Here is a 72,089-nt window from a genome sequence, read left to right as displayed (position 1 = left end):
TCAAACGATTGGCCCCTGCAATCCACAAGTGCAAAGTTCTAAGATAGGTTTGATCCGGGTGAAATTAGATAACATGTCAGCAATGACCCATTGATTTTCTCTTATAAATTCCACCTGATATGAATTTCATAGGATCACAGAATCTCTACAGAGCAGAAAACTGTCATTTGGACCATCTCGTCTACATCAACCCTCTGAAGTGCATCCCATCCAGACCCCTCCCCTATCCCTGCATTTCCCAAGGGACATGAAAGGCTACAGAAAAGATTTAGAAGGATGTTGCCAGGGTTGGAGCATTTGACCTATAGGGAGAGGCTGAATGGACTGGGACTGTTTTCCCTGGAGCATTGAAGGCTGAGGGTGACCTTATATATAAGAGTTTATAAAGTCATGAGGAACATGTTTAGGGTAAATAGGCAAGGTCTTTTCCTTGGGATCTGTAAGTGAGAGGGGAAAGATTTAAAAAGGTACTTAAGGGGCAATTTCTTCACACAAAGGATGGTGTGCGTATGGAATGAGCTGCCAGAGGAAATGGTGGAGGCTGGTGCAATTACAACATTTAAAAGGCATCTGGATGGGTATATGAATGGGAATCATTTCGAGGGATATGGGCCAAATGCTGGCAAATTTGATTAGATTAATTAAGGATATCTGGTCGGCATGGACGAGTTGGACCAAAGGGTCTGTTTCCTTGTACATCTCTATGACTCTATAACCCATCTAGTCTGCACATCCCTGGACACTATGGGCAATTTAGCACAATCAGTCCATCTAACCTGCACATAGTTGACTGTGGGAGGAAACCAGAATACCCAAAGGCAACCCCCTGCAGACACTGGGCGAATGTGCAAACTCCACACAGACAGTCACCCAGGGGTGGAATCAAACCCAGATCCCTGGTGCTGTGAGGAAACAGTGCTAACTGTTGAGCCACTTGTCACTATAGTAGCTGAATCACAATTACTATCGTTTTTTTTTCAAGGAGAGTCAATGAGTTTTCCATGCTTTTTATTTATTTTTAACGCTACTACCGCATTGACCTTGATACTGAGTACTCTTAACTATAACAAAAAAAAAGCACCAGGCTAACTTAGCTGGTCTTACACTGTGGGACATTCAAAGCCACAAGGAGTCTGGCAGAGTCTTTAACTAGTGCTATGACAAGGAAACAAAGAACTGAGCCAAATCATCGTACCTCTGTGTTCACAACAGAGTAAAATGAAAACCTTCAAAGATTTTAACCTCAACAATTCCTAACTAGACTTTATAACCAATCGCAGACTCTGTTGATAAATGAAACCTAGGCGGTAGGTTAATAACTGAAACAACAAAAAAAAAGCAATTTATTACCAATATAGGAACTTTAGCAGAGCAAAATTAAACAACAAAGTTTGAAACCAATAGCCTTGTTTTCAGGGCAATTCACACAAAAGACAGACAGACAGACAAATAAACACAGTGAAGGGATAATTAAAATAAAGTAACAAAACTGGCCAGATTAAGTGGTTTTCATATCTTATTCTCAATGTATATTTAATGGTTTCTTTGTTAATTTTCTGAAGATATCAATCTGTGCCACCTTTGAATTCACTCTGAGAACTCAAATTCTGAAATAAAGTGGAAGTTTAGGCAGGGAGCATTTAAATCTTCATGCTGTAATGTCAATAGCTAAGTTCATTCTCTCAAAAGCACAGTCCCAAAAACCAACTTAAATCATGATCTATGCCTATGATTGACCATCTCATTCTCTCCCAGAAACAAATGGAAATTGCTGTTCTAAGGAAAGCTCATTGGACCAAAATATATCTATCCACAGATGCTGCCAGACCTGCTGCGCTTTTCCCTCAATTTTTGTTTTCGTTTCTTATGTCCAGTATCCACAGTTCTTTTGATTTTATGTTCTATCCCAGGCTTGTTCACAACAATTCCCAGGTACTGGCCTGATCAATTCCCAAACATTTCTTCTCTGGTTCAATGTGCTGCTCTCCCACTGTGCTGAAACATCTACAGGATCCTATTGATCAAGAGCTAACCTGCCATTAAACTGTGAAGCCCCACCTCGCGAACAAACAGCAGCTTGTTTGTTTGTTTTGTTGAAACATAAGTTGCTGTCCACAATCCAAAAATCATTTCCAGCTCATTGCAGTTCACAGCGACAAAGCAATATTGATGAAATAATAAATTAAACGAAAAGTTGGCGAAGGTTTGAACACTAATCCTAAGAGGCCCTCAATTAAATGAACAGACCTGGTGTGTGACTGAACACAGTTCACTGACAGAGAATAGCAATGGAGATCAGGTGGCAAATCAAACTGTTGAACCCAACCTCTGTCACCAATTGTGTGCCATTGCAGAGATGAATATCATCGTTTGTAGTTTACTTTTACAAACCAAAGCTAATCTGATATTGTATTTGACCCAACCATTCACTAGATAAATAGTAAGTGAATGCTGTACCTAGTTCAATGCAGAATACGTTGCTAACAGCAAGGCTGCCATTCATGTATCTGAAACTGTTACAGGGGAGGGTCAGGGTGGGTTTGAAATAGAGGTTCAACAGTCTGTGATTTACAGGAGGCATGATCTGCCCTTTGTGGTAGCACAAGATTCACCATTCACCTCAGCAGCAGGGAGATTGGGCAGCTCATCACCACATATTTTACATGACTGTTGGGATGAACTATTATCCATTCTGTTTGGAACTGAAAACATGGCTTGTGTATTGTTAAATACATCACAGAAGGAGGAATTTATTGATTGATTGATGTCTATAAGTCTTTTTCTTTGTTGTGTTATCCAAGCAGGACAATAATGCCTCACAATTAACCATTGTTTTTACTCTTTGCTGGATTACATATGGATGAGTTCAATGGAATATAATTGCATAAATGTTTAAAAAAATTGGATATAAGACAATCAATTGCGTTCAACTGTTCAGAGAGTCAAATAACATGAAGAGAGACCCTTTGGTCCAACCAGTCCATGCTGAACGTAATCCCAAACTAAAATAGTCCCACCTGCCTGCTCCAAGCCCATATCCCTCCAAACCTTTCCTTCTCATGTATTTATCAAAATATCTTTTAGAGTCATAGAGATGTACAGCACGGAAACAGACCCTTCGGTCCAACCTGTCCACGCCGACCAGATATTCCAACCCAACCTAGTCCCACCTGCCAGCACCCAGCCCATATCCCTCCAAACCCTTCCTGATCATATACCCATTCAAATGCCTCTTAAATGTTGCAATTGTACCAGCCTCCACCACATCCTCTGGCAGCTCATTCCATACACGTACCACCCTCTGCGTGAAAAAGTTGCCCCTTAGGTCTCTTTTATATCTTTCCCCTCTCACCCTAAACCTATGCCCTCTAGTTCTGGACTACTCAACCCCAGGGAAAAGACTTTGTCTATTTAGCCTATCCATGCCCCTCATAATTTTGTAAACCTCTATAAGGTCACCCCTCAGCCTCCGACACTCCAAGGAAAACAGCCTGAGCCTGTTCAGTCTCTCCCTATAGCTCAAATCCTCCAACCCAGGCAACATCCTTGTAAATCTTTTCTTAACCCTTTCAAGTTTCACAACATCTTTCCAATAGGAAGGAGACTAGAATTGCATCCAACAGTGGCCTAATCAATGTCCTGCACAGCTGCAACATGACCTCCCAACTCCTGTACTCAATACTCTGACCAATAAAGGAAAGCATACCAAACCCCTTCTTCACTATCTACCTACGACTCCACTTTCAAGGAGCTATGAACCTGCACTCCAAGGTCTCTTTGTTCAGCCACGCTCCCTAGGACCTTACTATTAAGTTCTGCTAAGATTTGCTTTCCCAAAATGTACGAATTCGCATTTGTCTGAATTAAATTCCATCTGCCACTTCTCAGCCCATTAGCCCATCTGGTCCAGATACTGTTGTAATCTGAGGTAACCCTCTTCTCTGTCCACTACACCTCCAATTTTGGTGTCATTTGCAAGCTTACTAACTGTACCTCTTACATAAATAATTTGGACGTGAGCATAAATGACAAAAAGTAGAGGATCCATGTGGCACTCCAGTGGTCACAGGCCTCCAGTCTGAAAAACAACCCTCCACCACCACTGTCTTCTACCTTTGAGCCAGTTCTGTATCCAGATGGCCAGTTCTTCCTGTATTCCATGAGATCTAACCTTGCTAATCAGTCTCCCATGGGGAACCTTGTCAAAGCCTTACTGAAGTCTATATAGATCACATCTACTGCTCTGTCCTCATCAACCCTCTTTGTTACTTCTTCAAAGAACTCTTGTATACCTGCAACAAGGCATTCCAACTCCTGTACTCCATTCTCTGCAATTTGTTCAATTGTACAATAAACCGGTTAGTTATTAATTATTTCTTATTATTACCTGTCTTCAGTTGTACATAAAGCGATATTCAACTTGTCATAAACATATGTTTATTACACAAACAGTCATATGTTTAAGTGTGTAATTATTCCCAGCGTTCGACTTTAGTGACAGTCTGTGTTTGACACTGGGTCAGAGATTGGTCAGCGCTGTAACTGTTCCCCTGTGGGAATGACAGGGTCAGCATCAACAGTGTGTGTAAAATCAGTCGGGATCAGGTCGTAGTTTGGAACCAGTGACCATCTGCACGTGTGCCTGTCCCACTCTCATCAAATACACTGGAGACCCCGCTAACAAAACTCTGAAAGAAATCACATTTGTAAGGGAGGATTAATTAAGTAATCTCCCTCCCAGTCCCTAAAAGACCATTTTTTGATGCTCCCACTGCATTCACTGTGACTTCACTTTGACCATCTCTGGTCCCTATCTCATGTCGGGTTGCAGGGTCGGGTCGACTTGTCAGTGTCCAACGGCAATTTTGTCAATTTGTCTGTTAAATATTTGCCTCTAACGCAGATCTCCACAAGGCTCCATTCAGTCTTAGAGTTCAACAAATGGTGCATCGTCCAATGGTAAAGACTGGAAAGGACCCAGCATTTCATTGTGCACCCGTGTGTTCAATTCAGGCTGCACTCAGCTAAATGTTCAGACATTAGTCTCCCACACTGTTGACTATGTATTACTGTAGACAAATACAAAACGTGCACTCTGCTAACTGTCCACATGTCATTGTCACACACTGTAGACAGCATATCACTGTTGGAAGTTCACATTTTGCACACTACAGAGTGTCCGTATATTAGTTATCAAATATTATAGATGTTGCATTACTGTAGATATTGTATTACTGTAGACAGTGCATACATTGCACACTGTGGACTGTCCATACATCAGTTATCTCACAGTGTAGACATTGTATTCCACGCCAGCACTGTAGCTGTACTGGCACACCTTTATTAGGCATGTGACAATTTTTAGAGACTGATGTTGTCAGGATGCACAACCTTTGCAGTATACAGTGCGACCAGTCAGGTGATGGCAGCTTAGTGGAACAGGGAGGGTTGAACCTAGACTAAGTGTGGGATATCCAGTGACCAGGACCCAGCCCGTGCCATCCACACATCCACACACAAACTTCTCTCTCTGTCAGACTAACTTGTTAGAACCAGCCGAGATTGCTGCAGATCTGTTCCAGTCCCAGAGTCACAGCTTCTTGATGCTGTTCAGACTGAGCTGGAGGGAAAGGAATTGCTGGACCCTTCCCTATTCCAGCAATTATTTCACACAATTCCCACGGGATCAACAGAAGGTATGAATGAGATTGACATGAACCTGTAAAGTCAGCAAGTTTTACTTTTTTATTGAGTTTCTGAGGGTAAACATCAATCCTTTTCACAGACGGCCATCCAGTGATTACACAGATTTGTTGTACAAGTTTATTAATTGTACAAATGACCATGAGATTCAGCTCTTCCTTGACAACAAGCTAAGGGACACTGAGGTAATGCCAATGGTTCTGCAACATTATACAATATTGGGGTGAAGATATAGCCACAACTACTCCTCTGTTTTCATTGATTTGATTCCAGTTTCTTCCATCTGTGGGAAAGTTGGCATGGTGGCTCAGTGGTTAGCATGACTGCTTCACAGTGTCAGGGACCTGGGTTCAATTCCACCCTCTGTCTGTGTAGAGGTTGCATGTTCTCTCTGTGTCCATGTGGGTTTCCTCCTTCATTCCAAAGGTGTAGAGGTTAGGTGGATTCACTATGCAGTAGTGTCCAGGGGTGTACAATGCTCGGTGAATTGACCGTGGTAAATTGGGGTTACAGTGGTAGGTTGATGCACTGAATTTAGGTGGGATGCTGTTTGAAGGGTTAGGGCAGACCCAATGGTCCTAATCACCACCTTCTGCATTGTAGGGATTCTATGATTTCGAAAGATTGGGCAAAGAGAATGAATGAGCAATTTACTTCCGAAACAGGCTGCATAAGAATAATAACAGAGCACAACTTCACACAGAATTACCACCATCTGAAATAGTTTAAGAGAAAAGAAAAAAAAAAATTCAGTCTCCTCACTTCAGGGGCTGATTCTGAGCTGGCTACCCACAGCCAGTGTACTGTGCACATGTAGATAAAAGGTGACCTGATAATGGGATACCAGCTCTGTGCAGTGTTTTCAGAATCACAATTATTTTACCATCTACAACACTACCTGCATCCCCCTACACACCATTCCCCAGCAGCATCTCATTTATCCACCCACAAAATCAGCCAATAGAGAAATGCAAATGTCAAGTTAAGATATTAATAAACCTTCCATGCTTTGGAAACACTAGGATCTGTATTTGGACACTCTATTTGTTCATTACAATGCTGATTTATGGAAAAGAACATTTCACTGCTTTCTTAATCTGGTGCCTGAATTTGGACTGTGTTGCCCCACAAATAAATGCATTTGTGCAACCACTTAAATTCACCAAAATAACTCCGACTTGTTCAAATACGTGTAAAGAATGATTTCCATCGATGGGATAAGTTCGAGGAATAGTATTGCAAATGAAATTTATCACATATGTGGATCACAAAATAACAAAGCTGCCAGAAATGGTAGAGTAAAATTATAGACCTCCTTCTGCTCTCCATCTCTGGATCACTGTAATTCTCTTCTTTGTTCTGACCCCTCAGTCCCTTACGGACTCGACTGGCTATTATAATATGTCTAACTGTCAGAGCGTTGAGCAGCAGAATTAGATCAAATGGCAACAATGGATTAAGAACTGTAAGGAGCCATTTAAATCCCACCCAGCTGGGATTCACTATAATAGCTCGGCTTTGAAATACAAAACCATGGTAGGTTGTTGTTAGAACTACAACAGCATTTCTCTTTGTGCAATATTTAGTTTTTCATTTTCTGGAAGCATATAGTGACAAAACGATCAAAGCTGAAAGTGACATTGAACCAAACAGAGCAAGAAGTGGCTGTTATTGACAGGACATAGTTTATGCTTCACACAGGAGTTTTATCCAAGAAAGGAAAGGGAAATAATAAACATTGATCTGCCTCAGTATGACCTCAGTGATAACAACCATCAGATCAGATGCTGCCATGGCCACCAGGTAGCAAGAGGTGCAGGAAGACAGGCCACACTTTCCAGAGACAAAATATTAAGTGCCACTAAATTCACTGTTGCTTGGGAGAGAAAAGAAAATAGACCAAAATAGTTTGAAGCAAACATACTGTCCGAGTCCAGGCTATCATATCTGTATTTTGATACAAAAAGACATGGACTTTGAATTAAGCAAATGGTTAAACATCACAACTGTGATCTAATTTAATCTCAGACATGCCTATTCCAAAGTTTAATACACAGAGTTTATGGGATAAACCTTAGTCCACTTCCTGAAAGCTGATTGACATCTTTGTAAGTTTCAATGAGATTTTTGAACCTTGATTTAACTGACTTTACAGTTTGAGCATTTCCCAGACTGGTGTGGGAAATCATGAAGCTGAAAGAAGGCAAACCCAGAATCAGTGAAAATGTAAGCACACTTCTTGTCAGGCTGGACAAATGGGAATGGTTTTCTTTGACTTAGCTCACCTATTTTAGAGTCACGAGAAGCTAAAGCTGCACAATGTTGAAGATCGGATCCCATTCCGGTTGTAACTTCGGATCGTACTGGGACTTGGTCAATTTAAGTTTGGTCATACATTCCTCATTTTAGACATTACCTGGACCAGAATTCCACTCCAGATTCCACCACGTTACCCCATTTCCCATCACACCTCTGGATGATGAGTTGAGTGGCCTCTTGCAGATGAGTATCAGAAGGTCCAAATACGGAAGAGTTGCCTTCTGACCAAAGTTTAAACACATTGCCAAAGAACTATATCATGAGCAGTGATCTCAGTCACCAAAGTGGACCAAATGCAGCTGGACCTCAGTTTGCTCTGGATTCCCCGTTTGGGTAGGGGTGGGAGCAGGAGAGCAAGATGAGCTGGGACGATGAAGCAAATAGAAACAAAACCAAAGCTTTTGGAACAGATTCAATTCTGTAGAAGGGTCACCAGGCTCAAAACGTTGACTTTGCTTTCTCTCCACAGATGCTGCCAGACCTGCAGAGTTTCTCCAGCAATTTCTGTTTCTGATTCGATAATATCAATTTTTCTTTTGCAGGCATTGCTGGTTCAGATATCATTGTACTAAACCGACCAGTTTGAAAATATATGATAAAAAGTGACCTGGTATCTGCAGAAAGACGGTCAGTAGTATCAGTCCCACAGTAAAACCAGCATATTTACACAGTTTCTGTACAAACCCACTTACCCGGAATACCAATGATGGCCAGGATCATGTCATATATTTTGTTGACATTGCGAATAATTCCGTGCATTTTCTGACTGCATTACTCTGCCTCGAGCAACCCGACTGAATTAAACTTGGAGTCAATGAAGCCAATTATCTATATTCTCTGGAAATCTCCACAGGGACATTCAGATTTTCAAAGATTTTGAGTACAGTTTAGAACATAGAAAAATACAGCGCAGTACAGGCCCTTTGGCCCTTGATGTTGCGCCGATCCAAGCCCACCTAACCTACACTAGCCCACTATCCTCCATATGCCTATCCAATGCCCGCTTAAATGCCCATAAAGAGGGAGAGTCCACCACTGCTACTGGCAGGGCATTCCATGAACTCACGACTCGCTGAGTAAAGAATCTACCCCTAACATCTGTCCTATACCTACCACCCCTTAATTTAAAGCTATGCCCCCTCGTAATAGCTGACTCCATACATGGAAAAAGGTTCTCATGGTCAACCCTATCTAAACCCCTAATCATCTTGTACACCTCTGTCAAGTCACCCCTAAACCTTCTTTTCTCCAATGAAAACAGCCCCAAGTGCCTCAGCCTTTCCTCATACGATCTTCCTACCATACCATGCAACATACTGGTAAACCTCCTCTGCACCTGTTCCAGTGCCTCCACATCCTTCCTATAGTATGGCGACCAAAACTGCACACAATACTCCAGATGCGGCTGCACCAGAATCTTATACAACTGCAACATGACCTCAGGACTCCGGAACTCAATTCCTCTACCATTAAAAGCCAGTACACCATATGCCTTCTTCACAGCACTATTTACCTGGGTGGCAACTTTCAGAGATCTGTGTACATGGACACCAAGATCCCTCTACTCATCTACACTACCAAGTAGTCTACCATTAGCCCAGTAATCCATCTTTTTGTTACTCATACCAAAGTGAATCACCTCACACTTACCCACATTGAACTCCATTTGCCACCTTTCTGCCCAGCTCTGCAGCTTATCTATATCCCGCTGTAACCTGACACATCCTGCCTCACTGTCAACAACTCCACCGACTTTCGTATCATCCGCAAACTTGCTCATCCAACCTTCTAGCCCCTCCTCCAGGTCATTTATAAAAATGACAAACAGCAATAGTCCCAAAACAGATCCTTGCGGAACACCGCTAGTAACTGCACTCCAAGATGAACCTTTACCATCAACTACTACCCTCTGTCTTCTTCCAGCCAGCCAATTCTTAATCCAAACCTCTAACTCACCCTCAATGCCATACCTCCGTATTTTTTGCAGTAGCCTACCATGGGGAACCTTATCAAACACCTTATTGAAATCCATATACACCACATCTACCGCTTTACTCTTGTCCACCTCCTTAGTCACCTTCTCAAAGAATTCAATAAGGTTTGTGAGGCACGATCTGCCCTTCACAAATTGGATAAACAAATTCTGGCAGCTATCCACATCAGAACACTGATGAGGGAGAATATGATGATACTGAATTGTTGAGTAATACAACTGGATAATTTATGTGAATCAATGATTTTTTTTGTTGCAAAAGTATGCAGCACTTTATGAAATAATATGTGCAATACAGTCCATTAAAGTCCATTTCAAATCATACAAAACAGAAAAGGCAAAGTGACCATAGTCCTGATCTCTCATTAGACAGAGGTCACTGGTGGTGGTTTAACCTGAAGATCACGACATCTCAGACAAAGGGAAAGGTTGAGAAGGAGAGTCCTTCTTGGTAACCTCAGCCAGGGTGCCATTTGAACTTCTGCTATTAGTATTACAAGCCAGCTGCCCTGCCAACTGAGCTAAACCAATGGCTCATAGTGTTCAGCACTGTGCAGGTTAGGTGCATTAGATTGGGGTAAACGTAGAGTAGTAGGGTAAGGGAATGGGTCTGGGTGGGTTACTCTTCAGAGGCTCAGTGTGGACTTGTTGGGTCGAAGGGCCTGTTTCCACATTGTAGGGATTCTGGAAAAAAAAGGCAATTGTGATTGTTGGCCCTCATTTCAAGGAGGTTGGAGTATAAGAGTAGGGAAGTCTTCCTGTAACTGTACAAGGTGCTGGTGAGACGACATCTGGAGTACTGTGAACAGTTTCAGTCCCTTTATTTAAGGAGAGGCATCATTCCATTGCAGGCAGTTCAGTGAAGATTCGTTCGGATGGTCCCGAGAATGGATGGATTGTCTTACGGACAGTTTGGGACTGTACTTACCAGGATTCAGAAGAATGAGCCGTGATCTCATTGAAACATAGGCTTTGACAGGGAGAATGCAGGGAGGATGTTTCCTCTCATGGGAGGCTTGGCCAGTTCACCGAACCTGCACATCTTTGGAATGTGGGATGAAACTGGAGCATCCTGAAGAAAGCCACACAGACACAAGGAGAACGTGCAAACTCCACACAAACAGTTACCAGTTTGTTGATGGCACTTGGAGGTGGCAGAAATGGGGCTTATGCTGTGTAGAGATACCTAACTCAATTCTGGTTTTCTTCCATTGACCAGTCCCTTCCCACTTACATCTATAATTTCTCTGATATTTTACGTCAGTTTCAGAATTTTCAGTTTGCAGGCTCTAGCCACCTCCCCTTTACCGTGGACAAGCAATCCTTTCCCCATCCATCCCCATCAGGGTGGTCTCAGGGCTCTCTGATTCTTCCTGGAAAAATGGCTTGATGGGCCCTACCCACCACCACCCTCCTCCACCTGGCTGAGCTTATCCTCACCTGAACAGCTTCTCTTCATGGCACTCACCTTCTTCAGGTCAGAGAGGTGGCCATGGATACCCACATAGAGCCCAGTTATGTTGCCTCTTTGTGGGGTATGTGGAGAAGGGAAGAAAAGCAGAATGGAGTTAGGTCTCTCTACACTCCATAAGCCCCATTTCTGCCACCTCCAAATGTCATCAATAAATATGTCCTTCCATCTCCTCTCCTCCTGTGTCAGCCTTCTGCAAGGACCATTCCCTCTGGGAGACTCTGGTGCACTTCTCCTTCATTCTGCAACCCCAGAAGGTGGAATATCTGCCCATTTATTTCCTCCATCATCAATATCTCAGCGGCTAATCACACCTTCTAGATGAAGTCATACTTAATCTATACTTCACTCGATTTAGTTTACTGCAATCCCTGCTCAAAATGTGGTCTCTACTAAACTGGGGAAACAAAGCATAGACTGAGTGACTGCTTTGCAGAACATCCATGTTCTGTGTGCAAAAAAATGTCCCTGAGCTTCAAGTTGCTTGAAACTTCAGCATCCCATCTTGCTCTCTGGCCTACATCACTGTGTCAGGCTTGCTGCATTGTTCCAGAACAGTGCCTCATTTTCTATTTGAGAGCTCTAGAGCCTTCCAGACTCTGAGTTTAACAATTTTAGAACTTGAAACACCTTCTCCCATTCCTTGCCCCAACCCCAAGCCTTGTCCTTGCATGGTCTGCTATTACATACAACCCATTATTAGCCATTAATTTATCCCCCTATTAGCTATTTGATTTCCCAGGCTGCTCCACTTCGCCGTCTGCCCGACTGTTTATCTCTTCTCTCTGGGCTCCATCTCCACTTTACTCCTTCCCTCCCCTACCCCCACCCCCAACCCACTCTATCTTCTGCATAAAAAAAACAATGCTTTCCTAGTGACTAGCAGCTCTGTGGAAGAGTCACTAGACCCAAAATGTTAAATCTTGATTTCTCTCGACCCATCAAAGCACAACCCACCCGGACTCATTCCCCCCGCCCACTTCACCTCATACTACAGGCAATTTAGCATGGCCAATTCACCTAACCTGCACATTTTTGTACTGTGGGAGGAAACCGGAGCAAACCCACACAGACATGGGGAGAATGTGCAAACTCCACACAGACAGTCACCTGAGGCGGGAATTGAACCTGGGTCTCTAGCACTGTGAGGCAACAGTGCTAACCATTGTGCCACCATACCGCCCAGACTTGCTAAAGTCTTCCACCAAATTCTGTTTTTTTTCTTCTTTTTTTTTCTTTTTTAACATGAACAGCCGTGTATGAGAAACAGCAATTTACAGGGAAAGGGGTGGAAAGCCTGACCCCAAACCCCACCGTTCAACCAGTTTTGAGGGAAAATAAGGGCAACCTAATTCTGTTTTTGTTGGTGATATGTTGTGATTTGTTTAATTAAATGCTGATTGGAAGCTGTTGCTGTTCCAGACCAATCATGTGATGCTCAGTGACCGAGGGGCATCGCGATTTGCTGAAACACTGGGGTTTCTCGTTGTCCCAATGGAGGCTTTGATTACAGAACGTTTAGGGGATTGATGGCAGCGAAACGTCCAAGCAGCTTCCACCCCAGTGGATTCGCAAATGGGAGAGTATTTAATTCTATCTTATTTTGTTCATTAAACTATACCTTGTACAGAATCCTGTACAATGATTTTTATTGACCTCAGTATCATTACGGTTATGGGGTTTTAGTGAGGGCTCATTTGATATAATTAGCATTTCTTACAATATGGTACTTGTTTGAATCAAGTTGCCTGTTACCTTCCCTGTTTTACTGTAGTGTTAGATGTGGAGCTGGAGTTGAGCATGATTTTCTGAATTTCCATATCTGCAGAATCTGAGCCAAAATGTAGAAAGAAACACGAGCCTGGATTATGGCCAGAGCTACTTTTACACTTGGATGTTATTCATTCACTCTCCATTTGCCTAAAATAGTCACATTCGCAATAGTGTTTATCACATTGTACACAGATCGTCAGAATACGGTCACCGGGCATGTGATATCAGAGTTAATCACTTCTACTTGCAGTAACCAGCAGTTTCCTTCTGCTATGTTAAAGTTTTAGGTGAAAGTGAGGACTGCAGATGCTGGAGATCAGAGTCAAGATTAGAGTGGTGCTGGAAAAGCACAGCAGGTCAGGCAGCATCTGAAGAGCAGGAAAATCGATGTTTCGGGTAGGAGCCCTTCATCAGGAATGATGCTGGGAGCCTCCAAGGTGGAGAGATAAATGGGAGGGGTGTGGGGATGGGGAGAAGGTAGCTAAGCATGCAATAGCTCAGAGAGGAGGGTGGAGTGGATAGGCAGGAAGGAAGATTGGCAGGTGGGACAGGTCATGAGGAAGGTGCTGAGCTGGAAGGTTGGAACTGGGGTAAGGTGGGGTGAGGGGAAATGAGGAAATGGTGAAGCCCACATTTCAATCCCAGGGCATCAGTGTTCTGAGACGGAAGATTAAGCATTCTTCCTCCAGGCGTCGGGGGGTGAGGGAGTGGCAGTGGAGGAGGCCCAGGACCTGCATCACCTTGTCAGAGTGGGAGGGGGAGTTCAATTTCTGCCGTCACTCATAAAAGATTTTATCTTTGTGACAAATGCTGTACAGAAACGTGAGCATAACTTCAGTACACCATGCACTAACTTCATGTCCCAAAGTTTGACTGTCTGCGAATAATATTACATCATAATTGGAGCATTAACACTTGTCCTCTTAAACTGAAGCAAGTAGAGGTAATTTTAACCTAGTTGCTGTGCTTAATTGGTTAAAGTAGTTTAATACTAAAGAGCTGTGCACTGATACTTCATATATGATTTCCAATTTCTTAAGCTTCATTTTTTGCTAACATAGTGACCATGTGCTATTGCATGAGACAGTTTTGGGAATGTGGCCTGTACCACCTCCACTGGAGGCCTAACCAACACCTTGGTCGGCCAGATTGGTGATAGCCCCTGCATAGGTAAGTAATTTCTCTTGTTGCTTGCATGGTATTCCTAACTTATCTGCTTTTGCACGCTCTATCCATGCAGTCACAGAGCAAGAGAAACCAACTTCCATTCACTGAGGGTGGAGCAAAGGGGAGGTTGGAGGGCTTGAGGGAGACTGGGGGGAGATGTGGAGGTCAAGGAACTATAGGAAGCAGGGGAAATGGAAGGATTGGTGAATGATGGTTGGGGGTCGGGGGGGGGGGGGGAGGGAGGGGAGGGAGAATAGGGAATGGGGCTGAATTCTGCCTGGGGAAAAGGTAAATGGAGATGGAGAAGATGGACACTTGGAGGGAAGTCCCATGTAGAGCCAAACCACCTTTTATCAACTATCATTCGTCCATCAAATACATGCACTGGCCATTCATCCTGCTGTCAGTGGAGCCTGTTTCTTTTTCTATAAACAGTTTCTATCAAATCTTCCCTTCACCTACTCTGCTGTAAGAAGTATATTCCTAGCTTCTCTTGATTCCAACTATTCTTGCTATCATCCTTTATCCTCAATACCATTTCAGTGAATCCCCTTTTTGTGCGTTGCCATTTGTCCTATATTATGTTACCCAGTGTTGAGCAGAGTTCTCTGACTGGGACTTAACCAATGATTTTTCAAAATCGGGAGAAAATCTTTTGCTTCATTGTAATCTTTGCATCTATTTGCTCCTTCATAATGTCAGAGGTGAGAATATTTACTGATGACCGTACAATGTTAAGCACCATGTGCAGCTCCTGTCCTTACTGTATCCTGGAGCCACTTGTCAAACTGTTCCTTCCAATTCTTGAATCTCCATCATTGAAAAGGACAAAGTTGACAGGTGCATTCACATTCATGTCCTACCTTAATTTGGAACTAGATTGGTATTCCTACATTGTCACTGAATCAAAGTCATGAAAATCCCTGCCTAACATCAGTATAGACGCATCTTCACTGGAAAGACCAGTTGTTCAAGTCAGCAACTCACCAGCACTGTCTCAATGGAAGTGAATGACAAGTCTTGCTAGTGTTGGCTCTGTTGCAAAACTGTAAGTTAAAAACAAGATTGCTGGAAAATCATGTATCCATAACCTGTCAACACAAATGGAGCTCCATTTCAGGTGCATTGTTTGTAGATATGTTCTATGTTCAAAGTTATTGCACATCTCTGGAGCAGGTGGGATTTGATCCCAGGCCTCCTTGACAAGACACACACATTTTACCATAAGAGACCTTCAAATTATGGATTTATGAGTGCAATTTTGGATTGATTGTCTAATCTATGTTATAACTCGGTCTGTAGATGCGCTATTTAGTTCCTGTAGAGGGAAGTAAACGTTTTGCCTTGGGAGCAGAGCATGATAATTGGAGCTGTTCTAGGAACGTCCTTAAAACAGGTAAACATCTTACAACTCCGACAACTTTTCATAAGACACAACAGGTTTCAAAACTAAATTGGTTGGTCAGTTTGTCTGAAACATCCTACAAAAGCAATAAAAATCATACTAAATATGAAACCTTTCTGCCTTCTCCCCATGCGCAGTAATTGGACTGCATTTTGCAGCTGAGGATGATGTAAAAATGCTGAAAATGTGTTGCTGGAAAAGCGCAGCAGGTCAGGCAGCATCCAAGGATCAGGAGAATCGATGTTTCGGGTATGTGCCCTTCTTCAGGAATGGACACATCTTCAGCTCTGATCTCCAGCATCTGCAGTCCTCACTTTCTCCTGGATGATGTAAAAATGTCCTGTACTAAAAACTTTTAAAATTGATTAATGCTTTGCTGCTTTTAGTTAGAATTTTCCAGACAAATCAATGTCAGCAGCGCTTCCACTGACTGCCTGATTTTACAATATCATCTCAAAGGTCTCTTCTGTTTTGAGCAACTGACTATGCAGTGATTTGGAAAAAATAAATGATGTTTTGCAGTGCCCTTCCTGAGTGACTTCTGGATTCTCACCAGAACTGAAATTCATTTTGAGTATATTCTGTCTTCATTTAGATCTCCGTCTAACCTGCATCTTTATGTCCAAGACCTTTCCAAATGCTTGTTCCTTTTCAAAAAAACCTTGAGCAAAGAGAGTTTTAACTACTTCAAGTTAAAGTAATAGTGGTGCAATATAGTTTGTATTTTGAAATACTTCCATTGGAAGCTTTGACGAAAGAAAGAGTAACAGGGATTTTAATGCTTGGCTTTTTATTTAAAACTGAAGACAATTCTTTGAGAAATCTAATCTAATCTAAAAATAAAGTGACAAAGTTGATTGATGAGGGAAGGGCTGCAGATGTCATACTCATGGACTTCAGTAAGACATTTGATAAGGTTCCCCAAGGTAGGCTGATGGAGAAAGTGAAGTTGCTGGGGCTCCAGGGTGTATTAGCTAGATGATGGAGATCTGGCTGGGCAACAGGAGACAGAGGAACAGTGAAGGGAGTTTCTCAAAATGGAGAACTGTGACCAGTGGTGTTCCACAGGGATCTGTGTTGAGACCACTGTTGTTTGTTATATACATCAATGATCCGGAGTGATGTACAGGTGGTCTGATTTGCAGATGACACTGAGATTGGTGAGTTAGCAGATGATGAAGGAGACTGTCAGAGAATGCAGCAGAATATAAATAGATTGGAGAGTTGGGCAGAGAAATGGCAGATGTAGTTCAATCTGGGCAAAATGTGAGATGATGCAATTTGGAAGATCCAATTTGAGAGCAAACTACACGGTAAATGGAAATGCCCTTGGGAAAATTGACGTACAGAGTGTTCAGGCCCTGAAGGTGGCAATGCAGGTCGACCAGGTGATCAAGAAGGCGTACGGCATGCTTTCCTTCATCGGACGGTGTTGAAGAAAATCTCAGATGCAGACCTTGGAAATTGACCAAGCTTATTACATCTCATAATATGTCATGGGTAGCAGCCAGTCCATAAAACAAATGGATCGCGACTGCGCCGAAAAGCTCCAGTTGAGTGGGGATTTATAAATGGCCCAACGACAATTTGCTTAACTAGACTCAGTACCACAAATTAGCCACTAGATGGCCGACTTACACTTGCATGCAGCAGAGTTGAGACCTTGCCAAGAGTGGGTATTAATGGTGCATTATTCTCAGGACTTGTGTCAATACTCTGTATTCACATGCTCATTAGCGACAGTCTCCAGATAAGGCAGTTCATGAGTTATACGAGAAAGCATTCTATCTCATAGGTAAGGCAAGTCTATTTCTAGAGCAAATTATACAATGATGGAAGAGAAAGTTAAAAATCAGACAACACCAAGTTATAATCGAACAGGTTTATTTGGAAGCACTAGCTTTTGGAGTGCTGCTCCTCCATCAGGTGGTTGTGGTGTATAAGATTATAAGACACAGGTCTTTTTCAATATATCATTTCAGTTACATCACACTGTCAACTTTTGCTATAAATTCTGTGTCTTACGATTTTATATTCCATGACCATTGAAAGCACTGCGAAGGCTAGTGCTTCGAAATAAACCTGTTGGACTATATCCTGGTGTTGTGTGATTTTTAACTTCAAACCAAATGCAATATTCTAAGTATGGCTTAACCAACATAATATAAAGCTGCAACATGACATCCTGACTCTTGGACTCAATATCCTGACCAATACTGGAAATACGACACACACCTTCTTAACACCCGATCTACATGTGTGGCCACTTTCAGGGAGCTACAAACTTGAACCCTAATATCCCACTGTACATCGATATGTTCAGGGTTCTGCCCTTAACTGTATACTTTTCCTTAACATTTGATCTCCTAAAGAGGAGCACCTCACACTTAGACAAATTAAACGCCCTCTGCCACTTCTCCGACCATATCTGATCTATATGCCGCTCCATCCTCTCACAACCTTCTACAATATCCACAACTCTACTGATCTTTGCATCATCTACAAACTCACTAACCCACCCATCTACAACTTCATCCAAGTCATTTATATCTGTTACAAAAGCAGAGGCCCCAGTCTGATTCCCTGCAGAACACCACTAGTCACCATTCTCCAGCCTGAAAAACACCCTTCCACAACTACTCTCTGCCTTCTATGGGCAAACTAATTCTGAATCCATCCATTACTGTGGATCCCATGCATTATACCCTTCTGGATGAGCCTACCATCAGGGACCTTGTCAAAAGCCTTACTAAAATCCATGGAGACAATATCCACCCGCTCTACCCTCATCGATCACCTCCTCAAACAATTCAACCAAGTTAGTATGACACGACATGCCCTACACAAAACCATGCTCACTGTCCCTAATTAGGCAGTGCTTTTCCAAATATGCTTAAATCTGATCCTGGAGAATTCTGTCAATAGCTTCCCAATGACTGATGAAAGACTCACTAGTGTATAATTTCCTGGATTATCCCTAATTGCAGTCTGGAACAGAGGAACAACATTAGATGCTTGCCAGTCCTACAGTACCTCTCCAGTGGCTAGTGAAGATACAAATGACTTGGTCAAGGTCCCAGTAATCTTCTTTCTTGCCTCACTCAAAAACCTGGTGTAGATAGCATCAAGCCCTTGCGACTTATCAACCTTAATGGTCTTCAAAAAACCCAATAACGCTTCTTTCTTGATCTCAAAATGCCCTTGCATATTAGCATGCTCCACACTAATCTCACTATCCTCTAAATCCTTCTTCTGGGTCAATACTGACACAAAGTACTCATTTAGGATTTTGCAAGCCTCCAAGCACAAGTTACTCCTTTATTCTCAAATGGTCCTACCTTCTCCCTCATTATCCTCTTGTTTTTATTTTTTAATGTATGCCTAGAATGCCTTGGAATTCTCTTTAAACCTATTTGTCAATTTCATGGTCCCTTCTTGCTCTACTAATTCCCTGCTTGAATTCTTTCCTGCTTTCTTTATATTCTTTACAGTCCTTGTCCAATTTTAGCTTCCTAAACCTTCAATTTGCTATTTTTTTCTTTTTGAGTAAATTCACAACCTCCCTCTTTGTCCATGGTGCCCTTACCTTGCTATCCTTATCCTTTCTCCTTACAGGAATATGCCGGTCCCAATATTGACCCGTTGGGAACTCCACTCCAAACCTTCCAACAGCCAAAAAATATCCACTGACCATTGACTCTCTCTTTCCTATCACTCAGTTAATGTTGTATCCATGTTGCCCGTGCCTCTTGTACCATGATTTATAATCTTCCGCACAATTTGTTGTATGCTATCTTCTGGAAATCCATGTTAATCTCATCAGTAACATTGCCCTCATCGACCCATTCTGTTAAGTCATCAGAAAACTTCAGCAAGATAGTTTACACAATTTCCCCTTGACATTTTTTAACCAACCCACCTTTATCCATGTGATTATCAGTTTTATCACAATAGTTGTTTCCAGAAGCTCTCCCAACACCAGTGTTAAACTGACAAGGCTGTCAATTCCAGGATTAATTTACAAATCTTCACAGAACAAGGTCATAATGTTGATAACCCTCCAGTCTCCTGACACCTCCTCTCAGTCCAGAGGAGACTGTAATGTTGTGTCCAGTGCCCCCTCTCACTTCAATCAGGATCCTTGGATGGATCTCATCCTGATCTGGTGTCCTGTTAACCCCGAGTGCCAACATCATTTGGACAGGTAATTGGATAGAAAACCTTTCCTCCTCAGTGTATCCGCACATTAACAATTTACTGATTAGTATCATCGCTGTTTTCTCACCTTCACTGGAAAGATTTAAAAATAAACTCGCGCAGAGTCGGTTAAACGGCCGCGCCTCGAGACCCCGCGTGAGCCCTGAGGGCGGGCCTTTACTCACATCCAGCTCTGATTGATCAGAACATCTGTCAATCTCGTGCTTATAGCCAATAGAAGTGCGGTCCCGCGTGGGGACGTCATCGGGAAGTGAATGTGGATGAAAAGAGAAATCGCTGGAGAAACTCGGCGGGTTTGGCAGCTTCTGTGGAGTTAAAACAAAGGTAACGTTTCAGATTCAGTGACCCTTCATCAGAACTGAAAGTATCTCGGAAAAAAAGTGCAGTTAGTGGCTCTCACTCCTGCAATAGGTGGCGATAGAGCCCAGAGAGAGAGAGAGAGAGAAGAGACGCAGATATAAAGGGGATGGATAATTGTGAGACAGGGAGAAATAAAAGCTGATACAGGGGAAAATGTAGGAGCAGATTACTGCAGATACTGGAATCTATTGAAAACAAGTCACATTCCTGATGAAGGGCTTATTTCCGAACTGTGGACGGCACAGAATTTCTGCGTTTTTGGGGTTTCGCTTGAGGGAAGGATAGGATTGATAAATCAATGGCTGAAAAGGTGGTGCAATGTGCAGGGATTCAGTTTCTTGGATCGTTGGGATCTCTTCTGGGACATAAAAGATCTGTTCATAAAGGATGGGTTTCACCTGAACTGGAAAGGGACCAATATCCGACTGGGGAGACTTGCTAGTTCTAGTTTCGGATCCTGTCAACATTTTGAGTGGTGAGGTGGGAGCTTCTAAGTAACAGTACATAGACAGAAATATGAGGATGGTTCTGAATCAGAAAAGAACAAGTTAATTCAAAAAGACAGACATGAGTGGTCAGAGAATGATTTAACTCTCAGGTAAGGCTGATAAGCTCAGCGCATGTATGGGAATGTGGGTTTGGGATGTCAAAGCGACTACAGAAGCTTGGCTGAGGAATTGACAAGAGAGGCAGCTCAACATTTCAGGCTTTAGGTGTTAAAGGAGGGATAGTAAGAGAGGAGAGGGAATGGTATATTTAATTAAGGAAAACATTACTACTGCAATTAGAATAAAATTAAAAATCACACAACACCAGGTTATAGTCCAACAGGTTTAATTGGAAGCACACCAGCTTTCGGAGCGTTGCTCCTTCATCAGGTGATTGTGGAGGGCTCAATCGTAACACAGAATTTATAGCAAAAATTTACAGTGTGATGGAACTGAAATTATACATTAAAAAATTGATTGTCTGTTAAGCCTTTCATCTGTTAGAATAAAGTGATAGTTTCACTTCTTTCATGTGTAAATCACAAAACCTTTTTTTTAAAGTTGCATTCTCGGGTTAGCTGTTAACAATATTGATAGCTAGACAATATGTTGAAAGTGTTAGCCCCCTGTGTTCTCTGTCTATGACCTGATGTTTAGATTGATTCCAATCTAAAAAGTAAGATCAGAGTTTTACATAAATTCATTCAGTTTTGAGCTCAGAGTTCTACATCAATGTATGCAGTTTTTGAGCAAATTGCAATGTAACTCTGCAAGTACAAATTCACCCCACAAAATATATGTGTGCATGTGGGTCTTTGTCTGTCTGTGTGTGTGTGTGTCTGTCTGTCTGGGGTGGGGGTTGTGAGTGTGAGAATGTGTATGTGTGTAGTGAGTGCAGATTGTCTTAAGTCTGCGAGGGGGTGCATGTGAGTGTGGGAGTGGGTGTGTCTATAAGGGTGTGTGTGGGTGTCGTGTGCGCGTCTGTGTGTACCTGTGTCCATGTGTATGTGAGAGAATGTGTGTGTGTGTGTGTCTGTGTGTGTGTGTAGGAATATCTGTGTGTGTGTGTAGCGCAATGGTGATCACCTGTAATGTGACATGAGCCCACGGTCCTGGTTGAGGCCCTCCCTATGGGTACCGAACTTAGCTATTAGCCTCTGCTCGGCCACTTTCCTCTGCTGCCTGTCCCGAAGTCCACCTTGGAGGATGGTCACCCGAAGGTGGCAGGTCTGGCTAATAGGGTAGTTAAGAAGGCGTAGAGGATATGTGCCTTTACTAGTCAAAACGTCGGTTATAAGAGCAGGGAAGTGCTGTTGGACTTTGTTTAGGCCATAGTTGGACTATTGTGTGTAGTTCTGGTCACTGCAGCATGGGAAGGATGTGTTTGCATTGGAGGGAGTGCAAAGGAGGTTCAGCAGAGTGTTGCTTAGGCTGTAGCAATTTAGCTGTGAAGAGGGAGGCTGTATAAGCTCGGGTTGCTTCACTAAGAACAGAGATCGGAGTATCTATGAAGACCATCGACAGGGTGAATAGAAAGCAGTTGTTCCCCTTAGTCAAAGGGTCTATAACAGGATACTATAATTTTAAGCTGAAAGGCAGGAGGTTTAGAGGGGACATGAGGAAAATTCTTCCCACCTAGTGGTTGGCGAGGGGCCTGAAATTGAAATCGGAAACCTCATGAAAGTACTTGGAAGAGCACTTGAAATGTCATAACATTCAAGGCTATGGGCCAAGTGCTATATAATTGGAACTGATGTAGATTTAGTGTCATTTTGGTGGGACAAACACAATGGTCCAAAGGGCCTCTTCTGTTCAATGTGATTCTGTCATTTGAGAATTCTGAGGATAAGGATCTGAATTTGTTCCTGTTTTTCTTTGTATTTATTTTAAGAAAGTATTGCCAAGTGTGAGTTCTAGCAGTTGTTGTAGTCAGCATCAGCTTTTGGTTCTGTACCAGGGTGCTCATTGACAGATAGAATTTCTGAAATGAGTTACAAAACTGAATGAACAAGAAAAGCAGTGGGATAACTGTATTTAGTAAAACAGCTTTCAAGGTGTTCTACAACATGAGGTATTGATTGGCTGAATAGCCTCAGCAAAATGAAGGTCATCGCTGAAAGGAATATTGAAAGATATTTCAATATTGATGGGACTGATAGTGGGTGAAATCATGCAAGTCTTATTGTTTGAATACAAATTGGAATTAGCATTTGAGACCTAATAGGTTCAGATTAATCCAGTCTTTGGAGTATTAAAGTACAAACATAAATCTCAAATGATATCATATCATTAAAATAAACCTGTTGTCATTCAATGATTTTGAAAATAATGAGATACCACACAAGATAAAATAGTCTCTGAAACTGTCTCTTCTTCAATTATGAGATAATTCTCCAATTCTGAGACATTGCCAGCAGCAGGAAGGGAGAGGTTATTTCACAAACAACAACATGTACTTTCCAAGGCTAATTATCTTGAAAGTATGCTACATCATCCTTCACATTGTTAGTATGCCTGGTAAATCTTGTAACAACTTATGTTACATAAATCTCTATATTTCCACTGTACACCTGATATGCGAAATGACTGTGTGCTCATTAACTGAGTTTAAAGTGAATAGTTTGTCAGATAGGAGGCTCCTCGGTATTGTGCAGTATTGTGGGTTTCTCTATGCAATACAGAATGTGTATACACTGAGGCCACATTGATGGAATTTAGCTGAGCACTGACCCTATCTGGTCAAGAAAGTGTTCAGCAAGACAGTCTTTCCCTGTAGTAGTTTAAAGCCTGCTATTTCTCAGATGTGTTTTGTAATGACCCACTTCTCAGTGACATCTGGTGTTTCCCATTCCTTGATGTAAAGAGATTTTGTTGGTGGATCTTGCTCAGGCAGCTTACTCCAAATGGGAGCCCAGCTACAATATTAGCAAAAGGTGAGTTGAGCAGGTCGTTATGGAGTGACAACTGATGGTGAGCATGGATGGCATTGACTATCTGTGTGTTTTCATCAATCAATGGATGTTTGGGGACATGATATTTTTGAGGACAGGTCGCTGGGAGCGGTGTTAAGCACAAGGTTCCATTTATGATGTGTATTGTTGAATTATTTGTTTGTCAAAAAGACATGAGTTATGCTATTTGTAGAAAGAGGCATAGTGCTGTGGTGTACAGTTTAACAGGACAAACACTGAGATCTGGAGTGTTGTGATAGCAGCTGTCCCAGAGAGGATCAAACAACTTTGTCAAACAGGACGTTTCCCATCTTGCCCTTTGTTGCTGTTATCCTCTGGTGTTCCACAAATGATAATGGTCTATGTGAAGATACTCCCATGTACATTTGCTTGGGATTGTTATTTCATTTTAGGCTATTAATTTGCATAAGTATTTATTATTGCTATTATTATTTTGTTAGTACTGACATTTTAGAGATAAATGTCTGGATATATTTTTAGACCAATTCACTGTGAGGCCATAGTGTTACACCTTGATGCAGTACGCCATCAACTTTGTGAAATCTGTTGTTGGACCTGGTCCAGAGGCCTCACCACTGTGGAAATTGGTTGGTCCAAAAGGATTTGTCACAGATGAAAGCCAAGTTGGTTTATGATGACTGACATGTGATTTAGGATATTTGATATTTTTGTGCTGCTCCAAGGCTCCAATCAGGATCAAGAACATTTGGCCCAACAGAGTGAAAGTCAGTGCTGCTATTGTGTATTCCTGATGAAGAGCTTATGCTCAAAATGTCTATTCTCCTGCTCCTCGGATGCTGCCTGACCTGCTGTGCTTTTCCAACACCACACTCTTTAATTTAAATCTCCAGCATCTGCAGTGCTTTCTCTCTGTTGTGCCCTCCAGTTGAACTGAAATTCAACATTGAGAGACTTGTGAGTTGGAACCTGTAAATGGATCATAGTCCATCAGCAGCACACTGCTAAAAGAATATGAATCATCTGTCAACCGTGATTTACAAGATGCTCTTTGCTTCATGGTGTGGGACGTCATTGCACCGATTGTCACATGGGATGTCTGTCCAAGCAGTGATGGTGATTCACACCACAGAGGCAGATTTATACAGATATATAAATTCCAACCGTATTAATTGCTGAAGTACAAGTCAGTTCAAGATCTTGCTGGGCAATTTTAGCCAATCTGCTTCTTAGAATGTTTATTGCATCTTCCTTGCATTCTGGATGATTGGAATGGAGGAGAGTGGGAATGACTGCTCACCTGTGTTCACTTTATGACTAGTTGTTCATGACAAAACCCTTTGCTGGTTGGGGATGGCTATTCAGGGAACTTGCCTCACATAGGGCAGTTTAGTATGTTCAGCTCCTGTTTGGATGACAGTTCTGAGGTAGGGCCACTTAAATTGAAATATTACCTCTGATTTCTCTCCACCAATGCTGCCAGACCTGCTGAGCTTTTCCAGCAACTTTTGTTTTTGTTTTGATTTACAACATCTGCCGTTCTTTCAGTTTTTATCTGTCATTTTTCATGTTGTTTGAATCACTGTGTGAAAGTGAGGTGATTTATTGAAGATCATATTTAGGTGCTGAATAACCCCAGATTGCTTTGTGGTTATTGATGGTTGGAAAGTATATCAGGGTGGGAGTAAGGTAATATTGAAGGGACTTGTTGTTGCCAGCTAACAATGGAAAGTTTATAAATGTTTGCAGTAACAACAACACTGAGCTGAACATTCCCCCAGTACATTGTATATGTCAGGGCAGCTGCTGGCACAACATGTTTTACATCAAGGGAATAATGCAGTGGATCAGACGTTTTGATGGAATAAGAACCTGTTACTTCAATTCCAAAAAAGTTCACTTAAAGGAAATGCTGTTGATGCTTGTGCAATGGCACGGGGTGTTCAGCAGAGGGGATCATTTTAAACACAAGAGAAAGAGAAAGAGGGAATTAACCCCCAAAACAAAAGAGACTCCATTGGACAGAGACACAGACACAGAGATTACTCACAAATATACAACACACTGATACATTCCCAGGCTGAAGCAAACCTCATGGGAGAGAAGGAAAATGAGAAACCATCAAGAGAGCTGGGACTAACTGGAATATGAGTATCACCACTTCAGTCTGTCCATGTCTTAACTTCTGTTTGTCCCTGTCTGACTTTTCCTCTTTTCTCTCTCTCTGTGTCCTTTTGTCTGCCTCCGTCTTTCTATCTCCTTCTCCCTGTCCTTCTCTTTCTCTCTGTCTCCATTTTTTTCTTTCTCTCTCTCTTCCCTATCTCTCGCTCTGCCCTATGCATTATCTCAGTGATCAGAGCTACCTCTTTCCATCTGAAATGAACTGATTACTCCATAATCTAAGAATGAAATAAATGATTAATAACCAATCAATTAATAAGGTTAAAATTACAGAATCATTTGTATTTTCCAACTGAAATGCACACATTTTGAAATTAAACTGTAGCAGCTACACAGTAACAAATGGCGTAAATGGTGGGGGAGAGAGAATTGAATGAGCTGCTGTGCACACAGACAGTGCTGTAGGAAACTAAGGTGTTGATATTTGAGGAATAATGTAAATTATGATGTAGTTGGACTGGGGGAACCTCACTGGACTTGTAATGCAGTGACCCAGGATACACATACCAGCAATTGGCAGAATTTAATCTCAAATAATTAATCCATCTGGAATTGAAAGTTAGTTTCATAGTCTCATTGCAGAACCAAACACCAATTGCTGTAAATACACATCTGCTTCACTCATGTCCTTCACCAAAGGGAGTTTGGGAATCTTACCTGGTCTGGCCCAGAAGTGTTTTCAGAAGACATTAAATAGTTCTGACTGATATATAATGTATGGTTAAAGATGTATGTTTCAGACATGAGTGAGGAACGAAAACAGGAATGCTATTAGGTTTCAGCTTCGACATTGAAATTGGCAACACACAAAATGAACACAGTAAAGTACTTCTTCCTAACAACTAGTCGCAAGACAGACATGGTCAAGATTGTTTTTACTGATTATTACATCACTTCCCTCCTAAATGTTGATTCCCCTTTAAACACCACCTCAAAGACATGCTTCAAATGGCAAGGACGGAGAACAGATTCTGACTGGGGAGCATCAGATTCGCAGTTGCAGCACTAGGGACCAAATTCGTCACTTTGTCTGGACATTGTCAACCAGACTAGACCTGAAACTCGCATGAAGGGAACCAGTAAGAGAGAACAACTTACTTGTGTCCCACTCCTCCAATAGATGGAGCCCAGAAAGAGAGAGAAGAGCAGTCTGGCAGACAAAGGGATGAATAATTGTGAGGCAGGGAGAAAGACAAGCTGATCATGGAGCTACAGGTGAAAATGGAGTTGGCTGGGCCTGAAGCAGCCCATGTCATGACCAGGGCCTGGGTTGTGGAGGGTCGATGCAAACTCAATGGGCCAAATGGTCTCTTTCTGCAGTGTAGGGATTCTATGATCTTTGCAAGTTGAGTACCTAATGCAATTAATCATTAAAGCAAACATTAAAAATTAGAGGTATACAAACCCTGTTAATTGAGCTAAATGTTGAACTGGGAACTGAACTGAACTGCATTGCCAAAGAATTCATCAATCTTGGAGAGTTGGCACAGGAAGATTACCAGGAGGGTACCAGAGCTGGAGAACTTTATTTAAGTTTGCTCACAAATGGAAGCATCATTGATTGGGCTGGCATTATTCTCCATCCCCAGTTGCCTAGAGGGGTAGTTAAAGGTCAAGCACATTGCTGTGGGTCTGGAGTCACATGTAAGCCAGACCAGGTCAAATGGCAAATTTCCTTACCTAAAGCACATTAGTGTATCAGACGGGTTTTCACAACAATGTTGTAATGGGGAAGACTCCTTCCTTTTCGCCTGAAATTGAATTCAATTCCCACGATCTGCCGCGGTAGGATTCAAACTCATGTCCCCAGAACATTGACTTGATTTTTTTCTACCCTTGCCCAGTCCCTTCCCACTTCCATCTGTGATTCCTCTGGTTCTGGATGCTGCCAGGTTTATAGTGTTGTCAATCACAGGGACCTTGTTTCAAAAACTCAGTCAACTTCCATGACAGAATAGTCATCTCAATCCTTGTGCTCCTCATGTTGTGGCTCAGACTGGGAACACTTCACAGTTCCCATCTTCATATCCCGCAGTTTGACCTACACTGCTGTCCCACAGGGACAAATCACCTTTGGGTGTAGAAGGATGGACTGGGCAAGGAATGGGAATTTTAATCAGTCACTAAATTAGTTTGGAAATATCTGCTGCACATTATATTCCATCTACTAATTCCTTCCTCACTCAGCGAAGTTGCCTGTATCTTTGGTCATCCCCACAGCTTTCTTTCCCACCCACCATAGGTCTTTTCAGTGAACCTGGAAACATTACATTTGTTCCCTTCAGCTACTCATTGCTATCAATTGTAAGTGCCTGTGTCTTTAGCAGTGACCCTACAGGCAGCCCCACTTGGTACTAGCTCGGAGAAAGTGAGGACTGCAGATGCTGGAGACCGGAGTTGAAAAGTGTGGTGCTGAAAAAGCGCAGCAGGCCAGGCAGCATCTGAGGAGCAGAAGAATCGATGTTTCAGGCATAAGCCCTTCTTCAGGAATGAGGCTAGTGTGCCAAGCGGGCTGAGATAAAAGGTGGCGGGGAATTTGGGGGAGGGGCTCTGGGAATACGATAGGTGGAAGGAGGTGAGGGTGAGGGTGATAGGCCAGAGAGGGGGTGGGGGCGGAGAGGTCGGGAAGAAGATTGCAGGTCAAGACGGCGGTGCTGAATCCGGGGGTTGGGACTGAGATAAGGTGCGGGGAGGGGAAATGAGGAAGCTGGAGAAATCTACATTCATCCCGTGTGGTTGGAGGGTTCCTGGGCGGAAGATGAGGCGCTGTTCCTCCAGGCGTCGTGTGGCCAGGGTCTGGTGATGGAGGAAGGCCAAGGACCTGCATGTCCTTGGCGGAGTGGGAGGGGGCGTTCAAGTGTTCAGCCACGGGGTGGTTGGTTGGTTGGTGCGGGTGTCCCAGACGTGTTCCCTGAAACGTTCTGCAAGTAGGTGGCCTGTCTCCTCAATGTAGAGGAGACCACATCGGGTGCAGCGGATACAGTAAATGGTGTGTGGAGGTGCAGGTAAATTTGCAACTGATATGGAAGGATCCACTGGGGCCTTGGGGGGAGGTGTGGGTGCAAGTTTTGCACTTCTTGTGGTTGCAGGGGAAGGTGCCGGGAGTGGAGGTTGGGTTGGTGGGGGGGTATGGACCTGACAAGGGAGTCGCGGAGGGAGTGGTCTCTCCGGAACGCTGATAGGGGTGGGGAGGGAAATATATCCCTGGTGGTGGGGTCTGTTTGGAGATGGTGGAAATGATGAAGGATGATACGATGTATCCGGAGGTTGGTGGGGTGGAAGGTGAGGTCCAGTGGGGTTCTGTCCTGGTGGCGATTGGAGGGGCAGGATTCAAGGGCGGTGGTGCGGGAAGTGGAGGAGATGTGGTGGAGAGTATCATCGACTACGTCGGAGGGGAAATTGCGGTCTTTGAAGAAGGAGGCCATTTGGGCTGTTCGGTAGTGGAATTGGTCCTCCTGGGAGCAGATGCGGCGGAGGCGAAGGAATTGGGAATATGGGATGGCGTTTTTACAGGGAGCAGGGTGGGAGGAGGTGTAATCTAGGTAGCTGTGGGATCGGTCAGTTTGTAGTAAATTTCTGTGTTGAGTCAGTCGCCCGAGATAGAAATGGAGAGGTCCAGGAAGGGGAGGGAGGAGTCTGACACGGTCCAGGTAAATTTGAGGTCGGGGTGGTACTAGCTCACCAAGCTGGAAATGACCTTGTTTACTGCCCACCAGCTACTCCTCCATCCTCCAGGGCACACCAAACACTGTGACATTCATGGTACAGTCTCTCTTAACATCGCAATGGTGTCACGAACCCACAGAAAACCCACAGAAAGCAGCGATGAGGGAGGGAGGCAGAGAAGTGAGAGGCAACGAGAGAAAGAGAGAGAGTCACACACAGGAGAGAAATGGGGAGACAGAAGAGGAGAGACAGACACAATATCTATGCTTATGAGGGAGAGAGAGCTGTGAGGGCTCACTGGGCTGAATACATGCCTAAATGATGAAACAAAATTCAGAGACAGATCTATAGTCCTATGACAGTGTGGAGAAGGCATTTCAAACCCATGGCCAAAGGAACAATGAAGGGCACGTAGTTGAGGTGTGTTCTTCCTCTGTACCTAACACCATTCTGTCTCTGTCCTGGGAGTGTTTGATGAGGATGGAGTGGAGGGATCAATCCCAGGATTGTTCCTACCCTGGATGTATACAGATGGCATTACATGTGGCATCACAGTGGCAGCATTTCTCTTTGTATAGCTTCTGCTGTCATTGCCCTGTCAATTTTGGTGGGAGATGGATAAAATGGAGATATCTGAGTCCTTGAAGTATGAAGCAAGCTCCATTAAACAATCCCTGAATGTTAGACTAACACAGGACATTCACACACATAGGTCAGCTTCCGTCATTTGTACAGAAACCACCCTGAACCCCTTGATTAGATTCCAGTCTGAAACTCACTCCCGCATATCTGGTATTCTTTATACAAACCACCCCGAGACCCTCAATTAGATGTGGACATTATTACAGTGTTCTGATTTCTGTTCATTAAACAGCCATAATCATTCTCACTCAGTCCCATTTAGTTCCCATTTCTACAAGTAGATTCTATCTCATTTGTTTTCTTTTTGACTGTTTTCATTTCTATCTGCATCCAAATGATATCCAGTGTCACTATTTCTGGTGTTAGTGTCTATAGTTAAAACATCTGACATCGCAATGTCCAGCATTACACTGTCCAGGGTCACAGTCTGATCTCACAGTATCTAGTGATAGTGTCCAGAGTTACAGTGTTGTAACCGGAGTGACAGTGGAGTGTCTGGACTGACAGTGTCATACAGGGAGTGACAATGTCCCAAGTTATTGTGCCCGGAGGTACGGTGTCCGGAGTGACTGTCACTCCCTGTATGACACTGTCAGTCCAGACACCGTACCTCCGAGCACAATAACTCTGGACATTGTCACTCCCTGTATGACACTGTCAGTCCAGACACCGTACCTCCGAGCACAATAACTCTGGACATTGTCACTCCCTGTATGACACTATGTCCAGAGTTATTGTGCCCGGAGGTGCGGTGTCCGGAGTGACACAGGAAAATGAAGCTGAACCAAAACCAACCTCCCAATCACTGGATTTGCAACACAGTGACATTCAATGACCCTCAAAATCGTTCAATTGTTCCTTACCAGAATTTACAAATAACAGATCTTGGATATCAAGTTTATAAGTTAATAAATTGTTAATTTCTGTTTATGTCACTTTAGCAGAATACAGATGATCATAAACCCATGCAAACCTCCCCCCCCCCCCCCCCAACCCACCCCCCCACCCCCACCCCCAATTCGCACACCAGCAGACAGTTAAGAGATAAACCTGTTTAAAATTTTAGTTTCAATGATAAATCGAGGCCATCATGAAATCCTTTGATGCTGGGTTGTATTACAGGCACAAGAACTGTATACCATGTTTGAACTTAAAGTCACCAGTCAATGCGAACAAATTCTGAAGACCTGTGGAGACTAATACTCATTCCCGAAGACTCACATTCTCATCTCAGACCTTTTAACAAGTTAACAACTGGGGAAATAACTAGACAAAGTCAAACCAAAAAGAAGACCAGACCAGTCCAGCAACTTCCAAAGAAGCACTTCCTCCAAGCCCAAAATCCAGTCAGAGCGAGGTCACTCATGGTTTTTGCTTTCTTTCTCACCATTCTCTGTGGTTACCTGCCCGGCAGCATTCCTCTTACTGACTGACCCATTCACTATCCATCCAGCTGTCAGTCCCTGAGCAGAACTACATCTCGGTGCTGAAGCGTCTGCTGTGTTCAGAGAGCAGTAATTCACCTGCATTATCTTTCCTGGCCAGATCCTAACAGCAAACATCAGTCTTTTGTCTCTCCACTTTTTTTAAAAAGAAGAACTAGCCACTGTTCAAAGTTCAATTCTCAATTTGGACTCACAGTTCCAAACCAAAATGAGAAAAATAAAAAAAAAGTGATGGTCACAACACTGGTTTTGCAGTGTCCAGCTGTACAGTGCCCACTCGTGCAGTGTTCCAGTAAGGCAGTGCCCACTCGTGCAGTGTTCCAGTAAGGCAGTGCCCACTCGTGCAGTGTTCCAGTAAGGCAGTGCCCACTCGTGCAGTGTTCCAGTAAGGCAGTGCCCACTCGTGCAGTGTTCCAGTAATGCAGTGCCCACTCGTGCAGTGTTCCAGTAATGCAGTGTCCACTCGTGCACTGTTGAGTATTATTAGTGGATGTGTCCCTGTGAGACTGGGCACAAATAACTCCATTGACCTGTAGCCAACCACTTCAACTCCTCCTCCCACTCCACAATGACACTTCCTGCACCACCAAATCCAAGCTATCTGACAACTGGAGGAAGAACACCTCATCTTCTGCCTTGGGACCCTCAACCACATGGCATCAACATTAACGACACTAGTTTCCAAATCTCTCCTCTTCCCGCACCTCATCCCAGATCCAACCCTCTAAATCTGCTCTCTCCTCTTGACCTGTCCATCTTCCTTCCTAACTATATGTTCGACCTTCCCCACCGACCAATCACAATCACCCCCCCCCCCGCCCCCCCAACACCGATGGATTTACCGAGCACCTTCCCAGCTACCTTCCCCAAAAGCCCCACCCTCCCTCTATTTATCTCAACCCCCTTATTCCCCCACATTCCTGATGAAGGGCTTATACCTGAAATATCGGTTCTCCTGCTCCTCGGATGCTGCCTGACCTGCCATGCTTTTCCAGCACCATACATTTTGACTCTCACAGTAACTAATGTTACAGTGCTAAGTCTCACAGTGCCCAGTGTTACAGTGGATAGTATTAAGGTATCCAATCTCGACAGTGCACAACACTACAGTGCCCAGCCTCTCACTGTCTAGTGTTACAATGGCCATGTTACAGCATGCAGTCTCACTGTGCCTGGCCTCCACAGCACCCAGTGTTATAGTATACAATCTCACAGTGCCCAGTTTCACAGTGCCCAGTCTCTTAGTGTTTCCGATGTCTCACCCACCACCCCTACCACCATTACTGAGGTTTACTCTGTCCCAACCTCCAACCCAGCCCCAATTTTACCAAGTGTCCTGTTTCGGAGATATTCCTCCATGCACTGTACTGCTGTGTTGTCCATATTGGGGTCAAACTTATTTGCAAAGAAACATCTCTGACGGACCACCCACTGTAGATCTCCTGCCCCGTACACACAAACCAAGTGGCGATACCTTCCCGTGCAGGGAGGGTATAGGGCACCCCTCGCAACGTCACCAGCCTCAAAGGACCACTTTACTGCCCGGCCAAGTGTCCTGGTGGCTCCTTGGGTGTACGGGATGGAGCCGGGTACATTGGGCATTCTGTGCAGGGTAGCCCACACATGCTCGTCCGGGCTGTAGGTGTCCTCCGACCACTTGAGGAAGGCCTGGATCTCGGCACTATCAAACACATGGCTGACAAACTCTCTGGAGGCCATGAAGTAGGCGCTGCCCACGAAGATGGAGGTGCTGATGTTCGGCTGGTCTTTCAGTTGCGCCGTCAGGACGACTTGGTCGAGGGTATCATGGTGGTATTGCCAACGTTTCTAAAAGGCAGGCACAAGAGAGAGTGAGAGAGACGAGAAAGCAGAAATGATAGCTTTTCAACTTTGCCTATGGCTTTTTCCCTCCCCAACTCCTTTGCACTCTTCTTGCCCCCAGCTCCGGCAAGATCCATGCACACTCCTTCTCTCAGTTACTCACCTTACAGTGGAGAACAAGGCCATTCAGCCCCTCAGGCTTTTCTCACTCCTATTGCCTAGTGCCAGTCACCTGCCTACTTCCCCAAATCCCTGCCTCCCAAACCATCTCCCAATGCTCATTCGCTGAGCAAACATAAAACTCATCCTCAAACTCTCCCAGTGGATCTGGCTCCAAAAATACACTTCAAGCTGTGCCCTCTGGTCATAAAGGTTGAGAGCACCAGAAAAATAGATCCTTCAGCCCATCGTATCTGTGCTGGCAAAACAGGCTCCTTGCTACTCCAGTCTCATTTTCCAGCACTTGGAACATTGCCTTTCATGCCTCACCAGTGCAATGGAGACACTTTCCTGTGGTCATCAACTCCTGGAGTGGGACTTGAACACAGAGCTTTTGCCTTCGAGAGAAGGACATGGTGTGCAGGGATATAGTTCTTTGAAAGTTGCATTGCAGATAGACAGGGTGGTGAAGTAGGTGTTTGATACCTTTACTTTCATTGGTCCGTGCATTGAGTATACGAGTTGGGATGTAATGTTGCAGCTGTAACAGAGATGGATAGAGCTCTGAAAGATAGTGGAATCAAGGGTTATGGGGATAAGGCAGGAACAGGATACTGATTGTGGATGATTAGCCATGATCATAATGAATGGTGGTGCTACTCCTGCACCTATTGTCTATAAGTAGGAGTATCTTTGACTATCTCTGATATGCATTTGCCATTACCAAGTGTGATCTATTGTCTGTAGAAGACATTGGTGAGGCCACTTTTAAAATACTGCATACAATTCTGGTCACCCTTCGAAAGAAAGGATGTTGTTAAACTTGAGAGGGTGCAGAAGAGATTTACCAGGATGTTGCCGAGATTGGAGGGTTTGAGCTACAGTAAGAGGTTGAATAGGCTGGGGCTATTTTCCCTGGAGTGTTGGATGCTGAGGGGTATCCTTACAGAAGTTCATAAAATCAGGAGGAGCATGGATCCATGTTGAAATGATCAGCCGGATGATAGTACACTTCACACAGCTTCCTTTATCACATACATGCAAGAAGACTCGACCAGCCGGGTCAAAGCCCACCCTTGCCTGGAGAGTCTGAAACAGGCAGTTGCAATCACACTTTTACACACAAATCAGCGTTCCCTTTTCACGAATTACATTTTGATTTCAAGCCTTAGCAACACAACTGATCAATCAGATCCTGATCTATTTACATGACGTTTAGCATTAGATCATTGACCTTAAACTTCTACAACACCTGTTGAGTGTTGTTTCGGTCTTCCTACCTTCTCACTTAGCTGGGGCCAGTTTCAGTAAGCTAGCTAGCTTGCATACGTGCTTGGCTGCACTTTTCTGTTGCTGCTCAGAATTGTTTAGCTGACCTCCTTTTCTGTTCTTGCCCCATTTTGATTCCTTCCACATCGGCTGTATAGCCAAAGGTCTTTTCCCAAGGGTGGGGGAGTCCAAAACTAGAAGCATAGGTTTAAGGTGAGTGGGGAAAGACCTGAGGGTCTTTCACGCAGTGGATGACGTGTGCCTGGAATGAGCTACCAAGAGGTGGTGGAGGCGGCTGGTACAATGACAATATTTAAAAGGCATCTAGATGTGGACATGAATAGGAATAGGTGAGAGAGATATGTGCCAAAGGCTGGCAAATGGGACTAGGTCAGATTGGGATGACTGGTCAGCGCAGACAGGTTGAACATAGAACATAGAACAATACAGCACATAACAGGCCCTTCGGCCCACGATGTTGTGCTGAACACTTGTCCTAGCTTAAACACCTATCTATGTACTTATCCAATTGCCGCTTAAAGGTCACCAATGATTCTGACTCTGCCACTCCCACAGGCAGTGCATCCCATGCCCCCACCACTCTCTGGGTAAAGAACCTACCCCTGACATCCCCCCTATATCTTCCACCCTTCACCTGAACTGAAGGGTCTGTTCCATACTGCATGATGCTATGACTCCATGCTCTCTGGTTATTGAGGTTTAGAGCATCAAAATAATAAGTTGCCCTTCAGCCCATCGTGTCTGCACTGGTCAAAAAGACAAGCTCTGAGCTGTTCTCATCACATTTTGCAGCACTTGGCCCATGCTCTTGAGTGTCTCACAACAGCAATGAAGACACCTTCCTATGGCCATCAGCTCCTGGAGTAGGACTTGAATCCAAAGCTCCTCCCTCAGAGTGAAGGACACCACACATTAGATTCTCTACAGTATGGAAACAGGCCATTTGGCCCAACAAGTCCACACCAATCCTGTGAAGAGCAACCCATCCATACCCATTACCCTACCCGATATTTACCCCTGACGAATGCACCCGAACACTATGGGCAATTTAGCACGACAAATCTACCTGGCCTGCACATCTTTGTGGATTGTGGCAGGAAACCAGAGCATCTGGAGGAAACCCACGCAGACATGGGGAGAATGTGCAAACTCCACACAGACAGTCGCCCAAGGCTGGAATCGAACCCAGGTCTTTGGCGCTGTGAGGCAACAGTGCTAACCACTGAGCCACCGTGCCACCCCTTCCGCAAGACACAAGACACTTTATTTACATTGTATCAAAAGATATCTTTTATCCTCGGTCCTTGTGGCATCATGCATGGGAGATATGGATCCTTGGTTACCAAGGGGAGGATAGATTATCGATGGTATGCAGGAATGTGGATGGTGGAACAGGATCAAAAGGGCCAATGGCCTACTCTTGTTCCTTGTATGTATGGGAGCTGATTTTCTTTTATACAACTTACATCGGAACTTGCCATCATCTCATACAAATGTAGTTTAGGCTTAATTTGCATTTCAATTCCTCAGATCTCCCTACTATGCCTCTAACCCAAAATCTTACGTCTGCATTCCATTGCACTTGTACAATCGGTAAACAGTGAAGTATATTTCCTTGTCTTAATTACCGAGTGCTCACCCATTGAATAAACCTCACTCCAATCTCCTTTATTCCAATGGGAGCATCGTTGACCTTTCCAACTGAGCCATCCAACTTAAACCCTGGCACCATTCTGCGAAATCTCCTCCCTATCCTGAGGGTCCTCACATCATTTTATAGTCACCGGAAATGACCACAACAATCCAACTGGGGCTAAACCAATTCGACATGCAGCATAACTCAACCATTTATTGGCATCAATGCCTCTATTTATGAAGCCTTCTGCTTTTCTACCCTCTTATGGCCTCCCCCATCTTCTAATGTTGATGAATGTTTATCGCCAGATCCCTCTAATCCTGCGCACTCTTTACGATTGTGCCATTACATTTCTATTACCTTCTCCCAAAACATATCACCTTACACTCTTCTGTATTCACCTCTGACTGGATGCTGTCTGTTCATTGTGGTGACTCTGAACAATTCACATCATCCTCACCATTTGCTAATCCTCCAGGTTTATCATTGTCCCGAATATGGGCATTTTGCCACATACTGCAAGATTGATATCACTGACATATTGAATAAAAGCAGTCGTCTATTTAGGGCTGAGATGCGGAAACATTTCTTAACTTAGGATAGTGAAGTTATGGAATTCTGTACCACAGAAAGCTGTGGAGTTTGAGTCATTGAATATATCCAAGAATGCGATTAACAAATATTTAGGTTTCAAAAGCATCAAAGGCATGGGGAGAAAGTGGTAGTATGGCATTGAGATTGAGCATTAGCCATGATCATATAGTATGGTGGGCCTCATGGAGGGCCAAATCATCTTCTCCTGCTCCGGGTCTTGATGTTTATATGTCCCAGCTCTGTGGATCATTCCCATCTCCCAACCACCCATCCAAAACAAGATCCATGAATCAGGGCTTGTGTTGTCAATTTTGTTGTCCAGCCGTTTTTATCTAGTATCTAGTGAAACACTTCATTGAATCCAGTTCAGACAACATTCTCTGCATTCGAATTCTCAGCTACTTCATCAATGCATGATGCGATGTTAGAGACTTACCTTTTGAAAACCTGCATTGGCTTCGCTTCATTAATTTGATCTAAGGCAGGTTGGTGCGAATTGCAGCCATAACTGCCAGCATCAATGTCAAGTGCATGATACAAAGTAAACTTGGATCCATGCGGTGTGAGCCTCGGAGACCCAGGTTTAAGTCGCTTTTGCTCCAGAGTTGTGCGATAACATCTTTGAACAGTTTCATCAGTAAATGTAAGACCATTAACAAGTCGGGACAGGAGTCGGCCATTTGGTCCCTCAAGCCAGCTTCACTAGGATCGTGGCTGATTCAACATTCCTCAAGTCCATGTTCTTGCCCTATCCCCATAACGCTTAATTCCCCAAATGAGCAAGAATCTATCCATCTGAACCTTAAATATATGCAAGGACAGCTGTCTGTGGCAAGGAATTCCAAAGATTCACAACCTTCTGAGAGAGGAAATTCCACCTCATCTCAGTCTTAAACTGGTGCCCCTTTATTCTGAGACAGTACCCCCCCTGGTCCTGGACTCTCCCATGAGGAGAAACATCCTTTCAGCATTTATCCTGTCAAGCCCCTTAATCCTGTCCATTTCAATGAGGTCACCTCTCATTCTTCTAAACTCCAGTGAGTAGAATCCTGTTTAGCCTTTTGTTTTTAAGACAATCCCTCCATAATGGGGGCCATCCCACTGAACATTCTCTTAACTTCCTCCAATGAAACAACATGTTTTCTTAAATAAGGTGACCAGAAGTGCTCGCAGTGCTCCGGATGTACTCCCACAAGCACCTTGCACAGTTGCAGTAAGACTTCCTGACTTTTATACTCCAACCACCCCCCCCCCCCCCCCTTCAAGTAAGGGCAAACATTCCACTTCAGTTCTGAAGAAAGGTCACCAGACTCAAAACATTGACTCTGTTTTCTCTCCACAAATGCTACCCGACCTGCTGAGTCTCCCCAGAAATTTCTGTTTTCATCCAATATTCCATTAGTCTTCCCAATTACCTGCTGCCCCCGTGTGCGAGCTTTCCATGTTTCATTCACTAGTTCCCCCAAGTCCCTTTGTATTGCAACTTTCTGAAGCTTTCTCCATTTAAATAATATTCTATTCTTTTGATTTCCCTTCCAGATGAACAACTTCACATTTTCCCACATTGCACTCCATTTGCCAACATTTTTGCCAACTTAACCTATCAATATCTGACTGTAAAGCACATAAGACAACATTTTTTACTGTAACTCGATTATATATGACAGTAATACATCAGCAAGGTTTGAGAAGGTTTGTAGCTCAGGTTGAGGTTCTAGATGTAGATTTGTTCGCTGAGTTGGAAGGTTCACTGAAGATGTTGCCTAGTATGGTGACAAACATCTGAAAATGAACCTTCCAGCTCAACGAGCAAACCTACATCCAGAGTAATATTTCAAGTCAACCTCCGCGTACAACGGGATCTTGATCAGATGGGCTAATAGGCCGAGGACTGCCAGATGGAGTTTAATGTCGAGAAATGTGAGGTGCTCCATTTTGGAAAGGCAAATCAGGGCAGGAATAATACACTTCATGGTAAAGTCTGGGGAGTGACGATGAAGCAAGAGATCTTGGAATGCTGATTCATAGTTTCTTGAAAATGGAGTCGCAGATAAACAGGGTAGTGAAGAAGTCGTTTGCTATGCTTGCCATTATTGGTCAGTGCATTATGTGTAGGAGTTGGGAGGTCATGCTGTGGCTGAACAGGACATTGGTTTGGCAACTTCTGGAATACAGCATGCAATTCTGGTCTCCCTGCTATAGGAAGGATGTTGTGAAACTTGAAAAGGTTCAGAAAAGATTTACAAGGATGTTGCCAGAGTTGAGTGAGGAAATGCAGGAGATTGGTACTAAATGTGGAATAATTACAGACACAATGGGCTGAATGGCATCCTTCCGCAAGAATTCTTTAATTCTGTGACTGGTGCAGAGGGAGATTAACTTCAAGGTTCATGTTATCAGGAGGACCCTTTCCTTAGCTGAGTGGTCAGAAAACTCCCTACTCTTTATTTGAACTAAGGTATAACCTGTCTCCACCAATATCATAGCAAAAGTCAGCCATTCGTCCCTTCAAGTCTGCTCCACCATTCAAGAAGATCACTGCTCTTCTGGTTGCAATTTCAATTCCACATTTCTATTGGTTGCCCCGGGGTCCTTATCTTTTTTTAAAAAAAGGTCACCTTGCTCACCCTTTCATAACTTCATCAACTCAGCCTTCACAACTTTGTACAGAAGAGATTTACACAGTGCAACAGCCGTCTCAGGGGAAAATAATTCTGCAAGGCATTGGTGAGTTCACTTTTGGAGTATTGGGTAAATAATGTGATCGACCTGCTGTTGGAAGGGTGTTGTTAAACTGCAAAGGATGCAGAATAGATTTACAAAGATGTTGCCAGGACTGCAGGGTTTTAGTTATAAGGAGAGGCTAGATAGGCTAGGACTTTTCTCACTGGAGTATCGGAGGGTGAAGGGTGATCATATCGCGGTTTATAAAATTGTGGGGGAAATCAATAAAAGTGAATAGCCCTGGGATAGGGGAGTCCAAACCCAGAGGGCATAGGTTTAAGGTGAGACCTGAGGGTGGTGCAAATACAGAGCAAGTTGCCAAAAAGAATTGTTGTAGTGGGTACAATCACAAGATTTAACAGACCACATAAATAGGACAAGTTTAGGGGGATATGGACCAAACACAGGATAATGGGACTAGTTCCAATTAGGATACCTGCTTGGCATGGATGAGTTGGACAAAAGGGTATGTTTCGGTGCTGTAGGACTCTGACGATATCTTATTGTACAGAACATCTTGTCAAACCTACAAGAGAAAGCAATGTCCCATCAACCACCTTATCATGTCCCCTCAGAGAAATTTATACATTTCAAAAAGATCTCTCAGATTTCCAAACATAAATGTATAAAAGCCAATTTGTTCAACCTTCCTTCATAAGATAAACCCTTCATTCCCAGGAAAAAGGCAGGTGAAACTTGCTGTCAATGTAATTATTTTATGTTTTAAATGAGAGAAAAATGTACAGACTGATTCTGATGTGGTCTCATCAAGGCACTCTCTCCACCCCTCAGGCCTGGAAATGGACACTACATTTTGAAGAAAAATGTCTGTGCTAATGGACTCTGGACTAGAAAGGACTCTGTTTGTTGGTAATTAACTGTCATCTGGTTTGTTGGGTTTATCACCTGCACTGTCTTGCATGTCCCTGGGTCTGGCAGGTCTTACCGTGAGCTGGGAGGCTCATGGGTCGTCCTGAAAGCTGTCACCCCGAGAGCCTCCCACTCAAATATGAAAAGACAGCAACAATGACATTTATGCATAAGACAATCCTGTTACATTAAAAAGTGCAGATAATACAGACCCAGCAAGACCCCGTCCCTCTCACCTTCCGACCACTCTAAGGCAGCCCGCCCCTACGTGCCTTCCGGCTCTCAGTCCGCCCTGACACACCTTTCGACCACCTCTAGGACTGCCCGCCCCAGTACCCACCTGGGGTGAGTGGGTAGGCCATCCTGTGAACCTGAAGGTTGGTAGGCCACCTTATGACAGTCTCCCGAGAGCTAGATGGTGGGTAGACCGTTCTGAGCACTGTCATCCTGAAAAGGGGTAATCGGGACGGGCTGTCCTCGAGGTGGTCGAAAGCTGTGTCAGAGCAGCCGAGAGCCAGAAAGCGCGTAGGGACGGGCTGAGATCCAGAAGGCTTGTGGGCTGCCCTGCACACTGTCGACCCAGGGAAGGGGACAGGCTGTCCTAGAGGTGGCCGAAAAGTGTGCCAGGATAGCCACTGGCCAGATGGCGCATCGGGGTGGGTGAGAGCCCAATGGTATGTAGGGGCAGACCGAGAGCTAGAAGGTTGGCAGCCGTCCTCAGCGTTGTCACCCAGGTGGGTACTGGGGCGGGCAGTCCTAGAGGTGGTCGAAAGGTGTGTCAGGGCGGACTGAGAGCCGGAAGGCACGTAGGGGCGGGCTGCCTTAGAGTGGTCGGAAGGTGAGAGGGACGGGGTCTTGCTGGGTCTGTATTATCTGCACTTTTTAATGTAACAGGATTGTCTTATGCATAAATATCATTGTTGCTGTCTTTTCATATTTGAAACTGGGATTTATGGTTTGTCCTCAATTCCCTGTGAACTGGTTGAACGGTAGGGTTTGGGGCCGAGATTTGCTGCTCCTCTCCCTTGCAAAATTTCTGTTGTATACAGCTGTAAATGTTAACTGTTGTGCTGTAACCTCTTTTTTGTACTTGTTTAATAAAATAAAACAAAAACAGGGGAATGCTCCTCTCCCTTGTAAAATTGCTGCCTCTTGTGTACAGTTGTAAATGTTAACTGTTTTTATAAACTGTTTCATAAAATTTATAAACAGGAGATTCAGAGGTCTTCTCGATTTAGGGGACTGACTCTGTGCTGGCTGGGTCACAGTGTGTTACTGTTGGTTTCTGCTTGTTTTTTGTGTGGGGGATACCTGATTCCTGAACTAGCTGAATTATTTAGCCAGCTTGTTAACTGGTCTTCCTTTAGTGAGGACTGATTGTTAAACTCCTGATGCACATAATGTGTCTCAGGTGTAACTCAGTTCTCATTAGGGGATTGTTGTTTCACTGGCTGGTTACAGTCTGTGTGTTACTCTTTTCTTCACTTTTGAGAAAAGGACAATGTTAATTTTGTGGTAGGGCTTAGCCCTTGGACTCTAGTTTTCTTTGTTTTTTTGTATGTGTCCTCACTGTTTGGACTGAGCCCTTGTGGAAGACATACATTTTATCAGAGGAGCTGTTCCTGTGGGGAGGCCTAGCCCTGAGACTGGGCCTCTGAAGGTTGAACACCTGTGTGTGTGCTGGGAGATGAGCACTTGCTGTATCCTGGAGTTTGGGAGAAGACCTTTCCTTCAGGAGTGGACCAAAACCCCTGTGAGGTTAACTACCTTTACAATGTACTGTGTTCCTGTGAGTGGGCCTGGCTCTCCAAGGATGTGCCAGGACTCCATGGAGACTGAACATCTATGTGCTCTGGGGTGTGCATTTGCTGCCTTTGGGAGTGGACTCTGCCCTTGGTTGTAGACCCTGTTTTTAGCAGTGGTCTCTATTTCTGACAACACATGTCGTAAACTGGAATGGACTCTGTTCCTGAGAACTCTTTTTTTTTTGAAGACTCAATATTTGGACTCTGTTTTTTCACAATTAACTCTATCGTGTTTCTTGTTGGGCTTATCACCTGCACTGTCTTGTGTGTCCCTGGGTCTGCAGGCCTTACTGTGAGCTGGGACATTCATGGGTGGTCCTGAAAGCTGTCACCCCTGAGAACCAAAGAGTGGGTAGGCCACCCTGATGCCTGTTGCCCCTAAAGCCAGTAGGTGGGTAGGCCATTCTGAGCGCTGTCGTCCTGAGAAGGGGTAATCTGGATGGGCTGTCCTACAAGTGGTCGAAAGGTGTGTCAGGGCGGACCGAGGCCCGGAAGGTGCGTACGGGCAGGCTGCCTTAGAGCTTCCAGAAGGTGGGAGGGATTTTGGGGGGGGGGGGGGGAGGCTTGCTGGTTTTTTTGGGGGTCTGTATTGTATGCTCTGTTTCTTACACAATTGGACTGTCTTATATGTATGAATGTCATTGTTACTGTTTGTAATGATTGAAACTGGGATTTGAGGTTTGTTCTCATTTCCCTGAAAACTGGTTGAAGGTCAGGGTTTGGGGTTGGCTTTGTCATTCCCCTCCCTTGTAAAATTGCTGTTTCTCTGTATATCGCTGTAAATGTAATTGTTTGTATAAACTGTGAATTGTTTAATAAAATATAAATAAACAGGACTGTCTGTTTCCTTTCTTCCTGGTGATGGAATATAAATTGTGAGGAGCAATTACAAATGTCTGCGAAATCACAAAGCTAAATCATGAAAGAGGAAGGGGAGTGTAGGTTAAGCTAGATATGCTTTGTACAAACACCGAGAAGCATCTGTTTCCCGCTTCTGCAAAAACAAAAACCACAATCAAGAGGCCATAAGGCTCAGTGTGGACGAAGAATGAGAGGAAATGTTGCTTTAAAAAGCAAGGAAGCAGATGGCAGTGAAGGAGGATATACGCCAACAATAGACCACAGAGGGACGTAGTGAAATGGCCAAGCAAAACCTGTACTGTTACGCACAAGGCCAGATAAGGCAAGAGATAAACAAGAGGAATGGGTGCTGGGTTTGGAGTAGTGGGAGGAGGGAAAGAGAAATGAATTGAATCAAGGTTTTGTACTGTGTGCCTACCTTGTAGACACCACTCTTGCAAGAGTATATCAGATGATACTGCTGCTGCAGATCTTGTCTTGGACTGAAATTATGAAGTGAGTGGGTTCTATTTCCCACATAAATTAAGATTTACACACTTGTTGTTTTTCACTGCATCTGACACCTACACACATGACTTGGTCACAAGGGAAAAATACGCACGACTGCTGTTGGGTGGTAGTGGAAGAAAAATAAACAGGCATGTCAAGGGATCTGCTCAGAGAGCTGGCTCAGCATATGAAGGACTCTTCAATCCTCTTGAGAGGAGACTGACTTTGAAATAGCCTCAGTGTGTCTTATGTGCTGCTGTTGGTGTCCTCCTCCTGAGGAGTTTATTTTTTTTTTCATAGTTTGTTGTGGTTTCTTTCTGCTTATTTCTTCTGTTAATTTGAAGCTGTGCTCAGCTACTACCACCACTGCTGCTACAGTCTGGGTCTGTGCCTGCTCCTGCTACTGAAGCCTGGACCTCACCTGCGCCTCTGCTGCTGCTGCTGCTGCCTGGGCCTACCTACACCTGGGGACGACTTCGACTGCTACTTCTGAGGCCGCTTCCGAAAAAAAAATAAACAGGACGATCAGATGCTCTGTTCACTCTGAGCTGGCTCTGAGGAAGTTGGATCCGTGTCAAGGGCTCCATGTGTAAACAAAAGGGTGAGTTGGTGACTGGATAATGGCCTCTGTGAAGTTATTCCTGATGTAGAGGTTTCCTGCTCCTCGGATGCTGCCTGACCTGCTGTGCTTTTACAACACTGCTCTAATCTTGACAGTAATCTCCAGCATCTGCAGTACCCACTTACAGTCCTAGAGATGTACAGCACGGAAACAGACCCTTCGGTCCAACCTGTCCACGCCGACCAGATATCCCAACCCAATCTAGTCCCACCTGCCAGCACCCGGCCCATATCCCTCCAAAGCCTTCCTATTCATATACCCATCCAAATGCCTCTTAACTGTTGCAGTTGTACCAGCCTCCACCACATCTTCTGGCAGCTCATTCCATATGCGTACCACACTCCATGAAAATGTTGCCGCTCAGGTCTCTTTTATATCTTTCCCCTCTCACCCGAAACGAATGCCCTCTAGTTCTGGACTCCCCGACCCCAGGGAAAAGACTTTGTCTATTTATCCTATCCATGCCCCCCATAATTTTGTAAACCTCTCTAAGGTCACCCCTCAGCCTCTGACGCTCCAGGGAAAACAGCCTCAGCCTGTTCAGCCTCTCCCTATAGCTCAAATCCTCCAACCCTGGCAACATCCTTGTAAATCATTTTGGAATCCTTTCAAGTTTCACAACATCTCTCCAATAGGAAGGAGACCCAGAATTGCATGCAATATTACAACAGGGCCTATCCAATGTCTTGTACAGCCGCAACATGACCTCGTAACTTCTGTACTCCATACTCTGATCAATAAAGGAGCATATACCAAACGCTGCCTTCACTATCCTATCTACCTGCGACTCCGCTTCAAGGAGCTACGAACTTGCACTCCAAGGTCTCTTTGTTCAGCGACACTCCCAAGGACCTTACCATTAAGTGTATAAGTCCTGCTAAGCTTTGCTTTCCCAAAATGCAGCACCTCACATTTATGTGAATTAAACTCCATCTGCCATGTCTCAGCCCATTGGCCCATCAAGTCCTGATCCTGTTGTAATCTGAGCTAACCCTCTTCGCTGTCCACTACACCTTCAATTTTGGTGTCATCTGCAAACTTACTAACTGTATCTCTTATGCTCGCATCCGAATCATTTATGTAAATGACAAAAAGTAGAGGGCCCAGCACCGATCCTTGTGGCACTTCACTGGTGACAGGCCTCCAGTCTGAAAAACAACCCTCCACCACCCTGTGTCTTCTATCTTTTGAGCCAGTTCTGTATCCAAATGGCTAGTTCTCCCTGTATTCCATGAGATCTAATCTTGCTAATCAGTCTCTCATGGGGAAACTTGTTGAATACCTTACTGAAGTCCATACAGATGACATCTACTGCTCTGCCCTGATCAATCCTCTTTGTTACTTCAAAAAACTCAATCAAGTTTGTGAGACTATTTCAATATCAACCTAAGAACAATCCTTTACATGCTCTGAACTGAACTTACATTCTTCTGTTCACTCTTAACTCTTAAGGGGTAGCCATGAGCACCCACATGGGCCCCATCTATGCCTGCCTCTTCATCCAGCGGTACCATTCCCCACGTTTTCCTCCACTACATTGATGACTGGATTAGCACTACCTCGTATTTGCATGAGGTAGTTGAAAAGTTCATTAGTTCTACCAACACCTTCCAACCTGACCTCAAATTCACCCGGACAATCTCTGACACCTGCTTCCCCTTCCTGGACCTCTCCATCTCTGGCAACCGACTAACCGTGGACATCTACTACAAACCCACCAACTCCCACAGCTACCTGAAATACACCTTCTCACACCCTGCCCCTATAAAAACACTATCCCTTATTTCCCAATTTCTCTGCCTCTGTTCCCAGGAGGACCAATTCCACCACAGAACATCCCAGATGGCGTCCTACCTCAAAAACTACAATTTCCTCTCCCACATGGTTGACAATGCCCCCCAGTGCATCTGCTCCATTTCCTGTACCTTCACCCTTGAACCACACTCCTCCCAACGTGACAGGGACAGAACCCCTTGGTCTTCACCTTCTGCCCCACCAACAGCCGGATACATTGCATTATCCTCCACCACTTCTGCCACTTACAAACAGACCGCACCATTAGGGACATATTTCCCTCTGCACTCCACCTGCATTTCAGAGACCATTCCCTTTGCAATTCCCTTGTCAGATTCACACCCTCTACCAACCCACCCTCCCCTCCTGGCACCTTCCCTGGCCTCTGAAAGAAGTGCAAAACCTGCACCCACACCTCCCCCCCCCCACCTCCCCTCCGTCCAAGCCTCCAAAGGATCCTTCCACATCTGACAGAAATATACTTGTACCTCCACCAATGTCATCTACTGCATCCATTGCACCCAATGTGGTCTCCTCTACACCGGGGAGACAGAACTCTGACTTGTGGATTGTTTCAGCGAACATTTCTGGGACACTCACACCCACCAACCAACCCCACCGCCCCATGGCTGAACACTTTAACTCCCCCTCCCACCAAGGGCATACAGGTTCTGGGCCGCCTCCATCACCAAACCCTTACCAGCTAATGCCTGGATATTCCACCTTGGAACTCTGCAACCAGGTGGATCAATGTCGATTTCACTAGTTTCCTCATTTCCCCACCCCAATTCATCGCAGTCCCAAGCCTCCAACTCAGCACCACCCTCCTGACCGGTCCATCTTGCTTCCCACCTGTCCACTCTACCTTCCACACACACACCCCCTCCCCCACCCCCCAGCATACCTTCATCTATCTATCTCATTCCCAGCTACCTTCCACCCCCAGCCCCACACCCATCCCACTTACCTCTAAGCCCCCTGGTCCACAAGCCTCATTCCTGATGAAGGGCTTATGTCCAAATCAGATCCTGCCTGACCCATTGTGCTTTTCCAGTGCCACACTCTTGTCTCTGATCTCCAGCATCTGTAGTCCTCACTTTCTCCTACACTCTTAACCTACCTACATTCCTGTATACTCGCGTAATCCGTCACTATCCCTCCTTATCCCAGGCCCAGCCCTCTCTCTCTACCCCATCCCTTTCACCTGACCATCTTCCTTTCCACCCATCTTGTCCACCCCACCCACTGTCCAATCACAGCCACCTCCTCCCTACATCCACCAATCACCATCCCATCCACCTTTCCCCAGCCCCACACCCCCATTTATTCTGCAGCCCCTTTCTCTCCCCTGGTTCTGATGAAAGTTTCCGACTTGAAACGTCAATTGCCCTTCTCCTCTGCAGCTCAACTCTCCAACTCCTCTATATTCCTTTGTACATTCTGAACCTCCCTCCATGCAATTGAACACTTTTAACAACTCTGTATCTCTTTGTACAGTCGAGAGGTAAAGGACTGGAGGGGAGAGAGAGAGGGAGGGAGGATGGAAAACACTTGGATGAAGAGAGGCCGAGCAGACAGGAAGGCGGTTACCTTTTTGAACCCTGGTGCAGGATCCGACTCAATCACGTTGGAGCCGTTCAGAGCTCTGAGGCTGCGGACTATCTCCCGGTTGGTCTTCAGGGGGAAGTCTTGGCCACACACATTGATGAAGTACCTCCAGGGGACAGGGCTCTCCAACAGCTCCTTCATGCAGTTGAGATCTGCCTGAACTCTGCTCCATCCAGCATAGGTGACCCACTCCAGCTTGGCTGCGACAAAGACATTGTGGAAACACGAAGCGATGGCCTGAACGGCCGCATGAAATTGACTCGGGGATTTGCGGTCCACGTGGATACAGTAGACATTCTGTGGGGCGTAAATGCTCCGTAGAAGCCTCTCGAACATCTCAATGCTCTGGTGGATGACCATGGAGTAAGCCAAGGGGAGGTGTTCCTCCTCAGGGCTCAGGGGGACAGTGATATACTTGCGGGCCCTCACAAACGATCTGCAATTTCGGGTCATGTTCAGATAATCTCCCTCAGTGACGGCCTGGTGCTTGAGGGAGACACTAATGGAGTTGAGGAGGGCCCTTTCCACCTCCTGCCTGTCCCCCTGGATGATCTGCCAGCAGGTGGAGTTCTCTTCGACCAGCAGGAGGTGTTCCTGCATTGGACTGGCGCCTGGTTTCACCAGCCTGAGGGTCAGCCGGCCCCCTCCTCTCTGGACCAGCAGCCATTGGCACAACAAGACCACACTGAGTACACACAGCGCTGATCTGATGCACGACCAACGGGTACAACGCTGGCTCAACTTGGGCATGGCACTTTCCAGAGGGCAGTGTCTCCAGCCTATAGGCGATAGGCAAACGCAGAATGGATGCTCTCAGTGCTGGGCAGCACTGCCTCCACCAGGCCGTGGGGAAGGAGTGACTGCAATTTGCTGGAGAGGTCGCACCAGCCAGTCCCCTCGTTGTTAGACTCTTGTCTTCCCTTTTCCCCAAGATTCAGCGAATGACTCCGACTTTTACGCCCTCTTCCCCCCGGAACTGCTCTCCCTCTGGAATTCCTCTCCCACTTTAACACCTCTCCCTCTCTCCGTTATCCCTTTGTAACCCCTCTCCCTCTTTAACCCCTCTCCCTTTGTAATCCCTTTCCTCCACTAACTCATCTCTCTCCCTCAGTAACTGCTCTCTCTCGTTCCTCCTCTCTCTGTCCCTCTGTAACTCCTCTCTCTCTTTCTCTGTCCCTCAGTAACTCCTCTCCTCCCTCTCTCGGTAACTCTCTCTCTCTCTCTCTCGGTAACTCCTCTCCCTCTCTCTGTCTCTCTCAGTAACTCCTCCCGCCCTCCTCTGGATGAAACCCAGCCAATGTTCCGTTGTTTCTCTCTCGGAGTCCGGGCTCCTCTCGCTGCTGTCTGCCTGCCTGGCTACAGGCGTTTCCTTCCCCGGTCTCTGCTTCTCTCCGGCCGTTCCTGGATCGGTGTTGCCCGGGTGAAGGAAACGAGAGGATCGCGATGGTGTGCAGTCTGGATCGGAGAACCTACTACCAGAGAGACACAGAGCCAGCCGAGCCCAATAAACCACGCCCCAGCCTGGGCTGAGATGCTCTTTCAGGAAGGAACCTGCCATCGAGCCCACAACAATGTGGGAGGGGTAACCCTTGGATGAAGAGAGAACCAGGAGACGGGAAGTGGTTACCTGTTTGTACTGTGACTCTTAACTGCCCTCTGGGCTATTAGGGATGGCCAATAAACACGGGCCCGGCCAACGGTGCCCCCATCCCATCAATTTATTTGAAAAAAAGTGACAATAGTAAATCAAGTTAAATCAAACTTCACCACCCCTCATCTCTTTCTCTCTCTCTCTTTGATGCGAAATTGGAATTATGGTGATTTGGCCGTTCATAATAAAGATGTGAATCTGAGTACAGCAAGTTGATCTGAATCCAAAAAAAAATTCCCCAGTCGAGAGTGACTCAGAGGTTAGCATTGCTGGAGCACAGTGCCAGGAACCAGAGTTTGATTCCAGCCTTGGGTGGCTGTGTGGAGTTTTGCATGTTGTCTGCTTGGGTACCCTTCGGGTGCTCTGATTTCAAAGATGTTCAAGTTAGGTGGATTGGCCATGCTGAATTGGCCATAATGTCCAGGGATGTGCAGGCTAGGTGGGTTACCATAGCCACACACACACACACAGCAGAACACTCCTGCAGGTTTAGGCAATGCTCAATCTAATGCAACATCCTGGTGGATCTCCTTTGCCCCCCCCCCCAGTACAATCACATCCTTCCTATAATGCGATGACCAGAACTGCACCCAGTATTCCAGTTGTGGTCTCACCAAAATCCTGTAAAGCTCCAACATGACACCTCCCTGCTCATGTATTCAGTGGCTTTGACCCTTCTTAATTCCCTTACCTGCCTATCCTACTGCCTTCATGGATGGCTGGACACACAAACCAGGATCCGTCTAATCTTCTGTGCTTGCCAGGGTCCTCCTATTTAACATGTACTCCCTTGCCATGTTAGTCCTCTGGAAATGCATGTCACAGAAATTTGGGCATTCAGTAGCACAGAATGGAGAACAAAAAATGACTGGCATCAAGAGCTGGCATCTTTTAAACATTGTAACTGTGTCCACATATATTACTTCACCTGGAAGTTCATTCCATCACAAACCACTCTGGGGAAAAAAGAGTTGCTCCTCAATCTTTAAATATTTTTCCTCTGACCTTACAAACATGGCCCTGAGTCTGAACTCCCCCACACGAGGGAAAAGACCCTTGTCATTCACCTTATCAATATCAAAATCTGTCATGATTTTATAAACCTCAACAAGGTCACCCCTCAATTTCCTATGCTGCAGTGAAAAACATGTACAGTTCTGATGTGGATCCTTCAGAGAGGGGACAGAAAATGTTTACCAGGACGTTGCCTGGAATGGGGGATTTTACCTGTGAAGAAAGATTGGATAGACTGGGTTTGTTTTCACTAGAATGCAGGAGATTGAGGGGCGACCTTATAGAAGTTTATAAGATTGTGAATGGCATGGATAGGGTGGAAAGTATGAGGCCTTTGCTCAGGGTGGGAGTGTCAGTTACTCGGGGACACAGGTTCAAGGTGCAGGGGTCAGGGGCGTGTTTAAAAGAGATATGTGAGGCATGTTTATCATGGAAAGGGTGGTGAATTCATGGAACACACTGCCAGAACAGACAATGGAAGCAGACATAATTGTGGCTTTCAAGAAGCATCCAGCAGCAGGCATGAATAGGAAGGGAACAGGGGAATACGGATCCTGTAAGTGAAGACAGTTTTAATATGGAAGGCAAACTGTGTCAGTACAGGCTTGGAGGGTTGAAGGGCCTGTTCCTGTGCTGTAATGTTCTTTGTAAAATGTCCCCAGCCTCTCCAGTCTACTTTTATATCTCAAACCCTGCAACATCCTGATAAATCTTTTCTGAACCGTCTCCAGTTTAATAATATCGTTCCTACAGCAGCATGAGTAGAACAGGACACAGTTTTCCAGAACTGGCCTTACCAACTTCCTGTCCAACCTCAGCACACCATCCCAACTCCAATATTCAGAGGGCTGAACAATGAAGGTCATCACACTCCAGCAGGCATTGTTTCACCCTGACTCCCCTTGTAACTGTCCACATCTCGCTGGGACACTGATGTGAAACATCTTGGCTCTTTGACTGATTCGACCAAGTCTCATTTCCTCTGTTTCTGTGTATCCCTCAGAACAGGAATGTAATGTGCATTCCCATGGCAACATCACAATGACAGACTTGATTATGGATTCACATGAAGTGGGCATCAATGACTGGGACAGCCTTGTTACCCATCCCCCTAATCTCTCCGGCATAAATGATAAGGAACTCTCCTCTTTAACTCCACTGTCCTTGTATTTTAAGAACCCTGACCACAAATGCAAAGTCACATGGGAGAGAGGTCCATGATTCTGTCCCAGAAAAACTGAAGGAAGGATGATTAATTTCAAAATTGGGATTAAGGGTAAAGTGGAGAAGGAGTAGGAGTAGTGCAGAAGGAGTAGTGTTGCGTCATATTGCTGGCCTTGTCTTCAAGGTGATATTGATGTTGTGTTTACAAGGTCCTGTTGAGGGACCCTTCCTGAATTACTCCAGTAAATCCACAACAGGTATAACATTGTTTCCAGGAAAAAATGGACAGGATTCATCAGAGAAGGAAAATGCAAATTGCTCAAAGTCTTATGAGATGATAACATGGAGGGACCAAGCAGCTGAAGGCCGGTGGAGTGATGGAATTAGGGGATGATCAAGAGGCTGGAATTGCAGGAGGGCTGACATCATGGAGCGATAATGAGCATTGATGTTACAGCTAAGAGAGGGTTGTTGGGACTGGAGGAGGTTTCAGAGATAGGGTGGGGTGTAGGGGGTGGAGGAGGTTCTGGATTTAGGGAAAGTGTCAGGGCTGGATGAGGTTACAGAGATAGGGAGGAGTTTATTGGGTGGAGGGGCTTACAGAGTCATAGAGATGTACAATGCAGAAACAGTCCCATCAATCCAACTCGTCCATGCCGACCAGTTCTTCGAACCTAATCTTGACTCAATTGCCCGCACTTGGCCCATATCCCTCTGCAGCTTTCCTCATTATATACCAATCCAGATGCCCTTTAAATGCTGTAATTGTACCAGCCTCCACCACTTCCTCTGGCAGCTCATTCCACACACGCACCACTCCTCAGCCCATTGGCCCATCTCATCAAGATCCTGTTGTACTCTGAGGTAACCTTCTTTGCCATCCACTACACTTCTAGTTTTGGTGTCATCTGCAAACTTACTAACTGTATCCCCTATGTTCACATCCAAATCATTATATAAATGATGAAAAGCAGTGGACCCAGCACCGATCCTTGTGGCACACCATTGTCACAGGCCTCGAGTCTGAAAAGCAACCGCCACCGCACTCTGTCTTTTACCTTCAAAGTCAGTTCTGTATCCAAATGGCTTGTTCTGCTTGTACTCCATGAGATCTAACCTTGCTAACCAGTCTACCATGAGGATCCTTGTCGAACGCCTTACTGAAGTCCACATAGATTGCGTCTACGACTCTGCCCTCATCAATCCTCTTTGTTACTTCTCTGAACAAACTCAGTCAAGTTAGTGAGACATGATTTCCCACACACAAAGCCATGTTGACTATTCCTAATCAGTCCTTGCCTTTCTGAATACATGTAAATCCTGTCCGTCAGGATTCCCTCTAACAACTTGCCCACCACCAATGTCAGGCTTACCGGTCTATAGCTTCTCTCAGCTTTAAAGCATCACCTTTTCATTCTGAGCCTATGTCCTCTGGTTCTAGTCTCTCCTTCTCGTGGAAACACCTTTCCATATCCAGTCTACCACGGGGTCTCAGTATTCTGTAAGTTTCAATCAGATCTCCCTCACTCTTCTGAACTCCATTGAGTCCACACCCAGAGTCCTCAGCCACTCCTCATGTGACAAGCCTTTCATTCCTGGGATCATTCTTATAAAATGCCTCAGGAATGCTCTTAACTTACTTGTGAGAGATGACATTACACTGAATTACATATTTTGACTGCAGGCTATAAAACTACCAAACTTTAGCAGCAAGCTATGTTAGTGTCCCTTTCTCATGGACTGCTGCTATCTCCTGAACAGTTTGAAGGGTCTATGATGTGTAGATACTAGACAATACAAACTGAGCGTACACATCTCTCTGTAATGAGAACAACCCATGGTCTACTCAGACTATGTGGAGAAAGTGAGGACTGCAGATGCTGGTTGATCAGAGCTGAAAATGTGTTGCTGGAAAAGCGCAGCAGGTCAGGCAGCATCCAAGGAACAGGAGAATCGACGTTTTGGGCATCAGCCCTGAAGAAGGGCTGATGCCCGAAATGTCGATTCTCCTGTTCCTTGGATGCTGCCTGACCTGCTGCGCTTTTTCTACTCAGACTATGTGGATGTTACCTTTACCTTCACTAAGCATACATTGATATGATTAAGAAAACATTTACTCAACAACAAGAATGTTGGATGATTACAAAAGTAACTTGGTCCACATATATTTTGCCCTAACCATGGTTACTCCGATATAACCAAAAACAAATATACATGAGGAAGTCTAAACCCAGTTTATTCATCCTAGACGTGTGTTGCAATTCAGTTCTTTCTGTTTTCTTGTCTTTGACAGTGCATTACCCTATAATGTAGGTATGTCTGCTCTCATGTATGTTCACCCTGTTCAATGTCCTTGTCTTTATCTTCATCTTCACTCTCAGAAGATTACTGCTGATCCCCTATTTCCTCTGCCGACAGTCCACACTCTGTTTGTCAACTGCACTTGAGAAAGGCATAGTGCACCATTTCTGATCTATACTGCAATGCCCCACTGGAGCTTCCAACTTATCTTGAAGTGGTTGAGTTCTGATTGTTCAACTATGGCCCTGGTGGAAGCATGGGCAGTGTTGTATCTTCATTTTGCCTCAGGGATGCACTAGCACCTTGATAACATTCATAGACCCTTATTTCAAGGAGATTGGAGTGTAAGAGGAGGGAAGACTTACTGCAACTGACAAAGGTACTGGTGAGACCACATAGAGGCATACAACACGGAAACAGACCGTCCGGTCCAACAAAGCCTTGCCGAACATTATCCCAAACTAAAGTAGTTCCACCTGCCCGCTCCTGGCCCATAGCCCTCCAACCCTTTCCCACTCATGTACTTATCCAAATGTCTTTTAAACCTTATAATTGTACCCACATCCTCCCTTTTCTGAGGAAGTTCATTCCACATGCGAACCACCCAATGCATAAAGAAAGTTCCTCATCTTTTTAAAATCTCTTTCCTCTCACTTTCAAAATATGCCCCCTAGTCTTGAAATGCCCACCCTTGGGAAAAGGCAACTAGCATTAACTCTATCAATACCCATCATTCTTTTATAAACTTCTATTAGTCTCAAGTAATGTGGGCAGTTTTGGTCCCTTTGTTTGGGGAAATTTCATTGGAGGCAGTTGAGAGAAGGTCTACTAGGCTAATCCCCAGAGAGCAGGCATTGTCTAAATAGCAAATGCTAAACAGGTTGGGACTCTACTCACTGGAACTTAGAAGATCTAACTGAAAAATATGAGATTCTTAAGGGGTTTTACAGGGAAAATGCTGAGAGGAGGTTTCTCGTCATGGGGGAGTCTAGGACCAGAAAGCATGGTCTCAGAATCAAGGGGTGTCAGTTTAAGACTGAAACGAGGATGAATTTCTTCTCTTTGTGTCTTTGGAAGTCCTTGTCACAGTGCCCCCTGTGGGGGCAGAGTCCTTGTGTATATTTAAGGCTGAGATGGATAGATTCTTGATCAGTCAGGGAATCAAGGTTTCCAGGGAAGGTGAAAGTGAGGAATGTTGGATCAGTCACGATCCTATTGAATGGTGGAGCAGGATCAAGAGCTTAAGGGCCTACTCCTGTTCCTGTTTCTTATGGCATTATTGTCATGGGATCATCCTGAGCACTAACCCACTGTTCTGGAAATCATGGTGTTGAATACTATCATAGCTGATGGTGAAATATGAATTCAATAAAATCTGGATTTAAAAACTAACCATATAACCATTGTTGATTCTCAGATTACAGGTTTATTAGTGAAATTCCAGATCCATGGCAATTACGTTGGCTCTTAACTGACATCTGAAATAGTCAAGTAAGACACTCAGTTCAAAGGTAATAATGGATCGAAAACAAATGGCAGCCTTACCAAAAAAGCCACATCCCAGGAAAGAATAAGAAAAGAAACATGTTATGAACCAAATTTAGAGAATTTTTCATTTAATTCCCTGCAGCTCTTCTTCTGTGGCCCAAGGTCTTTGGAAGGAGGCAGGATCTCGGGACTTGTCTTCTACATCAACATCATGGCAGCTCCAAGACGGTCTGAAACAATCCTTCAAACTCTGGCATCGATGGTTCCATATAAGTTAAACATTGTTGAAGTGACAAAACCTTTCCACTCTCCAGCTCTTGCAGGTTGATGATAGGGCAGTCTGAAAGCAACATGGGTACAGGCTATGGCACCCTAGCTGAGGGAAGGTAGTGATGGCAGAGAATCCCACTGTCCAGGTTGCTTGGCTCTCCTTGTTATGGGTGAATGATATAAACAAGTCTAATCTGGAGAAAGAGGCATCAGTGACAGCTTGAATGCATTTGCCGGTCGCCTCAACTGGGAGATGCGACAAAAGACTCGATATAAAATATATGTGTGTGTAAAATGTATGGGATTTTGAACTAATGACAAATATGTTTTGTCCTAATTATTTGAAAGGAATTAATAATTATCTAGGTATGTCTTTCTGGAACCATGAGTTAAAGGTGGAATGTGCCTCCTGGAATATTAATGGTTATTTGTTATATTGTGCTAGTTTGTAAGAAAATTCATTGACAGATTTTGTTCTGAGCAAGGATCACTGGACCCAAAACATTAACTCCTGATTACTCTCCACAGATGCTGCCAGACCTGCTGAGTTTTTTTGTTTTTGGAATGACTGCAGTTTTTTGAATAGGAAATGGGACTTTATTTTGTGTTTTGAAATATTTTATAATATATTGCAAATAGAAAGGAAAACAAAGAACTGCAGATGGAACTGGAGATCTGAAAGAACCAAATTCAAAACATGCCTGAGAAATTCAGAGGCTCTGGTAACATCTGTGGCAAGAGAAACAGAGTTAACACTGAGTCTAGTGTGACTGTTCCTCAGAACTCTGTTTCTCTTTCCACGGGTGCTGTCAGACTTGCTGAGTTTCTCCAGCATTTTCGATGTTTGTTTTGATTTCCAACATCCACAGTTTATGCCTTTAGTCAGATCTGAAGATAAAGCCATTCATATCTGTGTCTTAGGGAACACTGTTCGCAAGTAATCCATGGCTGATACATTAATCAATAAAGATATTTGAGAGTGCAGGTGGGAGACAATTTAAAACAAGGAAAAAGAGTAAGGGCTGAGGGAATGCAGCAAGTTTGCAGCGTCTGTGGAAAGAGAGACAGACAAACAGACAGAGTTAACATTTTGAGTTCAATGTTCAGTTTTCTTGACAATTTAAGGTCTCCTCTGAATGACAGAACCTCCCACTAGTTCCGTTCTGGTGGCTCAGGACTGATGTTCATGGTCAAGTTTTGTACCAGGGCCAGATCCTACTCAAATGGCTACAGTTTAAGCAGTTAAAGCCTGTGTAAATTGTGGGAATTAATATGAGGGTTTTGCAATTAAAGCCCAGCTACCAAGCCAAATCAAGCTACAATTGAAAATAATGCATTTCCATTGGCTTAGAACAAGGCAAACAAACAAAATAAATTGATTGCAAGAATGTTTCATCATTGAGTTTAGTCTGCCCTTCCCTCTGAACATAATAAAACTGCAATGAACAATGCACCTGTTTCTAGAATTTGTTTTATTTCAACAATAAATACTTTGTACAGTGAGCAATAAAATCTTCCTGAGGACACAGGACAGTGAATATTTTCTCTGTGCTGACATTTGAAACACAGATGGAAGTGATATGGGATATTTTGGAACTATCATGGTCCCTGGATCACGAAACATTAGATATGTAAGTAAGATACATACGGAAATCCTGATAATATGACTCGCATGTTTCAAATTCCCATGACCCTCTGTCGACCCCTCTCCCTGACCATCAAGAACACCCAAGGCTTAACTCCCAGCTCCCCTGTGTACCAGCTCCCCAGCCTGTGATATCTAACCTTGGTTTATTTAGACATTTCAAAGCAATCCTCCGCCTTCTGTGCTGAGTTTCAGTCACAGACATTGCAAAGTCCTCGTTAGTTTCCTGGCAGCTGATTGCTAAATCTAGGCTTCAACCACCTCTTGGGTAACTAAACTATTGATAGCATCATCACACACACTGAGTATCTTTCCCATCTATCATTCTGTTCCTATCCAAGCCCACACATTACCTTCTGAATACTCAGTGACTGAGTGAGTAAGCTAACCTCCAGATCCAGCCCCACAAACCTCCAGACCCTCCGAACACTGTCAGCTGAAACTACAAACATACATCATGGATCATCCGATTTCAACCCCATCCCTTACCCTCCCCTTATCTGACCTGTCAAACACCTTGATTGTTAGAACCATCCTCCAACCCAGAACTGATCAGAAAACACCACCACCCACACATTCTAATTACTCCCACTAACTGGACTCTGCAATTCAACCTCAACCATCCAGCTTTTGCCCCCAAACAGACACAATTAACCCCATTGAAATGCATTGACACAATAGAGTCAGGCCTGAATATACAGCTCCTTTTCCCAATGATCCGGATACACTCAAGGCAGAATGACCAGCTCATCCTTGTACCAGCTCAGCAATCTGCATTATCCAATCTTCGTTTATTTATCAAAGCCATCCTCTGAAATGTGAAGGAAGGATGTGATTCAGGAAACACATAGATTTGACAAAAATCTTCTGTGAAGATTGCAGCTCTGTATCAGCTGAGCGACAGAATTCCATGATTATGTGCGATGAATCTGTCATAGTCACATTCTATCAAATTGCTCTGGAGAGTTTCAGAGATCAAAACTCTGGGTCGGGGACAGAATTGTCACATTCAATGGATTTCCAACCAGAATTCTTGAGACCAAAGTTTGGTTTCTGGTCACTGGATTCAAAACGTTAACTCTGATTTCTCTTCACAGATGCTGCCAGACCTGCTGAGCTTTTCCAGCAATTTCTGTTTTTGTTTCTGATTTACAGGATCTGCAGTTCCTTCCATTTTATTTGATTATCAAGGACCTGAATGCTCAGCATTTTGTCCAATATAAAATGTTCAAATAGCCAATCACTACGAGACAGAGACTAACAGTTAATAAGTCTGTTGTCCACCTGTAAACTTGTGAAATACTGACTCTCTTTGTCCCTGTGCTGCGTAACTGACTTACTCAAGGGCTAATGCAACAGGCCAGACAGACAGTAAGTCAGGTGGCATGTGAGACAGTATTGAATGCCCATTGAATGCTCATTGGCATTTGGTGCTAAAGGTTTGGATTATGACGCAGTCTGGATAAGTTAGATATTTCAAACAGGAGATAATTAAATGGACAGTCACTATTTTCAATAATATAAAAGAAAGAACTGTGGATGTTGGAAATCTGAAGCACAAATAGAAATTGCTGGATATTTCTCTCTGCATTCTCTGTACCGATGCTGCCAGACCCGTGGAGTTAACATTTTGACCCTTTTGCAGAATTGGACTTGAAATGTTAACTCTACTTTCTCTCCACTGGCTTCAATAAGCAGCTCTGCCACCCCCATTTTGGAGCAGATATTTTAATCTTCGTTTGCTGAGGAACATCAACTCAGACAGCTCAGTTTCCAGACATGAAAGTTTGTGTTTTGGAAATGTGCATGCAATTTAAATCCCTCTCATTTGCCCTGTTGAAAAGGTTTTGGCTTCTTTTGATGGGCAACATAAAGACAGACCTTGAGCCTGTCCAATATGTTTGTATTAAAACAAATCAAAATAATAGCTCTGTATCTGAACGTGGGCAGCTTTCGCGTCAACTTAAACAAATCCATAGCGCACATTGATGTAAATAAATACAGCATGAGGACAGTTAGGGGAAAGCAGCCACTCAAGGGGCTGATCGATAGGCCCCCTGATGTTAGACATGAAGAGATATTGGCTGCTTGTGATAGTGAGATGGCAATCATCATTGCTGACTTGAATCTACACAAAGACTGTGTAAATCAGGTTGGCAGCAGTAACGGGGATGAGAGGTTATTGATGACCTTCGAGAAAGTATCTTAGAGCTGCGTGTTCTGAAGCAACCAGACAGAAGGTTATGTTATTATCATCTTATTGATACTGTGTAATGTGACAGGATTTATGAAACAATCTCAGTGTAAAGGCTCTCCTACGTAGCAGCCATCACAATATAATTCAATTTTAGATCCAATTTGAATGGAAGAAGATTGACTTTGAGGTAAGTATTTCAAACTTAAACAAAGTCCACTCTGCGGGCTTGTAAACTAAGCCAGCTGAAGTGAATGGCATAACTGGCTCAGAGAGAGATCAGTAGACACAGTGATGGCAGAGATTTAAGAGGATACCTCAGAATATTCAGAAGAAATATATTCTGACTGAAAGAAGAGACTTTAAAGGGAGGACTCGCTTTCTGTGGTTGACTGAAAAGTTGAAGAAACCATCCAACTTGAGGATATTGCAAAGATGGGTGGCAGGTCAGATGATTGATTAGAAAATAAAGTATGGTTGAGAAAAAGGTTAATTGGAAGGAGGAAATTGGAATCTCAGAACCCAACTCAAAATCTTAAAAACAACAAAGCAAGAGTTTCCATGGGTATTTAAAAACAAAACCTGTGCGCAATGTGAGTGTCACTCCTCTAGGGAGTGAGAATATTGAGTTATTGGTAGATGATAGGTGGCAAAAAGTGCAGAGCTGGAAAAGCACATCAGGTCAGACAGCATCAAAGGAGCAGGAGAATCGATGTTTCAGACATAAATCCTTCATCCATAGATGTTAAGGAAATGGCGAATTAAATGAATAAGTACTTTGCTTCTATCTTCACTATAGAAGATACAAAAAGCATTTCAGTAATAGTGGTAAGTATCTGTTTTGCTGACATTGAAACTTCAGGCCAACTGTGTCTGCATGCTGACTCAGAACTGCGCACATGCACAGTTCCAGATTGTCTGCATCATCATCCCAATCTCCCTCACCCTCTCCCCTCCTCTCTGAATCTGAACATCACCACCATTCTCCGCACCACCTCTACCAGCCCCAACCACCATCAGACTGGACATCAATCTCTCTCTTCTCCAGGTCACAATCTCCCTCTCACCCTCAGACTTTCTCCCCCACCCCCACTCTATCCCTCCAAATCTCAACATCCAGTGAAACTGAGCAGACATGGAAAGAAGATGCATGATTGAAACACTTCAACCAATCGCATTCACCCATGCATGAGCAAGCATCTCCCGAGAGAATACTGCATATGCTCCTCAGTGTCAACCCAACTGTAAGTCAGGAAGTAGGAGGGAGGGATGAACACAATGTAATTACAGTCACTAAGGAGGCTGGACTCAGCAAACTGATAATAGGTCTCATCACCTTCTGTCTTCATCCCAGAGTCTTAAAAGAGGTTGTTAATTCGGTTGTAGATGCATTAATGCAAATTCTTTGAATTTCCCAAGATTCATTAGACTTCACTCAGTCAGAGATCATTTAATCTGTCAATGTTTTGCCCCATCCCTTGTCAGTGACCATCACCTCCCTGCCTCTAAACTTCTTCTGGCCCCAAGGCCTATCTGGAATGACTTGATGGCACTAACTGCTGTTTGTAGACTCTTGCTGACACTAACCTCTAGGATGCATAAGGTTCACTTGGTACAAGGTTCATTAATTGAAACCTGCTGTTTTTCTATTACTATGGTATAATAATGTCTATTTAACCCTGACCGTATAATTCATTTCAACAGTCCCTTATTTTGAAAGAGGACGTAAATGCATTAAAGACAGTTCAGAGGAGGTTTACTCGATGAATACTTTGAATGAGTGACTTGTGCAATCGGGTTAGGTGCTCAGACTGGGTTTGTTTCTGCTGGAGTTTAGACGAGTTAAGAGTGATCTGATCAAACTGTATAAAGGCTCTTAATGATCTTGACACAGTGAATGTGGAATGGATGTTTCTTCTTGTGGGTGAGTTCAGAATTAGGGACCATGTTTATAAAATTAGTGAGGGATCACACTTTTTGGACAGAGATGAAGAGAATTCTTTGTTCAGTTGTTTGGAATTGTCTGTCCCAGAAAGTGGGAGAGGTGAGGACAATGGATATTTTTAAGTCACAGGTAGATTTATTCTCTTGCATAACAAGAATCTAAGGTTACATTGGGTAGATGGGAACTCAAAACATAAACTTATCAGCCATAAACTTATGAAAGAGTGGAATAGGTTCAAGCGAGCAAATTAATTTGTTAAATACATTCATGAAAGTTTCCTCAAGCAGCATATAGAGGATCCTACTCAGGAAGGGACAAAACTCGACCTACTCATGGGAAATAGGGCAGGACAGGTGATGGAGGTGATAGTAGGGGAACACTTTGGGACCAGTCCTATTAATTTTAAAGTAGTTATGGAGAGGAACTGGTCCACAGGTTCAAGTTCTAAATTGGAGAAAGGTGAATTTTGATGGAATTAGGCAGGAGCTGACAGGGGTTGATTGGAGTAGTTTGTTTGCAGGTAAAGGGACCTCCAGCAAGTGGGAGGCCTTGAAAAGTGAGATCGCTGGAGTTCAAGGTCTCTATGTTCCTATGAAGGTGAAAAGCAAGGTTGACAGGAATAGGGAACCCTGAATGACAAGAGATATTGAGGCTTTGACCAGAAAACGAATGAGGTATGGCTGGGACCAAGGGAATCCCTGGATGTATACAGGGGATGCAGAGTTTTACTGAAGAAGAAATCAGGAAAGCAAAAAGGGGGCATGGGATGGCCTTGGCTGAGAAGGTTAGGATGCATCCAAAGAGGTTCTTTAAGTAAAAAAGAGTAAGAATAACTAGCGAGAGAATAGTTGTTTCTTATTTTCTAAAGGCAAGTGTAAGTCATTGTGTTCCAGAGGCAATTCAATTGGACAAATTGATAGGCTTGAAGCAAAGCGCACTTTATTCTTACACTGCAGTTAAAATAGTGATTTTAAAATAGCGGCAATTCCAAGATAGAGGTGGAGTAAGACACCTGAGATCGAGCTTGTCCACTCCTCCCATTTAAAGTCATCGGGTCATCGGGTCATCAGGTCATAGAGATGTACAGCACAGAAACAGACCCTTCGGTCCAACTTATTCAGATATCCCAACCCAATCTAGCCCCATCTGCCAGCACCCGGCCCATCTTCCCTCAAACCTTTCCTACTCATATACCCATTCAGATGCTTTTTCAATGTTGCAATTGTATCAGCCTCCACCACACCCTGTAGCAGCTCAATCCATACATGCACCACCCTCTGTGTGAAAAAGTTGCCCCTTAGGTCTCTTTTATATCTTTCCCCTCTTACTCTAAACCTATGCTGTCTAATTCTGGATTCCCCCACCCCATTTGTCTATTTATCCTTTCCATGCCCCTTATGACTCTATAAACCTCTATATAGTCATCCCACAGCCTCCGACGCTCCAGGGAAAACAACCCCAGCCTGTTCACCTCTCCCTACAGCTCAAATCCTCCAAACCTGGCAACATTCTTGTGAATCTTTTCTGAACCCTTTCAAGTCTCACAACATCCTTTTAAAAGGAAGGAGAGCAGAATTGCACACAATATTCCAAAAGTGGCTTAACCAATGTCCTGTACAGCTGCAACTAACTCCTGTATTCAATACTGTGATGAATAAAGGAACGCATACCAATCGCCTTCTTCACTGTCATATCCTACCTGCAACTCTACGTTCAAGGTGCAAGAACCTGCACTCCAAGGTCTCTTTGTTCAGCAACACTCCCTAGGACCTTACCATTATAATTCCTGCTAATATTTGCTTTCCCAAAATGGCTCCTACCATCACTACTTTACAGTTGATAAACATTTGCACAAACTCCCTGAAAATTTATTTTTACGTAGCTTTCCCATGCGTTCTTGGCCGATAGAATACAGGCCTAATGCACTTTATGGTCTCTTAAGAACGTCAACCTCTGTGTGGCAAATTCCCAACTGCAGCATTGCCATGTGCCCTTGCAGATTAGAGGGATAATTAGTGGGATTAGTTCAGCCTTGTTCAAAAGAGGAGAATTACTTGAATATCGAAGTAGTACTTACTATTCAAGCTCAATGAAGGAGGAACAGAATATTGGTTTGCTTCAGCATTGTCTCATATGCTGCAGGTGGGAGCCCTGTGAGTATTCCTTCATTTGAAAAGGGGATTTTCAAACTAAATGAGAGAGAATAATTGGATTAGATGAAATCAATCAAGTCCCATTCGCCAGCACCTGGCCCACACCCCTTCAAACCTCTCCCACTCAAATACCCATCCAGAAGCCCCTGAAATGTTGCAATTGTACCAGCCTCCACCACCTCCCCCGGCAGCCCAGTCCACACACCTTTCCTTTTCATTTTTCTCTTTTCCTTCTTCGCTTTTCCGTTTTTGATCTTTCTCCTCTCTTCTTTCTTCTCCTAGCCATGGGACTCCTGGCCTCAGACTGTGCACAACCCCAGCCTGACAGTCTCTCGGCCCAGCTGAGCAATCTCTCAGTGGGCCAAGGTGCCGCTCTCTCAATGGCTGAGCATGTGCAGTCTCTTGGCCAGGTGTGTTGATCTCTCTGCCTGACGTGGTGATCTCTCGGCCGGCTGTGGGGATCTCTCGGCCTGGTGTGGGGATCTCGCAGCCCGCCATGGTAATCTCTCAGCCAGCGTGATGATCTCTCAGCCCAGTTTGGTGATCTCTCAGCCCGGCATGGTCAACTCTCAGCTGGGGGATGGTGATCTCTCAGCCTGGCATGGTGATCTCCCAGCCTGGTATGGTGATCTCTCAGCCTGGTGTGGCGATCTCTCAACCCAGCGTGATGATCTCTCGGCTCAGCGTGATGATCTCTCAGCCCGGTGTGGTGATCTCTCGGCTCAGCGTGATGATCTCTCGGTTCAGCGTGATGATTTCTCAGCCCGGTGTGGTGATCTCTCAACCCAGCGTGATGATCTCTCAGCCCGGCGTGATGATCTCCCAGCCTGGTGTGGTGATCTCTTGGCCCAGCCTGATGATCTCTCGGTCCGATGTGGTGATCTCTCGGCCCAGCATGTGCAGTCTCTTGGCCAGCTGTCGCCTTAGCGTGGGCCTCTGATCTCAAGGTGATTCTTTGAAGTGCGGTCCAACTGAGATTAAGCACTTAAGAAAGACTGTAATGTTTGAACCTGCATCTTTATTCCTTTATTTTCCACTTAAAAATAAGAATGTCTGCAACGTGTAACTATTAAACTTACATCGTGTGTTTTATGTTATAGTATATTTACTTGAAAAATAAAAAGTATTGAATTTTTAACATTGTTCTTTCTTCATACTTGTGGGTGGCACGGTGGCACAGTGGTTAGCACTGCTGCCTCACAGCGCCAGAGACCTGGGCTCAATTCCCTCCTCAGGCGACTCTCTGTGTGGAGTTTGCGCATTCTCCCCGTGTCTGCGTGGGTTTCCTCCGGGTGCTCCGGTTTCCTCCCACAATCCAAAAATGTGCAGGTTAAGTGAATTGGCCATGCTAAATTGCCCGTAGTGTCAGGTGAAGGGGTAAATGTAGGAGTATGGGTCTGGGTGGTATACGCTTCGACGGGTTGGTGTGGACTTGTTGGGCCGAAGGGCCTGTTTCCACACGGTCAGTAATCTAATCTAATCTAATACCTTCTTCTGAAGATTCTGTGCCGAAGTATTTGTCCCTAAGATAGTGCATTATACACTTCTCACTGTATTCCTGTACCTTTGTACTGAGTACATGTGACAATAAAATCAAAATCAAATTACAGTCAAAAAAAAAGAAGAGTTGGAATAACTATTGGAAAACGTAGCAGGATAATGGGTTATTTATCTCATAAACAGCAACTGCTCCAATAGAGTAACACATCCTTGGCACAGGCAAATTCAATAAAGTAGATTGTCTCACATGCAATTCTGGACAAGGACTGTAATAGAGTTGTTCAAGATTACATTTACTTTCAGTGTTCAGGAAACAGTTCAATATTTTTGTTTATCCCTTTAAATCTTTCCTATTCATGTCCCTGTCCAAATGTCTTTGAAATGTTGTAATTGTACCTGCCTGGACCACTTTCTCTGGCAGCTCATTCCATACATACACCCCCTCTGCATGAAAATGTTACCCCTCAGGGAGGGAGTAGTGAATAAAAGGAGGGAGGTCTTGTTCCAACTGCACGGTCACTGTTTAGACCACACACCGAGTATTGCGCTCAGTTTTGGTTTCCTTTATGAAAATGATATACTTGCATTGGAAGCAGTTCAGAGAAGTCTCAGTTCCTGGGAGGAAGGGATCCTTGTTTCAAAACTCCAATTAACCTGGATTAACTCTCTTATCCCTCTACACCTGCTGCGGTTCTCCAGTGATTTCTTTTTGGTGTGTTCCAAGAGGTTGATATCGAGAATAATCAATACCCCGGAGTGAGTTACGGACTGGAATCTAATCAAGGGATTTGGAGTAGTGATCTGACTGGAAAGCCACTGGAATTCTGAAAATGTGATTGCACTGATATTTTTGTCTCAATAGTATCCAGCGGAGGTGTCTTTTTAAAAGTAAAACACAATATTCAAACTTCCATGTGCACTAGTCTGGGAAAGCCACATCTGGGACTGTATCCTCCAAGGTGGGTCTGTATCTCAGTGACCTGGAGTTGTTTCATAGCATCCCTGTTGCAGTGTTTTAAATACAGGAAGAGCTCACTGAACAGAGAAGAACAAAGAACAATGCAGCACAGGAACAGGCCCTTCGGCCCTCCAAGCCTGCACTGACACATGTTACCTTTCCACACTAAAACTGTCTTTATTTCCAGGATCCGTATCCCTCTATTCCCTTCCTATTTGTGTATTTGTCCAGGTATTCCCTTGAATGCTGCTAATGTGTCTGAATCCACCACCTCCTCTAGCAGGACATTCCAGGCACTCACCACCCTTTGTGTGAAAAACGGGCCTTGCACATCTCTTTTAAATTTCCCTCCATGTGGTTTGAACCTGTGCCCCTCGTAATTGACGCCCCAACCTGTGAAAAAGCCTCATATTTCCACTTCATCCAATGCCATTCACAATCTTATAAACTTCTACATTCCAATGTAAACAAATCCAGTCTATCCAAACTTTCTTCATAGCTAAAACCAATCATACTAAGGCAACACCCTGGCAAACCTTTTCTGTACCCTGTCTAAAGCATCAACGTCCTTCAAGTCGTGTGGTTATCAGAACTAGACACAATGTTCCTAGTGCAGCCAAACTAAAGTTCTTCAAAGCTGAAGCATAACGTGCCTATCATAGAAACCATAGAATCCTTACAGTGTGGAAACAGGCCATTTGGCCCAACAAGTCCACACCGACCCTCTGAAGATATCCCACGCAGACCCATTCCCCTCCCCTATTATTTCACATTTCCCCTGAATAATGCGCCTACCTTCCACATCCCTTAACGCTATGGGAAATCTAGCTTGGCCAATTCACCTAACCCACACATCTTTGGACTACTGTTATACTCAATGCCCATTCCAATGAAGGCAAGTATGCCATAAGCCTTTTTACTCCCTTATCCACCAGCAAGAAAGGAAGCACATGTCAAGTATAGACAGGATAGATTGAGTGAATCCTCAGAAGAGTATACATAAGAGAGAAATCAGGAGGGCAAAAAGGGGACATGAGATAGCTTTGGCAAATAGAGTTAAGGAGAATCCAAAGGGTTTTTACAAATACATGAAGGACAAAAGGGTAACTGGGGAGAAAATAGGGCCCCTCAAAGATCAGCAAGGTGGCCTTTGTGTGGAACTGCAGGAGATGGGGCAGATACTAAACGAGTATTTTGCATTGGTATTTACTATGGAAAAGGACATGGAAGATATAGAATGTAGGGAAATAAATGGTGACATCTTGAAAAATTACAGAGGAGGAAGTGCTGGATGTCTTGAAATGCATAAAAGTGGACAAATCCCGGGGACCTGATCAGGTGTACCTGAGAAATCTGTGGGAAGTGATTGCTGGACCTCTGATATTTGTATCAGCAATAGTCACAGGTGAGGTGCTGGAAGACCGGAGGTTAGCTAACGTGGTGCCACTGTTTAAGAAGGGTAGTAAGGACAAGTCAGGGAACTATAGACCAGTGAGCCTGATGTCGTTGGTAGGCAAGTTGTTGGAGGGAATTCTGAGGGACAGGATTTATATGTATTTGGAAAGGCAAGGACTGATTAAGAATAGTCAATATGGCTTTGTGCATGGGAAATCATGTCTTACAAACTTGACTGAGATTTTTGAAGAAGTAACAGAGGATTGATGAGGGCAGAGCAGTAGATGTGATCTTAATGTACTTCAGTAAGGTGTTCGACAAGGTTCCCCATGGGAGATTGGTGAGCAAGGTTAGATCACATGGAATGCAGGGAGAACTAGCCATTTGGATATAGAACTGGCTCAAAGGTAAAAGACAGAGGATGGTGGAGGAGGGTTGTTTTTCAGACTGGAGGCCTGTGACCAGTGGAGTGCCAGAAGGATCGGTGCTGGGTCCACTACCTTTCATCATTTATATAAATGATTTGAATGTGAGCATAAGAAGTATAGTTAGTAAGTTTGCTGAAGACACCAAAATTGGAGGTGTAGTGGACAGTGAAGATTACAATGGGATCTTGATCAGATAGGCTAATGGCCCGAGGAGTGGCAGATGGAGTTTAATTTAGATAAATGTGAGGTGCTGCATTTTGGACAAACAAATCTTAGCAGGACATACACATTCATGGTAAGGTCCTAGGGAGTGTTGCTGAACAAAGAGACCTTGGAGTGCAAGTTCATAGTTCTATGAAAGCGTAATCTCAAGTAGATAGGTTAGTGAAGAAGGCATTTGTTATGCTTTCCTTTATTGGTCAGAGTATTGAGTATAGGAGTTGGGAGGTCATGTTGTGGCAGTACAGGAGTTGGGAGGTCATGTTGTGGCAGTACAGGACATTGGTTAAGGCACTGCTGGAATATTGTGTGCAATTCCAGTCTCCTTCCTATTGGAAAGATGTGGTGAAACTTGAAAGGGTTTAGTAAAGATTTGAAGGGATGTTGCCAGGGTTGGAGAATTTGAGCTATAGGGAGAGGTTGAATAGGCTGGGACTTCTTTCCCTGGAGCATCGATGGCTGAGGGGTGATCTTATGGAGGTTTATAAAATCATGAGGGGCATGGATAGGATAAATAAACAAAGTCTTTTCCCTGGGGTGTGGGAGTACAGAACTAGAGGGCATAGGTTTAGGGTGAGAGGGGAAAGATATAAAAGAGACCTAGGGGGCAACTTTTTCATTCAGAGGATTTTACATAAATGGAATGAGCTGCCAAAGGAAGTGGTGGTGGCCAGTACAATTGCAACATTGAAAAGGCATCTAGATGGGTATGTGAATAGGAAGGGTTTAGAGGGATATGTGCCAGGTGCTGGCAGGTGGGACTAGATTGTTTTGGGATGGCATGGATGAGTTGGATGGAAGGGTCTGTTTCCATGCTGCATATCTCTATGACTCTATGACACTGTGACACTGCCACCTTTAGTGATCTGTGGATGTGTACACCCAGATCCCTCTGCATGTTAATGCTCCGAAGGGTTCTGCCATTCACTATATAATTGCCAGCTGTATTTGACTTTTCAAAATGCATCACCTCACATTTGTTAAGATTAAACTCCATCTGTCATTTTTTCTGTCCATGTCTCCAACTGATCTATGTTCTGTTGTATCCTCTGACAATCCTCCTCATTATCCACAAGTCCACCAATCTTTGCATCGTCCCAATCTTTGTATCTTCCACAAACGTACTAATTAGACCCGTCACATTTTCCTCCAAATTATTGATAAAGACCATGAACAGTAGAGGTCCCAGCTCTGATCCCTGTGGAACACCATTAGTTACAGCCCTCCATTCTGAAAAGCATCCTCCACCACTCCCCTCTGTCTCCTATGATTGAGTCAGTTCTAAATAGGAAAATCCATCTTGCCAGCTCACCCCAATACCATGTGACTTCACCTTTTGAACCAGTCTGCCATGAGGGGCCTTGTCAAAGGTTTTACTGAAGTCCATGTAGACAACATCAACTGGTTTTCTCTCATCAATCATCTTCATCATCTCCTTATAAAACATGGTCAAGTTAGGAAGGCACGACCTCTCCCGCACAAAACCATGCTGTCTGTCACGAATAAATCCACTTTCTTCTAAATCCATATAGATCTTGTCCGTCTGAATCTTTTCCAATCATTTCCCTAACACTGACATAAGGCTCACAAGTCTGTAATTCCCAGGATTATCCCTGCTACCCTTCTTAAACAATGGGACAACATCAGCTATTCTCCAGTCCTCTGGGACCTCACCTGTGACCAGAGAGAATACAAAGATGTCTGTCAATGCTGCAGCAATTTGTTAGATTAGATTAGATTACCTACAGTGTGGAAACAGGCCCTTCGGCCCAACAAGTCCACACCGACCCGCCGAAGCGCAACCCACCCATACCCCTACATCTAGATCTAGATCTACCCCTTACCTAACACTACGGGCAATTTAGCATGGCCAATTCACCTGACCTGCACATCTTTGGACTGTGGGAGGAAACCGGAGCACCCGGAGGAAACCCACGCAGACACAGGGAGAACGTGCAAACTCCACACAGTCAGTCGCCTGAGGCGGGAATTGAACCCGGGTCTCCAGCGCTGTGAGGCAGCAGTGCTAACCACTGTGCCACCGTGCCACCCTCAATATTCTGGTCTCCCTCAATATTCTGGGACCAATCCCATCAGGACCCAGGGACTTATTTACCTTAATACTTTTTAAAACACACAGAATGTTTCTGTGTCCATGTTTAACCTGATGTCATGAGACTTCATGGGGTCTGGCATTAATGCTGAGCACTTCCAGAGCACAGCCCTCTTGACTGTATCCCACGGAGCTGTTCCCTCTGCTGGCTCTGTCCTGCCAGTGGGACAGGACCTGCCCTGAGATGGTCATTGTGTTGTCTGGGACATTGTCTGTAAAGTGGGATTCTGTGAGTGTGACCATGTTCAATTGTTGCTGGATTAGTCTGTGAGGAATATACTGCAGGGCAGTTTTAAGTGTTATACAAGAAAGAGTTAACACCTCTTGATTTCTTTCAATTTTAAAATCATGCGGAACTAAATTTAGTTCTCGTTTGCCTCAATAATCAGAGTACACACCCGATTATTTCTCAATTCAGTAAAGAAAGTAACCAACTGAGTCATCTCCCAACACACTGCCCGACCAAATACATTGAAAACAGCTTCGGAAAGGCCTGAATTCAAATATAGTGCTGCTGCACCTCACTGTCCCTCCAATAAAGAGTGAGTCAATGATGGGATCTGAAATCTGTCCAGAGAGCTTCCAAACTGGATCCAGGCAATTATTCAAATACCCCCTCACTACAGACAATTCAGAACTATCTCAGAGAGGGTGCAGAATATTCCCAAAGGGGAGAGGGACCAGCAGGATGTTGCTGTACACATTGGAACCCATGATACAGGATGGGAAAAGGACGAGGTTCTGAGGGGAGAAAATAGGAATTTAGGCAGGAACTGAAAAAGTCGATCCCGGAGGGTAGTTGTAGGAGGGGGGTGAGGGTGTGAGTCCTTTTAGGGTAGAGAGTACGGGCAAGAATATCAGGCTTATATGATTTAACCAAATCAGAAATTATATATGTACTTAATAAAAGCAGAGGGGTTAGTAAACGGATTCCCGCGGCTGGGTTTTGAGATTTCACTCCCTATTGCTGGTTTATTCCCTCATTCATTCCATTTCACGGAAGCGCGATTTGACAGTAACTTTCTTAAAGGGGACAGGGACCCCATTCAATCTGTATCTAACAGGTCCGTGCTGATGGAGACAACTTGTTTGATGTCCTGCAAGCTGTTCAAGTCCCGGTAGATGGTTCTGAGGGGGATTAGTATTCTCATCTTTTCATAGTTTCGGGTGAGATAGTGCGCTGGGGAGTGGGGAGACCACAGTTTGATGAAATGCGGAAGGAGGAAATACCGAGCGATTGTGAGTGGGTTGGCAAATAAAGGGCCTTAATATAAAAATAAAGAAACATATCGTACAATATCTCACAAACCCATAGAATCAGATGTTTGAAGGTGATTGACTCTCTGCATCAGTAAAGACACGCCAGCGAGCCCAGGGAGACATTGGTAATGATTAACCGATATGGGTGAGCAGGGCAGAACCTCAGCAGATCACAGGGTATTCAGGGACAAAGGTTACAAGATAAACAAGTGACCACATCAGCGAACAGGCCCCGTGTGTTTGAATCTGGCTGGGAGATATGTAACTCACAATGACCTGATGTAATCAAAATGCCGAGTTAATTGGATTGTAAATTTGATGTAATGAATTTACAGACCTGATGGAATTAACTTCCTC

At 44.3% G+C, this 72,089-nt stretch overlaps 2 protein-coding genes across 5 annotated transcripts in view; one reads left to right on the top strand and one right to left on the bottom strand.

The window, feature by feature from the left end:
- The window catches only part of LOC140491263 (NACHT, LRR and PYD domains-containing protein 3-like), an 11,638-nt gene extending 10,566 nt beyond the window's left edge, over nt 1-1,072 (top strand). The window contains exon 3 of the mRNA XM_072589234.1: nt 1-1,072. This exon is cut by the window's left edge and continues 1,683 nt beyond it. The gene's annotated coding sequence lies outside the window, so the exon portion shown is untranslated.
- A 31,624-nt stretch (nt 1,073-32,696) lies between these two features.
- Nucleotides 32,697-64,411, bottom strand: LOC140491262 (beta-1,3-galactosyl-O-glycosyl-glycoprotein beta-1,6-N-acetylglucosaminyltransferase 3-like). Of its 4 annotated transcripts, none has more exons than XR_011963255.1 (3): nt 64,065-64,411; nt 63,784-63,895; nt 33,479-33,588 (listed from the first exon to the last, which is right to left on the bottom strand). XR_011963255.1 is itself a non-coding variant. In XM_072589232.1 (2 exons), the coding sequence occupies exons 1-2, from the start codon at nt 48,632-48,634 to the stop codon at nt 33,052-33,054; spliced, it is 1,155 nt and encodes a 384-aa protein (XP_072445333.1). In that variant the 5' UTR covers nt 48,635-48,745; the 3' UTR covers nt 32,697-33,051. The 4 variants fall into 4 exon arrangements, 1 of the variants encoding a protein (XP_072445333.1); XR_011963254.1 differs by lacking the exon at nt 33,479-33,588 and adding an exon at nt 55,734-56,116; XR_011963253.1 differs by lacking the exon at nt 33,479-33,588 and adding an exon at nt 56,811-56,972.
- Nucleotides 64,412-72,089: the final 7,678 nt, after the last annotated feature.

This window comes from Chiloscyllium punctatum, chromosome 19 (assembly GCF_047496795.1).
Source record: "Chiloscyllium punctatum isolate Juve2018m chromosome 19, sChiPun1.3, whole genome shotgun sequence".
Taxonomy (NCBI): Eukaryota; Metazoa; Chordata; class Chondrichthyes; order Orectolobiformes; family Hemiscylliidae; genus Chiloscyllium; species Chiloscyllium punctatum.
This window is presented reverse-complemented; position numbering and strand designations above follow the sequence as displayed.

What these genes read in the sequence shown, in the direction of transcription:
- LOC140491262 (XM_072589232.1), bottom strand. Translation starts at nt 48,634, where the DNA reads ATGCAGGAACACCTCCTGCTGGTCGAAGAGAACTCCACCTGCTGGCAG. An exon ending in CTGCACCAGGGTTCAAAAAG is followed by an intron (nt 33,589 to 48,016) that starts GTAACCGCCTTC and finishes CCTGCCTTTTAG; the next exon opens with AAACGTTGGCAATACCACCA.